Raw genomic sequence first — 72089 nt, 5'->3', positions numbered from 1 at the left:
ATACCGGGGTAATTGGATCGAGTATTCAAGATCCGAAGAGGAGATCCAGATTGGGCCGAAGAATCGAGCCCAATCGAAATCCAAGCCTCGAAGAAGAAGCTGGGCCCGATCGGGAAAGTTTGCGCCCGATCGGGCGGGCGCGCACAAAGAAGCAGCACCAAGAAGGCGCGCCCGATCGGGTGAGCGTAAGCTCGATCGGGCGAGGCGCATCAGCAAGGGCGAAGGAAAAAAGGCGGGCCCGATCGGGCGACCTTTCGTCAGATCGGGCGCGTGTTTTTGGAAGACCTGATTGTCGAGATTGTTATTTTTCAATTAGGATTTGTTTTAGGGATGTTTAAGTATGATTTTTGTACGTAATTTTTATTACCTTCTCTTTTAGATTTTCTCTCTCTACTTAGAACATTTTCTCTCTAAAATTCTCTCAACTTTGTTCTTAACTCCATTCCTTAATCCAGATTTCTTTTGGTAACAATTTCTTCTCTTTTAATTCTAGTTATTTTCTTTAATCCTTTCATCATGTCTTGCTTTATTGTTTTGATTAGTTTAGATTTAATTATGCTTGAGTAGTTTTATTTCTAGGGTTTATGGGGGATCTAATAAATAATATGAAGGAGTAATTTGTGATTGTTGATTATCAATGCTTGATTAATTTCCTTTTGATTGATTTAATGCTATGCAATTAGGTTTGGCCAGATTTAATTGTATGAGTTTAGCAATATTAATTCGAGATTCGACATATGAGAATTGATGTTTAGGCTTAGTTTCAATAGGCGGATTAATTTATAAATGGTTAAGTCGAGATTCGAGAGATGAGATTTAATATCGGTAAATTAACTCTGTGATTATAATACGTAGCGAAAGCCCTTTATAATCTGGTTAATTGATGTTTGATAATTGCTTATTATGATTTGCCCTGGAATATTGTTTATTAGTGAACCTATGCCCTAGGTTTTCTCTTCATTGATTTATTCCCTTCATTGATTTATACCCTTCCTACTCTTACCTTTTAGTATTTAATTACCTTTTTATAACAAGTTGTTACTTGATAATTTAGATTGCATTTAATTAATTAGGAGTAAATTGACTTGTTTTCCTGTGGTTCAACCCTTCTTCCCTATCTACATAGTTAGTGGATTTAGGTTTTAGTTTTGATTAGGTGATTACGACTTGAGCCTGTCAAATTTTGGCGCCGTTGCCGAGGAAACGGTTTTATTTTTATTTTTAGATTATTTTTTGTAGTCTAGATTATCCCTTCTTTCCTCAGAGAACGTTAGTTCTTTGAGGCAATTCTCATATTTGTCTTTTTGTTCCTTGTTTATGCCCAGGTGTTCCAGATCAGGTTACATTCCATTCAATCCTATGATCGAGCGCTCGTTCCGTAGGCAAAGGAATCTTTATAGACAAATTCTGGCGGGTTCTGAGGAAGATAACAGTTGAAGAGACCCTCCCTTTGATTCTAGCGACACAGAAATTCCTTCAGATTCATAATCAGAGATGACGGCCCAAAAGAAGCTCAGTGACTACTCGCAGCCGAAGCTCACAGATTCCCGCACCTTACTCCCACTCCGGCTCTAGATGGAGTTCAATTTGAGATCAAGCCCCAATTTATCACTATGATAGAGAGGAAGCAATTTAGTGGAGCTAAGGGTGAAGATTCTAATCTTCACATTGTAGATTTCTGTTAGTATTGTAACACCATTAGACAAGTCGGGGTCACGCAGGACCAAATCAGGGAGATTCTTTTTCCCTTTTCATTATGTGGCAAAGCTAAATTATGGTTTAATGGTTGAATAGAACTGCACTTGGTATTACTGAGTGGGAAACTCTTGCTTTGAATTTCTATAATAAATATTACCCTGCAGAGAGAACAACTGTACTAAGGAGTTCTATTCAGAACTTCACTCAAGAGGCCGACGAAACTTTATACGAGGCTTGGGAGAGGTTCAAGGATCTATAGAGAGAATGCCCCCACCACAATCTAGCACAATGGCAATTGATCCAAGCTTTCTACAATGGACTTGGAAACTCATTTAGATCGTATCTAGATTCTGCAGCTAGTGGGAGATTCATGAATTTAAATGTGGACGATGCAGGACAGGTTATCAAAGATATGGCAATACACTATTCCTAATACGGGAATCCGAGAGGGTTTACAAATAAAGGAAAACATAATGTCCATTCCGTATACTTTTTGCAAGCTCAATTAACGTCTATTTGTCAAAATTTAGATAATCTTACTACTACTCCTAACTCTGTAGCTAATGTTTCTGTTGTTGCTAACAATGAAGCTTTTTGTGAAAATTGTGGAATTGTAGGGCATTGGGAGCAAGATTGTAGGAGTTATATGGAACAAGTTAATGCCTTCCAAACCTATAGGCAAAATAACCCATATTCAAATTCTTATAATCCTGGTTACCGGAACCATCCATATCTTTCGTACCGGAGTACCAATGTACAAAACCCTCCACCTCCGCAACAACCACAACAGCAACCCCCACCACAGCAGAAATATTAGCATCCAAATTCTGGCCAGAAAAGCCAAGCACAACCCTCATCATCTTCTGACCCTGCCATGATAGAAATTAGAGCAATGCTTACTAATATGCAAAAGCATATGGAGAGTAGGGATGTGCAAATTGATTCTATTTTAGTCCACAATAAAATCATGGATAATCAAATTGCACAACTTTCATCTACCCTACAATTCCATCAGCACGGAGCTCTACCATCACAACCTATCCATCCTACCGATCATGCCAATGCAATCACTCTAAGGAGTGGTTCACATTATGATGGACCTCCTATGTCAAAGGAAGATGGACCAGTTCCTGATCCAGATTCCTCTATACCAAACGCTAATCCTGCTAACCCTCCAGGGCTACAAACAGATACTAACCCTTCTAATTCTTCTTTGCAGGGTAAATCTCAGGATAAGGGAGGAGATGTGTAGAGCCCAGTTATCAAACTACCGTTCCCTAATAGACAATTGAAGAGTAAGTTTGATTAACAATTTGGTAAGTTCTTAGAGGTTGTGAAAAACCTGCAGGTAACAGTTCCTTTCACTGATTTAATCACTCAGGTTCCTGCATATGTGTAGGGAAGAAGATAGAGCAAAAGAGTCGCCAACAAGTTTTTAAGGAACTTGTAAACCGTTCACGAGGTGAAGGTTACACCCCTTAACGATCCAAGAGATCGTCAACTCCATAAGGTCATGAACCAAAATAGGGTTCGGGGATGAAGGTACAAATCCAACCTAAAAGAGATTGAACCTGCCCTAATAATAGGCCTCTACTTTATTCTGCTCGTATTCATGTGCGCTTTCTGATTAACATACAATCAATAGGTTAACCCTAAACCTGTTTAATCTATGTTGGTTGAATATAATGCACAAATAAACTATCATTGGCGATCACTTGAAATTATAATCACAATTAACCTAACAAGATTATTAATTATCTTATTAAGCGTGGTTGCAAGTACCAATTCCCTTTAAACATGCAATAAAAGGTGATCAAGCAATAACAATATAAAATAATATGTGTCAAGCAACATAATAAATAATCAACATCATTAATAATAATAATATCAATCATAATTATAATCATGTTAAAGCATAGCAAGATCCTAGGCATGATACTAACAAGATTAATAACAAACCCTAGCATGTCAGTAAGCAATAAAAATCAAATCTTTAACCCTAACATGATACTAACAATCATAAGTATTAGGAAGAATATAGGAAGCATCGTAGCAATCATACTTGATATTAAAATTACCCTAGACATGATACTAGGAATCATTATAACAATCTAAACATGACATCTACATCGTAATATCAATTAAAGCATTAAAGTACTTACTTGGATGCCTCGTACCTCTTTCTAATAACAAAATACACGCGTTAGTAACTTCAAGGAAAATAATAATCAAAACAATCAAATTAAATAATTGAAAGAGAGATTTGGGACCAAACCCTCAGAAATTAAAACCTTTCACGTCTAGGGCGAAGGCAACTTCGAATATGACTAGGTGTATCAAGATCTTGCGAATGCGGAATTTTGTATTCGAGAAAACAAAGTTTTAGAAAAGAAAGAATGATTTTTTAAGAAGAGAATTGAAGATTCTTGGTGAAAGAATATTGATAATCCCTCCATGAAAACGGAGTTTTTGATACGATATTTATAGAGAAAATCATCCAAAAAAGATAATTTATCAAAACAGAGTCTGAAGACCACAAAACCACTTTGGCGCCAGACCTGGCTCATTGGCGCCAGGACCAGTGGCTAGCGCCAGGCGCCAATGCTGGCGTCTGGCGCCAATCCTGTTCCAGCCGCCAAGGCCTGGGGTTGGACGCCAAATCGGCTTTCAACGCGTTTTCGAAAATCTGATAAACTTACCGTACTGGAAGATAAAATAATATAATTTCAGTCGAAAATGCTATTTGATCTAATTAAAACTCTGAAGAGTCCTAATTGAATTAAGAATGATAAGAACCTTCTAGAATGTTCTAGAAGAATAAAAACCATTCCTAATTGCATTAGGAATGATAAATCATATTAGGCCCTCCCCTAGATCATTAGGCCGTACTTAAAACTCAAACCGGGCCCAGTTTAGTAAATTGGCCATAAATTCCTCAATATTCATCGGAATTGGGCTTATAATATATCGTTGGAAAGGTCTTTGCAAGCCCCATCCAACTACACCACTATTGGACCCATATCATGGACCAACCAAACTGGATTGGCTGTTTTCTTAAAATAAAGTTTTCAAAAACAGGAAGAAGAGAAAAAGAAATAAAACTTTCCGCAACACTAGACCTTTCCACACTTTCGTTTCATTCGATTATGATTCGACGTGAAAGGCACTCATCACCGGGTTTGGTTTTGGGGAGACACAAATGGGTGTCTACAATATGCTAAATTCATGAAAGACATTCTAACTAGGAAAAGGGCCTTTAATGAGGTAGAAACTGTAGCTTTCACAGAGGAGTGTAGCGCCTTATTGCAAAATAAATCCCCTCCTAAATTAAAGGATCCCGGTAGTTTTTCTATCACTTATCATATAGGGAATGTTTTTATTGATAAACCTTTGTGTGATTTGGGTGCCAATGTCAGTGTTATGCCATCGTCTGTCTGTGCTAAACTTAATATGGGAGAATTAAAAGTTACTAATATAACTTTGCAAATGGCAGATCGTTCTGTAAAATACCCCTAGGTATTTTAGAGGATGTCCCTGTCAGAGTTGGTAAATTTTTTATTCCTGTTGATTTTGTTGTTTTAGACATGGCAGAGGATACACAAATATCCATTATATTAGGTAGGCCTTTCCTCCATACTGCAGGAGCCATTATTAATGTGAAAAATGGTAAACTAACCCTTTCTGTTGGTGATGATAATGTTACTTTTAATTTAGAGAAAGTTTTGAAAGGCTCTATGCTAGAGGAAAATTGTTGTTATATTGATGTAATTGATATAATGGACGATATTTTTGATGATAGCTTGCCACAGGTTCTTGCAAGGGATCCCCTGGAGGAAATTATTTGTGGGAATTTATCTGCAGATAATGCAAGCGTCTGGGGTAATGAAGTACAGGATATTGAAAGAGCTCTTTCCTTAAAAGATTTAGACCCCAAGGAGACAATGAAGGTAGTAAATTTAGTTCAGGAATCGAAACCTGCAGAGGCCAAGAAACCTGAACTAAAACCTCTCCCTTCTCATTTAAAATATATTTTTCTGGATGAACAGGAACTATACCCCGTGATCATCAGTACTACACTTAATGACCTACAAACTTCCCAACTTCTAGGGGTTCTTCAAACCCATAAGAAAGCAATTGGGTACAGTATTGATGATCTCAAGGGTATTAGCCCTGATTTTTGTATGCACAGGATACATTTAGAGGATAACTATAAGCCCTGCATTTAACCCCAAAGAAGATTGAATCCTAACATGCAAGAAGTAGTCAAGAAAGAGGTTATGAAGTTACTTGATGCAGGTATTATCTATCCTATTTCTTACTCCAAGTGGGTAAGTCATGTGCAGGTAGTGCCTAAAAAAGGTGGGATGACTGTGATCACTAATGAAATAAATGAATTAATTCCCACTAGAACTGTAACAGGGTGGCGTATGTGTATTGATTATCGTAGACTGAATATCGCCACTAAGAAGCACCACTTCCCCCTCCTCTTTATAGATCAAATGCTTGAGAAGTTAGCTAACCATAAGTTCTTTTGCTATTTGGATGGGTATTAAGGATTTTTCCAAATTCCAATTCACCCTGAAGATCAGGAAAAGACAACCTTTACATGCCCTTATGGCACTTTTTCATATCGAAGAATACCCTTTGGTTTATGTAATTCCCCCGCTACCTTTCAACGTTGTATGATGAGCATCTTTTCTGATTTCATAGATTCTATTATGTAAGTCTTTATGGATGATTTTAGCGTGTATGGTTCTTCATTTGATTCATGTCAAATAAATCTCGCTAAAATTTTAAAACGATGTGAAGAATGCAACTTAGTTCTAAACTGGGAGAAATGTCACTTTATGGTGACAGAGGGAGTAGTTCTGGGTCACATTGTATCTGACAAGGGCATACAGGTAGATAAAGCTAAGATTTCAGTGATTGAGCAATTACCTCCCCCAGTTAATGTTAAGGGATTTAGAAGTTTCTTGGGTCATGCGGGGTTTTATCGTCGCTTTATCAAAGATTTTTCTAAAATTGCTAAACTATTGACTCAGCTTTTGCTCAAGGATGCTCCTTTTATTTTTACTGACGAGTGTCTTGAGGCTTTTAACAGGATTAAGCAGGCTTTGATATCGGCACCCATCATATGTGCTCCCGATTGGAATCCCCCTTTCGAGATCATGTGCGATGCAAGTGACTTTGCACTAGGAGCCGTGCTCGGACAAAGAAAGGACAAAGTTTTGCATGCTATTTATTATGCAAGAAAAACTTTGGATGAAGCCCAAGTCAACTATGTCACTACGGAGAAGGAGTTTCTTGCTGTTATATATGCTTTAGAAAAATTTAGATCATATCTTGTTGGTTCTAAAGTCATTGTTTTTACTGACCATGCAGCGTTAAAGTACTTGATAGCTAAGGCGGGATCAAAGCCAAGGCTACTCCGTTGGGTTCATTTGCTCCAAGATTTCAATATCGAAATAAAGGATAAAAAGGCAGCAGAGAACGTAGTGGCGGACCACTTGTCACGTATCAGGTATGATGAGGGTAAGGATTCTCTTCCTGTAGATGATTTTTTCCCTGATGACAACCTATATGCAGTTGTAAAGCAACACCCATGGTATGATGACTTTGATAATTATTTAGTGGGTGGTACTCTACCTCCTGACTTGTCCTACCAACAAAAAAAGAAATTCCTTTATGATGTTAAGCATTATTTTTGGGATGATCCTTTTTTGTTTCGTGAGTGTGCAGATGGATTATTTTGCAGGTGTGTTCCCGAATGGGAAGTCCACGGTGTGCTTACTAGCTGCCACACCTCACCATATGGAGGACATCATGGCCCCACTAAAATGGTGGCCAAGATTAATGAATCAGGTTTCTATTGGCCTACAATGTTTAAGGATGCTAACACTTTTGTGCAGGCTTGTGACTCTTGCCAGAGGACTGGCAACATCTCGCGGCGGCATGAGATGCTTCAAACTGGAATTTTGGAAGTTGAAATTTTTTATGTTTGGGGTGTTGATTACATGGGACCGTTCCCTTCTTCAAAAGGGAACCGCTATATACTTGTCGCCGTCGACTATGTATCCAAGTGGGTTGAGGCCATTGCCATTCCTACTAATGATGCCAAGGTGGTCCATAGACTTTTTAAGAAGACTATCTTTCCAAGATTTGGCGTGCCTAGAGCGATACTCAGTGACGGAGGATCTCACTTTCATGAGCGGAAGTTAGACACCCTCCTCAAAAAGTATGGTGTATACCATAGGACAGGTTTAGCCTACCATCCCCAAACTAGTGGCCAAGTTGAAGTTTCTAACCGTGAGATCAAGGCCATTCTAGAGAAGGTGGTGGCAAAGGCAAGGAAATATTGGAGCGATAAGTTGGATGACACCCTTAGGGCGTACAGAACTGCGTTTAAGACCCCAATAGTAACTACTCCATATAGACTCGTGTACGGTAAAGCATGTCATCTCCCGACCGAATTAGAATACAAGGCATATTGGGCTATTAAGGAGCTCAATTTGGATGCCAAATTAGCGGGAGAAAAGAGGTTACTTCAACTTAACCAACTCGATGAGTTTAGGTTGACGGCCTATGATAGTGCTCGTGTCTACAAGGAGAAGACAAAGAGATGGCACGACAAGATGATCCTTCCGAAAGAATTCAAAGAGGGTGATAAAGTGTTGTTGTTCAACTCTAGACTTAAACTATTCCCAGGAAAGTTGAGGTCAAGGTGGTCGGGTCATTTTACTGTAAAAAGGGCTAATAAATTCATTTCTGTGGAGGTTTTCGATGAACATGGTAACGAGTTCAAGGTTAATGGCCAAAGACTCAAGCTATATCATGAGGGGGCTATGATTGGTGCAGTTGAATTACTTCACCTAAGCGGTTCCGATTCATTTTGAGCTTCAATGTGGTAAGAGAGTCGTGCGGGACCTAGATAAACCAGCGCTTTGCGGGAGGCAACCCGTATTTCTTGCTTTCTAGACTAGTTTTTCTTTTATTTTATAATTTATTTTATTTTTATTTTATTTAGAGAGGTGAGGAGAGTGAAATTTTACCTTTCTTAAGTGTTTTTGTACAGGTTTTAGATCATAAAGTAAGGAGTTTTCAAGAGAAAAAGGTGAAGAAAAGAGAAGCTTCAGATTGGGTACGGGCCCGATCGGGCGAAGCTCGCCCGATCGGGCTCGCACCTGGAGGTCAGAATCGAGTAAAATACGCCCGATAGGGCAAGGAGTCCCGATCGGGCGCGACATATGGATTTTATCGGAGCTTTAAATCGCCCGATCGGGCGAGGCACGCCCGATCGGGCGCGCAAAGAAGGAAGAAAATCAAGGGAAATTTCGCTCGATCGGGCGGAAATTTGGAGAAATCGAGTGACACAAAAAGAAATATCGGACGAAGCTCGCCCAATCGGGCGAGCAATTTGGTGATTCCAAAGTTCGAGTTCGCGCCCGATCGGGTGGAGGTTGCCCGATCGGGCGCGCATTTCACATTTCAGCCAAACTTATATTTGCCCGATCGGGCGAAGCTCACCCGATCGGGTGCGCCTATTTCCTGGCCGTCTTATATCTCTTTCTCCTCCTTTCTTTTCTTTTTCTTTCTTATTTCTTCTTCTTCATTCACACTTTCTCTTTCTAAAACCTCCATTTTTAAACCTCGAAACTCACTTTCTTTTCAAGATCTTCTCAAATTCATCCATCAAACCTCAAAATTTTTTTACATATTCTTAATCCTCACACCTTCCTCTACATTTTCCACCATCTTTCTACCACTTTCTCTCAAGATTTCTCAAAACCCTTAGAGAGAGAAAGCTTCAATACCCGTATTTTTCACTACAAATGGCTTCAAAGAGATCTAGACAACATAGGGGTGAAAGTTCTAGGCAACAACAACCGATGGTCGACCCGGAGCTTCAATTACCGGGATGGGAGGAGGTTGTTATCACCTCAACGAAACAACGAGCTAGGATGCTCAACCTCATCCAGAGGCAGGTAATCTCTACTCGATTCGTTCATCATCCTACATTGTCTAGGCTAGGTCTTGATAAACCCGTAGAGAAATTGTTTAAGGGTATAGGAATGAGTGGATTTTTCCAAATGCATCATGATACTTATGATTATTTGACATTAGAATTTATTTCTAGTTTCAATGTTATTAAAATGAATGCTTTAATCACTCATGTACAATTCTAATTGCTAAACAATGATGTGCGATTAACTTTAAAAGAATTTGGTAAATTGTTTGAGCTTAAATCGGACAAACCTATTGAACCCTCCCAATACCACATCGCCGTGGTCTACAAGAGACTACCCGGGGAGGGTTTGCTTAACCTCCAACACGCCAAAGCACTACTAGAAAACAAGCAAATTACGACGGACTTGTTCCGACGGACCCGAATTTCCGTCGCAAAAAGTGAAATTTCCGACGGATTTCAGACGAATATAAATTCCGTCGGAAATTTTAATTTCCGACAGAATTTTTCGTCGTAATTTACAATTTTCGACGGAATTATAGTCCGTCGGAAAGTTCCGACGGAATTTTCCGTCGGAATTAACAATTTCCGACGGAATTATAGTCCGTCGGAAAATTACGACGGAATTTTCCGTCGGAAAATAATTAAAAAAAATTATACTTAAATTCCCAACCCCTAAAGCAGCCCCTTCCCCCTTTGTTATTTCCGCCTCTCTTTCTCTCTCTAAGTTTTTGCTCTCTCCTTCTCTCTCTCCCCTCCTTCGTTCCCCCTTTCTCAGTCCTCTGTTCTCCTTCTTCTCCTTCGTTCTCCCCTCTTCTCTTCTCCTTCTCTTTCCTTTCTTCTTCTCTTCACCGCCCTTTCTCTCTCCTTCGTTTCTTTTCTCTTCACCTACATCAAACAACGACAACAACAACGAGATTCGCAACAACACACCACCACCAACCGACAACAACAACCGCAACAACACACCACCACCAACATCAATCGCGCGCAACAGATTCGCAACACCAACAACCGGGCTGCATCAATATCAAACCCAACAACCACCGTCTTTTTTGGTAGATCTTGTGTTAATTTAGGATAGATTCGTAGATCTAGTTAATTTTATATGTTATTGTAATGATAAATTGTAAATTTAAATAGATAATTGTATATTTATATAGTTGATTTATTTTTTGTTGATTAAACATCGTTTTATTTTATGAAATTTTGATTAAATATGTAGATCTACTGGTTTTGTGTGTTATTTCTTGCTTTAGTCGTGTAATTTTATTTTATTTTTGGGTTAATTTACGGTTTTTGGGGGTATTTTATGGTTTTTGGGGCTAATTTTTTGTTGTGGTGGTGTCGGTGGTGGTGTATGGTGGTGGGATAGGGTCGGTGGTGGTGTGGGTTTTGGTTGGGTCCGGATGGGGGGAAGACTGGTGGTGTTGGGTGGTGGTGTGTGGTTGTGGTTGGGTCCGGATGGGGGGAAGACTGTTGGTGTGGGGTGGTGGTGTGTGGTTGTGGTTGGGTCTGGATGGGGGGGACTGGTGGTTTGGGGTGGTGGGTGGCTTTTTTTTTTGTTTTTTTGAAACATTTTTACGACGGAATTTCCGTCGAAATATTCCGGCGGATTATATTCCGTCGGAATTTTCCGACGGATTTTCACTGGCCTGAAAATCCCTGCCGACAGATGAAATTCCGTCGGAATTTCCGTCGGAATAGTGTTTCCGACGGAAATTTCGTCGGAAAAGCTGGTTTTCCTACAATATGTATTCCGACGACCCGTTACGACGGAAATTCCGTCGGAAACCCCATTTCCGACGGAATTTAGGGTGTTTCCGACGGAAAAATTCCGTCGTAATTTGCATGTTTTCTAGTAGTGAAGGGATGTGGATTCAACATCCCGTCCCTAAGTTTTGGCAAAGGTTTACCGGCCTCACAATTTTTAGGAGGCATGAACTGGCAAACGTTAGGAGGGATGAACTTGAATTGTTGGCTTCATATATGATTCCTAACGCTGAGAAATTAAACATACCACATAAGATAGCCCAACACTTTCAAAGGGTGACCAATGCGGCCAAGGGGGGTAGGTCTAGGGCGCCTATCTACTTTGGGGGGTTGGTGACCCATATTGTTGTTAAACACCTAGGATGGAACCTAACCGGGCATAGGAAAGTGGAGGGTTCAACCCTCATGGACCTAGCTTACTTAGGGGGCCTAAACTGGGTGCAACCTATGGGCGGTGAGACTTGGTGGATAGTCCACCGAGAATCGGGTAGGAGAGACCAAGCATTTACACTGCCCAACCCCGCCTTGACCAAATTTGAGAAGGGGAAGCCTTCTTACACTTTCGAGATAAACGGTCAAGGCGAGGTTCAAGAACCTCACCTTTCACCACAACCCCACCATTCCCCCCAACACCATTCACCACACTACCAACCACCCCAACCCTACACCTATGGCATGCCCACCTCCTCCGTCGATTATAACATCGACCCCCATGCTCCTTATAACTTTTCGGCTTTTCGGAGCCAACTTGACCGCATAGAGAGGGGGCAAGGGAGAGTGGAGGGCATGGTGAAAACCTAGACTCTAGGTTAGGCACTTTGGATAGGCGGGTAGGTCATGTAGAGAGGAACCTCGGGTGGGGTTTATACCCTATGTACGATGACTATGCACGCCGAGGGGCTATTCCCCCCGAGGCATTAGTTCCCGATTGGTTCCAATACCCCCAAGGAGGGTATTCCACCCCCGGAGCTTTTAGTACTTATGTGGACTACTCTTCAATCCATGGATATGGAGGTGATGCTCCTTTTGGGGGTATGGGGGGGAATGTAGACCCTAACTACTTTGTAGGTGATTCGGGCTACGGTGGTGCTGGAACGAGCCAGGGTGGCGCCGGCTCGAGTTATGGAGGAGGCTATGAGAGGATGGATGATGACGAGGAGTAGCTCCTCCTAGCTACACTCCTAAGTCAATGAGTGCATTGCTTATTTTGGCTTGGGGGGAGATTTCTTGTACATATGGTAACTCTTTCTCTCTTTTCTCTATATATTACTTTCTAGTATAGATTTTATTGCTTTCTAGTGTAGTTTTTATTGCTTTCCTTAATGAAAAAAATACACTAAAAAATTGAAAAATAAAAAAAAAATCAAAAATACGTTCCAATGAATTGTAAATCATGTTTCCCTGTGTCCCATACTTGGAAAATATTGTTTTGATTCTTGGTATATGATAATAAGCTTTGTGAATTTGGTGATCATGATTTGAAGTTTAATTGTTTGGATTCCTAAACATGCGTCAATTTTGCCAACTATTTGTGCATATAGTGCTTGACTAGTTGATTTGGTTAGGAATGTGTGATAGTTCCTGGTATGTCAAGGAATTTGAGTATTGGTTTGCAACTATTAGTAATGTTTATATGGCTCAATATTATGCACATTGAAGAGGACGAAGGCATTTGTTCTCTTAGGTAGCCTTCAGACGATATTAGATACATTTGTTCCCTTCTTGTTACCCTTTTGTTGCTTGTGCCCTTTTTATTGTTTATTTAGCCACATTACAAACCTATATGAGCCCCATTGGTTACTAGTCCCAAGCTTGGCTTGGGGGAGCTATTAGTTGGTGAGGTGAGGGAGTTGTGGTGTGCATATCATTTGCACAATGTGGGAATAAAAGAAGAGTGATTGTTCTTTGATATTTTGATTGGAAAATATTGATGTTTTGTGTTTCAAAGTTGAAAATTTCCAATATGAGGTAAAAAGAAAAAAAAAGTTGTTTCAATTGTTCAAATGTTCTATTTGAAGGTTGCTCAAGAAAGAAAAAAAAGAAAAAAAATTTCAAAAGAAAAAAAAAAGTTCAAGTTTGAAGAAAAAGAAAGAAAAAAAAAAGAATAAGTAGTTCAAAGTTTGTTTTAATTCACTCTATTTCTTATTATCATACTTTGTGAGTGAATATGTAAGTGTTGGGATTGTGTTGTGTATACGATTGTTTGGTGAATTTTTATGGAAGTTAAGTTGTGATTGGAGATGTTTTGGTCATCACTTGTTTTTGACCTTGGGTTTTATTAGGATATGGCTCCCTTAAGCATGGCTTTATTCTCACATTTTCCTAAATTTATCCTACCCTTTACCCTAGCCTTACATTACAAGCTTTAAAGACCTTCCGACCTTTGTGCATAAGAGTTGTATGAATGTGAAAGTGTTGTTTATCAATGCAAGTTATGATTTTGACATATTTCGAGTCGACTAGTAGGTTGAGCGTACATTGTTTTAAACACACGAGAGTATAATTTGGGAGGGAATTGTTCACATAGAAAGGGGTTGGTTGGAGAGCGATCGAGTACATATTTTACTCACCACATAAATGAGAGTTGAGTGTGTGAGCACTATTCTTGAATTCTATATGCTCATGTGGTTTGCTATACTTGACAATTGTTGGGGAGGAAGGATGATTACATGAATGAGATTGATTGACATTGAAGCATGTTCATTAGATTTTCCTTGAATCGTTTGTTCTTGATTTTGTTTACTTGGGATGAAGCATGTTTTATATGTTCATTGATGAGCTCTTTGCTTAGGGACAAGCAAAGGTTTGGCTTGGGGGAGTTTGATATGTCCAATTTATATAGTGTTTTACCCTCCGTCCCATGGTCATAATTAGTGGTGTTTTTGGATCTTTAGAGCCACTTTTATTATTACTTTGTGTTTTCTAGTTTTTTTGTAGCTTTGCTTGAGTTTTGTAGGAAATTGCACATTTGGAGCGTTTTCCGGGTTTTTCACGAAGCAACTACGAGCATTAGGAGGATACGACCGTCTTTGAAGCCCATGACCAGTTAGAGCCAGTGATTAAGGGCTCGGTAGATGATACCGGGGCAATTGGATCGAGTATTCAAGACCCGAAGAGGAAATCCGGATTGGGCCGAAGAATCGAGCCCAATCGAAGTCCAAGCCTCGAAGAAGAAGTCGGGCCCGATCGGGCAAGCTTGCGCCCGATCGGACGGGCGCGCACAAAGAAGCAGTACCAAGCCGCGCCCAATCGAGCTTACGCTCACCCGATCGGGCGCGTGTTTTTGGAAGACCTAATTGTCGAGATTGTTATTTTTCAATTAGGATTTGTTTTAGGGATGTTTAAGTACGATTTTTGTACGTAATTTTTATTACCTTCTCTTTTAGATTTTCTCTCTCTACTTAGAATATTTTCTCTCTCTAAAATTCTCTCAACTTTGTTCTTAACTAGTTAACTTCATTCCTTAATCCAGATTTCTTTTGGTAATAATTTCTTCTCTTTTAATTTTAGTTATTTTTTTTAATCCTTTCATCATGTCTTGCTTTATTGTTTTGATTAATTTAGATTTAATTATGCTTGAGTAGTTTTATTTCTAGGGTTTATGGGGATCTAATAAATAATATGAAGGAGTAATTTGTGATTGTTGATTATCAATGCTTGATTAATTTCCTTTTGATTGATTTAATGCTATGCAATTAGGTTTGGCCAGATTTAATTGTATGAGTTTAGCAATATTAATTTGAGATTCGACAGATGAGAATTTATGTTTAGGCTTATTAGTTTCAATAGGCGGATTAATTTATAAATGGTTAAGTCGAGATTCGAGATATGAGATTTAATACCGGTAAATTAACTCTGTGATTATAATACGTAGCGAAAGCCCTTTATAATCTGGTTAATTGATGCTTGATGATTGCTTATTATGATTTTCCCTGGAATATTGTTTATTAGTGAACCTATGCCCTAGGTTTTCCCTTTATTGATTTATACCCTTCCTACTCTTACCTTTTAGTATTTAATTACCTTTTTACAACAATTTGTTACTTGATAATTTAGATTGCATTTAATTAATTAGGAGTAAATTGATTTGTTTTCCTGTGGTTCGACCCTTCTTCTCTATCTACATAGTTAGTGGGTTTAGGTTTTATTTTTTATTAGGTGATTACGACTTGAGCCTGTCAAGAATATAGCGGGAAATCAAATAGAATTGGGGAAGATGAACAACGGAATATACATAATGAAACAGGTAGATAATTCTCTTATAGTTGTATAGATATACATATGAACAGTGTCAATACAACCACAATACTTTCATTTAACGTGAAAATGACCGCCTTACCCCTGTGTTGGTCCAGCACCTTGCTGGGTTGAGCCAGCCTCAAAATTACAACAAATTACTCCATATTTCATTTAGTAAACAACTTATGGAATTGAAATTATACCCAAGAAATTAGATTTATATTACTAATAACTACAACAATAATAATAGGCACATAGGTCTCCAAAGCTTTTTCCTAATTGACATACACTATCAAGTGGTGATATGAATCAACATTCAATCCCAGCTTATATATTCACAATATAACGAACAAGACTATGGATAAAAGCATCAATATAAGTAGAAAAAGGATCCTTGTAGACATTATAAGTATCAAACAACAACAACAGTAAAAATCATTTTAAAAAACGAATTTAAAAAAAGGGGGGGGGAACCGCCCAGATTTTACGAACCACCAAGGCTCAAACGCCTAGTTCGTTCGAACAACTGTGTGGTTGTTCGAAATTTCTAGGCATTTCATCTCAAACGCCCAGAAATTTCGAACAACCATATGGTCGTTCGAAAGATCTAGGCATTTGAGCCTAGATTGGTCGAAATATTTGGGCGTTTCAACTGATTGAAAATTAAAAAAAAAAAATAAACAAACTTTGTTCATCTTACACTGCCTTGTCATTTCCGCAGCTAATTGTGTAGATCGAGAAACTGGAGGTACAAGGAGGTAGTGGTGGGTGGTTAAAAGAAGAGGAGGTGGTGGTAGTGGTGGGTGGTAATTGGTAAAAGGACGTGGTGGTGGTGGTGGAGGCTTAGAGAGATAATTGATTTTAAGAGAGAGATGTGGGGATAAATTGTGTTAAATCCTTTTTTATGTAAGGGTAAATTTGTAAAATATATTTTACTTGTGGGCGTTAGTTGGAGATTTGAGGGCGATATTTAACAATTCTATTCTTCAAAAAAACCAAAAAAAAAAAAGGATGAAATTACATTTGTTAATAATTTTTAACCTAGCATTATTCTTCAGATATTCATGAACCTAAGGGGTTGTTCACATTTCACTACTACAAAAAACCCCTATCGAGTCGCCTCTAAACCATCTAACACATCGCTTTAAGGGCGACACTACAGGCACCGACACAATAGGTACCCCTTTACGCATCACCTATAACGTGACGCGTTAGGTCGATTTATGAGTCGCCTTTTTCTTTACAGGTGACACGTTAGGTTGGTTTATAAGTCGCCTTTTTCATTATAGGTGACGCGTTAGGTTGGTTTATGAGTCGCTTTTTTCATTACAGGTGAAGTGTTAGGTTGATTTATGAGTCACCTTTTTCATTATAGGCGACGCATTAGGTGTATTTTATGAGTCGTCTGCTTTTTATGAGGCGACGCGTAAAGTAATTTCATGAAAAGTATAATTCTTCAATAGCGATGCCCAAAATACAATTTTTTTTCTTTTTCCTTATTAAATTTACACTTGCTACTATAATTACAACCTATGTAGGACTTGAACCTACATCTATGTGCAATAGCACATTGCTCTACCATTTGAGCTAATAGGATTTTGCAAATTTCTATGACAAAACTTCTATAAAACTAACATTAGAAATATCAACATAAAAATAGATACCATTTGACCCTCAAACTTTGTCTGAACGATATGGTCAAAATCCGAGAATGAAATAAGTTAGAAGTTGTTGCCCTTGATGTTTTGATGATAACACAAGTCAAACAAGTGGACTAATGTATTTTGTGAGTCTTGTAGTCTGTTTATAAGTTATAGGAATCACTCAAGGCAAAGGAACACAAGGAGCTAAAAGTCAAAGAGATCAGCTAAAGAGTTCTTGTGAAGGAACTAGAGCTTCGGAGCATAAGCTAAGGAAAGAAGACTCGAAGCAGATACTTCTTAAAGAAGCATAAAGTCTGAAGTATTTTTCTATTTTAGATTTTATGTAAGTGAAAAATAATTAGGATTAATGCTAAGTGGAATGCATTTGAAAAGAGGATAAGTATTAACTTGCTAAAAATTAGGATAGTTTGTTTAAGAAAATCTTTTGTGATTTTATCTTTTAAGCTGATAATTTATTTTCGGAAAAAATATATTTTTGCAAAACTAACTTCCTAAGCTTGTGCAACTGACTGTTGATTTAGTCTTCTCCACTCACGAACATGCTGCTTCCTTAAGGCTCAACGTGCCCTGGTTTTTAGGACATGATTGAAAGTTTTGGAAGTGGTGTAGAGTAGTGACGTTGATATGCAGCAGTGGTGGTATGAGTGGTGGAAAGTGTGGCGTTTTATCCAAGCAGTATTTTCCTATAAATATCGAAGTTATTTTCTGGATAACTTCACCTTGCTCAAATACTTTTATCTTTCTTTCCTGTTCATAAACGAGTCAAGAGTCGCATTCAACTTAAGTGTTTTTCTTAATTACTTTCACTAGAGTTTATCATTGAGTTGTAATTTGGGAATTGGGAGTTTGAGTGAACTCTAAGAGAAGTTAAAGAGAAAGAGAGAGAAGAGAATAGAGAAGAGAAGAGTAGCAAGTAGTGGGACTTGGTGCTGGGAACTTCAAGTTCATAGAGGAACTTGAAGATTGATTCTTTAGCTTGTAATAGGTTGTTTGCCCTGTTATAGTGGAGAATCTTTCCTAAAATCCCAAGTGGTCGTGGTTTTTCCTCTTGTTAGGGCCAAGAGGTTTTCCACGTAAAATCTCTCTGTGTTCACTTTGAATTCCTGTAGCTTAGTATTTTTCAATTCCGCAAAAAGTTAGCTCAATTCTCTTAAACTACAATTCACCCCCCCCCTCTTGTAGTATTCCTCTTAAGTAACAGAAGTCATAGTATATGATACACAATTTAACAAAAATAGGTTCAAGGATCGACATCAAACCATTCCCTTCAAGGATACCATCTTCACAATATTATATCCATCAAAGATCAAAAGCAAACACACCCATTTCACAATTATTCTTTAATAAACAATGGCTAGCACCAAAAACACATAATTAAGGCTAATTTTAGAGAAAACAAAAGTCTACCGGAAGAACTCAAATTCCTCATACAACAAGAAACTTTGAGATTAACGATCCTAACTTGAACAGGCATAAATACAAACTACTAAACTCCTCCTTACTGTCACTTCGCCATTCAATATTGCAATTATATAAAAATCAATTTTAATCACATAAAACAATATATAGTGACAAGTACAAGAAGACGGCGAAAAATATATGCCTTATCTCTAGCCACCAAATCCATTACTCAGCTGCAAGAGCCACCACGGTGTATATACCTAAATTGGTATACAGAAAGCCATTAAGCACACTAACAACCACAGCTCATACTCAAGTAATCTAAATTTTCACCAAAATCACAACAAAAAAAAACAAAAAAAAAAATCATATATTTTTGTTCATCATAAACACCATTAACAAAACCAAAATTCAAAAATCAAACAAACCAATTAAAAATTAACCTCATCAAAAAAAGAAATCACAATGTAATCTGCAAATTCAACCAAAAAATCGGAAAAAATCACAAAAAAAAAATCTTTAAAAAAAACCAAGAAATTGACAAATTAATACCATAAAAAGGGAAAATCACCAGAAAATTGAAGAAAGTTGTCATTGTCGTCGTCGTCGGAGAGGAGAGAGAAAGTGAAAATGAATTATAGAGAGAAAATGCAAAATTTGTAAAGGATTTTCTCTATCCTCTTTTGTTGATCTTTTAAGGTGAGAAAGAGGAATGAAAGATCTGAGAAATTGATCGGCATAGTCGTAGTTGTTTAGAGGTGTCGAGAGGAAGGAACAAAGAGGTGATGGGAAATTGATCGGCATAGTCGTAGACTCGTAGTCATTGTCGGTGAGAGGTGATGAGAGGAAGGAAGAAAGAGAGCAAGGGAATGAATGAGGGAGGCGAGGAATTGGGGAATGAACAAAAAATGACCAAGGGATTGAATGAATGATTGAGGATTATAGGGTTTTGTTTGATTTGTTCATTAACTTGGCGAAGGTGTCGCATGTAGTAGTGCAGGACTAGAGGCGACTCGTAAAGTAATACCTTATAAGTCACACATAATGAAAGATGGGACGTGTATAGTTTACGTGTCGCCTATTATACCATAGGTGACACCTATGCCTTTCAATTTATTTTTAGATGTCTTTTATCAAGCTTTATATGTCACATGATTTGTAAGAGGCAACTCTTAAACCTTACGGGTCACCTATTAATTTGAGGCAACTCCGTAGGGTGTTTTTGTAGTAGTGTTTATTAAATTGAGCTGAACTGAACGTAGTGAACTGAACTGAACTGATTGGAGCTGAACTGAATATTTTATGAGAGAAGGAAATTAGGAGCTAACTGAATGGAGCTAATTAAAGTGAACTGAACTAAAATTAAGTTGAAATGGATAGGCCCTAACCATGAAAAAAACATCTATAGTGATGTAGTCTACTTTGATATTGTAAATCAAGATCTACCAATAATACTTTATACAAACTAATTCCTAATTTTTTTTAAAAAAAAACAGAATGATTTGTAAATAAAAAGTTATACAACATCTACAAAGAGATTTTAAATCTAATAAATACATGACAATTGAATAAAAAAAACATCTTATCAGCAGAGCTACGATCGTTGTTGCAAATCGAACATTATTCATACCTTCTTTCATATCGCTATGATTTACAGTCTTCTTCGACGAGAGATATATCGATTTATTGTAGTCGTGAAGAAAATTTTCGTCTAATTTATCTTATTGTAATCGAAAGATTAACCTCTTTCTCACTCCCGCACAAATCCTTACCCATGAAACAACTTATATACCATACTAAACTAAAAAAAACTAGAACAAAGCCCACCCAGAGTGTAGATTTAATGGATTTAATAACAAAAACATAAAGAAACTAAAGAAAAGAGTCGGAAATAGCCAAATTTTCGGAAAATTTTGACTATTTTCGACCTTTGAAACACTTTATTTAAAGAACCATACAAAGAAAAATAGATATAAGACGCTTAAGTTTTTTTTTTAATTTTTTTTATATAGTAATTAATACCTAATTCCTAATTACAAGATGAGCAATAATATATCAAAAACAGACCTAAATGCAAGCCATAAACTAAGTTTTTTCCAATAACAATTAAACATACTATTTCAATGTTTTTCCAACCTACTTAGTATTGAGTAATCATGCAATATTGATTGGTACAACCGTACAAACAGGTGTAGCTTGCAAGTGTACCACCTTTTATTTATAGTTAATGTTTTTTAAAGTGTACCATATGCTTAGTACACCCGCTTGTACCATACAAATCTCAATTTTGGTTAGTTATGAGGTTCTCTCCTCCGATGAGAACCTTACCGGTGCAATACTCTCTGCTTCTCAACCTCCATTTTGTGATGAATGAACTTGGTTTCGACCAAATTTCCATTTCAACTACCTTTTCATTCATCCCTCTCATTACCCCGTCATTCCAGCTACTTTCGCTAATTTTAGCAAATCACTAAACAACATTATCAATTGTCCTTACTCGATTTTATGGAAGTGACAAATTTGTCATTCATAGTGAACATTTACCTATACAAATTGTTTTATGATATATCATAGTGAAAATTTACCTATACAAATTGTTTTATGATATATGCTTATAGATTGCTTGTGACAGTTTAGTCACAATTTAACAATAAGTACAAGATTTTAAAAATAAAATTACATAATACTCGTTGAATTTAGTGACAATTATACAATAGGTACAAAATTTTAACAACATGAAATAAAATTTACAATTATTAATAAAGTATTTACAAATTTACAAATAACATAGAATAAAGTACAAGTTACAAATTTTTTCAAAAAGTACATAATACTCTATGATACAAATTTAGTGATAGTTTTACAATAGGCATAAAATTTATATAGCCATTGTAAAAATTGAAAATTAAAATTTACTTCACAATTTAAATTACCAATTTTGAACTTCCTATCTATGATACACACGTTTAGTATATTTACGGTGCAAATGAAACACAAATAAAAAAGCAATTAATAAATTGAATAAGTAATGCATTATTTCTCTAAATCGACCGTTTTCCCTCAATTTTAATAATAAAGTATATACTTTATATTTTTATACAAAGTAAAATATTTTAATACAATATTTTAAGACAATATGCCTTTAATTTATACTTCATATTATATTTATTTATATAAAAAGTTATGCACACATTGCGTGTAAATTTTTCATTATAATATTACTCATAGTACTCCGTAAAAGATTTTAAGATTATGGTCTATTCTGTTCACCTTATTTTCACATATTTCAGGGGTAATAAGTTTAGATAAATTTAGTTTGACTTCTAACCCTAGCCTTTTCAAAACATCATACGTCCATCACAAGATACTAACACACCTAGCCAAGCTTGAAGTTACCTTCGCCTTAAACGTGAAAGGTTAATAATTTTTGAGGGTTTGGTAACAAATCCATATTTCAATTATTTAAATTAATTGTTTGATTTAATATTTTATTGAAGTTTACTAACGTGTGTATTCTTTTAATAGAAAAAGATACGAGACAACAAAGTGAGTAATTCTATTGCTCTATTTCTTAGAAAGCATGCTTAGATTATATTAATTCCTAGTATCATGTTAGGATGCTTTTAATGGTTTCTAGTATAATGTTTAGGTTGCTTCCTATTTCTTCTATCATGTTAGTATCATGTTAGGGCCAAAGCTTTAATCTTTATGTTTAGTAACATGCTAGGATTTGTTATTAATCATGTTAATATCATGCCTAGGATCTTGCTAATATTATTATGCTTTATTGAGATTATTGTGATGATGATTGTTGTGTCATGATTATTATGTTGCTTGATAATGATTGTTATTGCCTGATCACGTTTTTTCTACATGTTTAAAGGGAATTTGTACTTGAAATCACGCCTAATAAGATAATTATAATTTGATTTAGGTTAATATGATTTTAATTCAAGTGATCGCCAATAATAGATTTATTTGTGCATTAATATCAAACAACATAGATTAAACATGTTTAGGGTAATTAACCTAATGATTGTATGTTAGTCAGAAAGCGCACATGAATATGAAAAGAATAAAGTAGAGGCTTATTTTTAGGGCGGGTTCAGTCTCTTTTAGGTTGGATTCGTACCTACATCCACGAATATACAGTCATGATTCCAGATCACTAGGAGTTATCGATCTCTAGAATCGTGAAGGGGTGTAACCTTCACCCTGTGAACGGTTTACAAGTTCCTAAAACTTGTTGGCGACTCTTTTGTTCTAGCTTCCTTCATTTTGCACGCCACCATGCTTAAGTGGGTCAAGTTTAGGATGCTTGAAATATTCCCTACACACTCAAACAGGTTTTGTTCCGGGAAGACAAATCACTGACAGTATTCTCATTGTCCAAGAAGTTCTTCATACAATGAGAAACAAGCAAGGTTCAAGCGGATTTATGGCAATCAAAATGGACTTTGAAAAAGCCTATGATAGGTTAAGATGGGAATTTATACAAGATTCCCTCCTTGAAATTCGATTTCCTCCTGTTATAATTGAGGTCATATGGAATGCCTTACTACTTCCTCTATGCAAGTGCTTTGGAATGGAGATCCTACTTAAGTTTTAAAACCGGGAAGGGGAATTTGCCAAGGAGATCCTCTCTCACCTTATTTGTTTATCTTATGTATGGAGAGATTAAATCAAGTTATTGAGGATGCCATTATTAAAAACTATTGGAAGCCTATTAGAGCTAGTCGGAATGGTCCTAAGTTGCCAAACCTTTGTTTTACGGACGATATAATTTTAGTTGGTGAGGAAACCATTGAACAATCGAATGTCATACAAGAATGTCTTGGAAAATTTTGTGCAGCCTTGGGGTCTAAAGTCAGCAATGCCAAATCCCGTGTGTGCTTTTCTCCGAATATGGATGACAGTGCCAAAGCAGTTATTTGTGAAGCCTTGAACATGGCTATGACTGATGATTTGGGGAGTTATTTGGGTATGCCCACTTTATCGAGCTGAGTGACTAAAGATACCTTTGCTTATCTTGTGAGAAAGTGGATTTAAGACTGTGGGGTGGAAGACAAAGTACCTCCCGATGGCAGGAAAAATCACTCTTGCAAAATCCTCGATATCAACCATAAGTTCCTATGCTACGCGATCGGCAAAACTCCCTAGGACCATTTGTGATGACCTTGACAGGAAAATGAGAAGGTTTATGCGGGGTGGGAATGAAGATAAAAGGAAAGTTCACCTCTTATATATCATGGGAAACTTTGCAATTATCGAAAGAGCAAGGAGGGTTGGGAATGAGGTCTTCAAGAGATCTTACCGCAACCTTTCTCACCAAACTGGGATGGAGGGTTCTAACGGAACCACATTCTTTATGGTCGAATGTTTTGAGAGCCAAATATTGCAAGGGTAGATATGATATTGATATGTTTGAAGCCAAGGCCAAGAATGTGTGGCGAGGTATAATTGAGAACGCAAAATTTCTATGTCAAGGTGCTCTAGTTGTTGTGGAAGATAGAACCCGCACTCTATTCTGGGACCATAGGTAGGTTTCTGATTCCCCCCTTCGTGAAAAAGCCATAGCCCCAGTTCCAAATGACTTAGATGAGGCTACGGTGGAGGATCTTTGGAATATCATGACTGGTTGGAAATGGGAACTCTTTGCAAATTTGCTTCCTGATGATATGCTGCAATGAATAACATCTCATAGCTTGCGCACTAATGATGAGTGACATTTATGTCACTCTTAGGGAGTAGTTTTAGAGTCATTTTCGTGTTTATTTTATCTTATTTTCCTTTCTTTCTCTTTAATAAAGTTTCTAGTTTATTTTGGTAATTTTGTCGTGTTTTAATTCTTTTCGTAGTTTTTAGTTTATTTTCGTATTTTATTTGCTTTTGATTTGTTATATTTCGTTCTTTATTTTGATGAGTGGCATTTATGCCACTCTTTTATCCTTTTTCTCTAAGGATTCTCCCCTCGTTTGCACTTGTTTGGCCCTCTTTCTAAGCATTTTTACTTAGCTTTGCTTTCTCTTTTCTTTCTCCTTTATCCTCCCTTTTCTTAGTCTTCCCGCTTTGTTCTTATTGTGCTTTTCATGCTTATGCTTTGTAGGAACCATCGAGATTTTCAAGAGGAGGAAGCTAAGCTCAAAGGAAGCTCAAAGGAAGCTAGAGGAAGCATGATTCAGAAGAGGTTTGGCCGAACCTCCTGATGGTGTGGCCGAACCAAGGTGTGGCCGAACCTGCTCAGTGGTTCGGCCGAACTTCGAGGCAGGGGCAAGATGAAAATTGGCAGTTTTGCAGGAGTGGCCGAACCACAGAAGTTCGACCAGACTAGGATCAGGGAGGTTCGACCGAACCTACCCATGGTTCGGCCGAACCTACCCTGTAGTCCGGCCGAACCTACCCTGTAGTCCGGCCGAACCTTCCCATTTGTTCGGTCGGACCTCTCCTTTTCTCAGCTGACTCTATACGGACTATATAAGTCCCTTTTTTTAGAACGTTTTGGGGGGGGGGGGGGGGAATAACTATCTATTCTTCTCTCTAATTAGTTTTAGGTTAGGTTAGGATTAGTCTTCTTTGGTAGAGAGAGAAAGTGAGGTTTTCTTCATTAATGAACTTGGATTTTGAAGAAGGAGCTTGTTCAATCCTTTGTAGACCTTCATCTTCAATTAATGAGCAATTTCTTACTCTCTCTCCTCTATTTTTATTTGTTTATTTTGATTATTATTTTAGTTGTTGGTATTGCTTGTTGATCATGTTGATTCTTGATTATTTGTTGATTAATCTTGTTATTATCATGATTAGTGAGTAATTTCCCCATTAAGGGGATGGTTGTGGTGTAGTTGGACCTTGAGCATGTTCTAGGGTTTAGAATTGATTTATTTGTGATTAAAGTCTTTATATGCTTGATATTCTTTAATCTTCTTGCAAGTGCACATTGTTGGTTGATTAAAGGTGAATCTTTGCTAACAAGAAACGGAAGTTGACTTAGTTAAGGTTCATTACTATCGATTGTTATTTAATAGTACCTCCTAGTATATGGTTCTAATGTGGAAACATAGAGGCTATGTTAGGAGAAGCCAATTGACCCCGGAAGGCGGCTAGATTGGATTCTTAATTTCGATATTCGAGCATGTTTAGTTCATAATTAATTCAATTTCTATGCCTTTGTTTATGTTCAAGTGAATGCTATACCTAAACCATTTCCCTTAATGTTTTATTTCTTGTTTTAGCATTTTTAGACTTTAGTTTATTTATCCCCTATTCCGGACTAGCTTAATTGTTGATAACATCTGGTGGTGTTTACCGTTCTCTGTGGTTCGACCCCTATGCTTGCCTTATACTCGTATTAGGTTTGTTTAGGTTGTATAAATTGTATTTGATCTAGGGATAGACAATTGACGACGCGTTTATTCCCTTGTCAACTAACCCTGCAGTAGGTGATCTACTTTATTGGGGGGGAGGTGCTAGGGGGAAGTTTACCATTAAATCTGCTCTAAGCATTATTAGAGGAGAGTTACAGGGTCAGGATGATGGAAGTTGGGATTTAGTGTGGCGATTACGAGTACAGCAAAAAATCAGAGTTCTTCTTTGGTTAGATCTTCATGATCGCCTAATGACAAATGCAAACCGCTTTAAACGAAATTTGACAGATGATTCTAAATGTAAAGCTTGCCCCAATTATGATGAGACTTGCTTGCACATGCTAAGGGACTGCAAAATGGCGAGAGAAAGTTGGAGACAGGTAGGAGGCCTTGCTAACTCCATATATTTCTACTCGGGAACTCTTCAACAATGGCTGGTGAAGAACATTAAGGTGGTGCAGGATCGAAATGATATGTCTCCGGAGGTATGGCTTACCTACTTTGTCATTGTGATTTGGTGGATGTGGAGATGGCGAAACAATGCTGCTTATGAAATGACAATCCTATGGATATCAGGTCTTTTTTATTGCCTCGTTTTGAAGAGACTTGGAGAATTCTGGGTGATTTCGAAGAGCAAACTCAGCGAGAACAACGTATTGAAGCTAATATCAAGTGGATTGCTCCAACTTTTGGCTGGATAGTTCTTAACACAGATGGCGCGACTAAGGGGTCTCCTGGACCAGCTGGTGGTGGAGGAGTGGTGAGGGACTACACATGTAAGCTCATCTGTGCATTTTCTTTGAAATTGGGTATCTGTAATCGTTTATGGCTGAAGCAAGAGCATTAGAAGTCCACCACATTTACGCAGAAGCGAACAAAGTTGCGGATTGGCTAGCCAATCAAGGAGTTAATCAGAACAACCTGATCGAGTTGTAATGTGGAGACTTCTAATATTTAACTTTCAAAAAAATTACATAGTAAATAGGATAGCTCAATTTATTAAAAAAAAAAAAAGAAAAAAAAAAACATTATCTTTGCATTTAGGCCAGAAAAAAATCATTAAGAGAGTAACATGTGGATAGTGATGATGTTTGCATACTCTATTTTAATAATAGTTTTTTATTTTTATTTTTTTATATATTATCATAGTCTCCTAGACAATTTTTTAAGACGAGAGAGATAGAAAGAAAAGTCAAAAATAGAAAGTGTTGCAACTAATTAACAATTTCCAAAATAAGAAAGTGTAACAACTATAAAGAAACGAAAAAGTATTTTTATATTATAGCTTAATTTTGTTAGTAATTTACAAATTACAAAAATAGGGTTTACATAAATCGTGCATTGCATGGGTTCTAATCTACCTAGTCCTTCCTATTCTCAAATTAAAAAATCATTAAGCTTATTAGAGTTTCAAAGATCTCGTAACTTTACTAATAATGTGGCATGTCAAAAGACACTAATTGTTCTATTTAAACAAAGTCACTAGGAATAAGGGAGTGTTTCAAAATGCTGACAAACACTTTTTTGGAATTTATAACCTCTTATTTCAAAGAAATGGTGGCAAAAAAAAAAAAAAAAAATAAATAAATACAAGGAATTTGTTCTTCTATTCCATGTTTCAAATTCTATGCAACCCAAAGAGTACATACATCAACAATTTATAAAAGTACATGTTTTCTAATTTACACCCCCCCTCCCCAACATTAATATATCAGTATTATTTATGAAGAAAACATTACATTATTAGACATAATAATAGTAATTGTCACCAAACTATATGGTACATAGTCCCATCATAATAAGGAAATAAAAAAAAACACAACTATATATGGTACATAGATTCATAAGACAAAATCAAGCGCCAACTCCTTTACATCTACATTACTCAGAAACTCAGATATTATATAGAGAAAGCTTTCCAGAAACTCAAATATCATATAGAGGAAGCTTTCCAGAAATTAATAGGCTTCCGTTGCTGAAACAAGATTGTAAAAAGTAAGTTTGCATTAGTAACTACATGATATGTTGATACTCTTATACTAATATTGAAACGCTACATGTATTTCTTGCTATAAAACCATGAACATTCAAACAATACATCCATTAAACATAGATTCATCATCTCTTTCAGAGTGTCAGTCATACGTACCTTATCAATTGGCATCTTCATTCTGACAGATTCAATATACGAAAAGTCGATATCTGCTACAACTATTCCAGTTGACAACTTATCTGTAACAACAGAGATAGTAGGGGCAATGAGACATAAAAAGCATCCAACACTTGAGTAAATTAAAAAGTCTAGTATTTCAATACATCCAAACTATGTTCACCGGACTCGGCTGAAATGCCGAAGTGTCCGTGTCGACACGACGCGGATTCGGACACGAAATTCGTGTCAGATTCGGTAGTGTGCACTCGGACACTTCAGAGAGAGAGAGGAAGGGGAGAAATAGAGCTGAATTTTAAAAAAAAAAAATGCCTAATTTTTCAAGTAAAGGAGAAATATAGCTATGGATAAGTAAGAAATTTGAGGGAGCGGGAGGTTGAAGAAGAAAGACGGTAAAAACAAAAAATCAGAAAGTCAAAGAGTCAGTGCTTTATAGCTGTATTCCTCCCTTTATTGGTTTTTTATTTATTTTTAAAATCCCTTTTTACTGTTGTGGCAGTTGTGTCCATCACATTTTTACCCCTTTATTTATTTCTCTTGCGGTGAGTTACAGAGTTACTTAAGTACTTCATATTTATCTTTTTTTTTTATAAAAAAAAAAAAAAAAAACCCAAATACGTAATTAGTGTTATTGTCATAGTTTTAGCATTATATGGTATAAATTTTTTGAATATTAATGAAATATTTAAATATTTTGATATGTATAATTTTTTGCAAAAAATGAAAATTTCGTGTCCCCGCACACGTGTCAAAATATAGGAAAGAGTCCCCGTGTCCTAAATTTTTGGAGATTGGCGAATCGGACACTCGGACACGGACACGTGTCTGACACACGTACCCAAGTCCATGTAACATAGCATCCAAAAGTCCCAAACTACGCTATAGTTTCTTTTACTTCTTTAGAACTATACCAATATTTCTTTTTTGGGGTCTTATCTTAACATTGGTAAATAGTTTGTATTAACATAGGAAGTTATAGATTTTTGTTGCTTAAAATTTATTTTTATGACCCAAGTAGCATGGGATACATACAAATGGCCATGATCGTACCTTTGACTAAAGAAAGGGTCTGTTCTCTTCAGCTTATTTTCAGTTCACTTCAGTTCAATTTAGTTCAATTCCTAATTTCCTTCTCTCATAAAATATTCAGTTCAGCTCAGCTCCAATCAGTTCAGTTCAGCTCAGTAAATCAGAACAGGCCCTAATTAATAATAAACCAGGGTGAGGAGTATAGATTGGATACTCGAAAAATGACAGCCTCGGACTTAGGATGCAATCTCTAGAATGGTGAAACCTTAAAACCTGAAATGACCTCTACATGAGCTAGCTGGCCTTGAAAAGCTGAAATCAGCAAACAATGCGAAAGAGAAGGAAACATATTGCATTGTGAGTAAACGAGACTGAGGTGTATTAGAAAAGATTGTTTACTTTGTCCTTTGAAGATGATTGTCCAAGACTCCCAGAGTGAAACTATTTTTCGCCTTCAGAGTGATCCTGAGATATTAATTTCTTTCACCTCAAAAGGATTGGTTCCAAACTAAGGGTAAGGTCCATATCAAGGCTCCAAATTCTTTCACTTTCATCTCTAATAACTAACTTAGTAGTGTGGTCCCTAATTAAGCTAAATTAATTTAGTATAAAGTAATAAAGTATTTTAACACATCTCCAAAACACACGGGTTGTGGATTACATCCCAGTGGCCTTAGTCAGTTAGTCTACAATTTTGGGATATCCCACATTCATATCAACACGAATTTTGATAAGCTTTTATTTATACTACTTTACATCAGGGACACACACCAACCAACTGATTGTGGGACGGAGGGAGTATTTGGCATATTGATGACTTTGGCAATGGGAAATGCATCTGTTTTGAGGTAATAATATCATGTAACAGCTCAGAAGTTTGTCTTTAAGCCTTTGAAAAGTTGCTAGCCAATGCTTGGCTTTACTAATATGCAAGAAGGAACCTTACCAGAAACAAAGAGAAAGGTGTACACGTCAACTTTTATATTTTATTTTTTTATATCAAGCATTTTATGTACATCTCACAATATTTTTTTTTTAAAAAAAAAAAAACAAGAAAAAATACTCATAAAATCTTGATGGACACAATCAGAAGCTAAATTGAGGGAGAGACTCATGAAATAGTTTTCTCCTGTGAAATTTGAATAAGGTAATTAGCTTACCAGGAAGCCGCCCAACTATTGTTCCCCAAGGATCAATAATCAAAGAGTCTCCATAGCTTTCCCTTTTATCATTATGCCTTCCAGCTTGTGCTGCAGCAATCACCTGCAAAAGAAAGGGTCATTAAAAATGTTTTCTACGAAACACATTCAATGTCAATGTAACTTGATGACCTGAAGGAATTCCCATTTGATAATTCTAGTTATAGATTCTCATAGAAGTAAAGATCCATGGAACAACCATTATCCTGAAGGTTTGCAATACCTAACAAAAGCGCACAGTATTTTTCTCCCACAAAAAGAAGACTAATAAATTCTATGATTAACCAACAGGTGCTTTGCATTATCACATCATAGCATACCCCATTGCCTCTCACAACCTAAGAAAGTTTACTACCAAACATGCCATATTCAAGAGATTTAGATATATATTATAAACCATCACAACCTATCAACAATAGAAATGTCACCAAACCAACCCAACAGTCCATCATGCCGAATGCATTTCCTAAGAAATACCACCCAAAACCATCCCAACATTTACAAAGGCAGCCAGCATGCTCCTGATTTCTTTGGTTAGGATGGCGATATGGAGCTTTTTGATTTTGAAGAGGGGGTTGTTGCACCTGGGTGCAGCATGCATGGTGCACCCGCTTAAACAAGAAAAAGGCGGAAAGAACATTAGGTGTTTGAAAAAGAACATTTAGTTGTTTGAAAAAGAACATGTTTGTTTTTAACAAAGAACATGTATTACTAAAGAACATAAAGACATTACAAAAAGAACATGATAAAAACTTTATTAAAATTTCATGAAAAATTACACATTAATGAAAAACGCTTTACCAAAAATTTCATTTCCCCAAAAATAGTTTTCTCTCTCTCCAAAAATTCAACTTTCCATAATAATTTTGTTTTTCTCTCTCTAAAATTATCTTCAACTAAAAATAATACAAGGTTTCATTTTCAAAATTCAAAATAACATATGTTAAAAGAACATAAATTAAAGAACTCGTTACCTTAAGCCATCTTTATAAAAAAAAAAACCAAAAAAAAAAGAGCCAAATTCAAAGAACATACGAGCCAAAATTAAAAGAACATATTTTGCATTATTGAAACCCAAAAAACATGTTTAATCAACATATGTTAAAGAACATAAGTATATACGAACATATTATCAAACAAATATAGGTATGTTCTTTGTAAAACACAAACATGTTTTTCAAACACTAGTATGCATGTTCTTTAAACACTAGCATGTTCTTTTTCAAACACTAGTATGTTCTTTTTTTTACCCATGTTCTTTAAAATATGTCTAATGTTCTTTTCAGGTTGATTGTAGTGATGTTGAGGTTGGTTTTGGTTTCTATTGTAGTTGTTTTGTGGAGGGCCTTGGTTGCGTAGTTTCCATCCCGTATTTTGTTGTTTCCAACCTTGGTCATAGGGTTGAGAGTATTAATCATTTCTTTGCCTAACCGTTGCCGCTCAAGAGTTGAATTACAATAGAATGGCATGTAATTCAACTCTTGAACTTAATTAAACTCCAATAAAAGTTTTGCCTAGGAGTCCGCAAAAACCGCCTTTGTTGCAGATAATAGTGGGCAGAGGGAGTACAAAAAAAAACCAAAACCAACCCCAACATCAATACAATCAACCCCGTCCTCAAAATCAACAAGCTCCATATCGTCATCCTTACAAAAGAGACCAAAACCAACAAAGACCACAATATAACCAAACCCCTCCCCTCCTCAAAAATCTAGCCTCGAGTTCGTTCTTGAAACTTTCATGACCCACACAATCAAAGAAGCAATGTTAAACATAGTCAGAAGTCAAAGAAGCACAAGCTTGAGTTTGATACAAGGTTGATATAACAGGAATTAGGTAGATTAAACATAAGAATGGTTATATCTTCAAGATGGAGGGTGTTAAACTGCTAGAAGTGTACATGGACTTATAGTGTAAGTAACTTCATTCATATGTTGTGTTGTGGTCCACCTATTCTTAGCTTCATGCCAGCTAGTAATTGCAAAAACAGACTCAAAAATTATGTTTCAAGTATGAAACAGTAATTAGACACTTTTAGTAAATTGGGTTTTTCTAGGTATTAACTTTTCCAACCAGTGCCCACCCATTTTCAAAATTCTACGTTGTACCCCTAAGGTACCTTTAGTGTTTGCGTTGTAACTCTACCCTAATCCCTCCGTTAACTTAAGTTAACTTTTCGTTAACTTAAGTTAACTTTTCGTTAACTTCAAAATAAATAAATTTTAAAAAAAAAAAACAAAAATATCCAAAAACACCCAAACACCTCTCTCTCCTCCATCACAAGTACCCACCACCGCACCTCCCGCCGCACCTCCAGTTGCACCGCCGCACCATAGTGGCTCGCCCCTCTCTCCTCGACCCACCACCGCATCATCCTCCTCCCTTCTTCCTTCTCTTTCCAGATTTTCGACCATTTTTCCAAAATTTTTGGGCGTAATCCGAACAATCTCGACCAATTAAACTATATTCGTGCAGATTTTCATTGGAAAAATCAATTAAAACAAGTTTTGTGTATTTAATCTCGATCTAATTGAACCAGAATTGATGATTTAACAAATAAAATCAAATTGGGGGAAAAAATTAGGGTCTAGTGTCGTTTGATTGCGGTGGTGCGATTGTGGTTGCGCTAATGTAGGGGCTGCTGGTGTTTTGTGATTTTAGGGGCCGAGGTGAGAGGAGAAGCTGGTCGGTGGCGTTTGCTGGTTCATGCGGCTGGTCTGTTTTGGTGCGGTGGAGTGCGGGGAGCAGTCGGGAGTAGGGTTGTGGGTTTTCCGGTGCAGGAGGGGATTGGGGTGGCTGGTATTCCAGCGGGCAGTGGGCGGTCGAGGAGAGAGGGGCGAGCCACTGTCGTGCGGCGGTGCGGCTGGATTATCGAAAGTGCGGCGGCGCGGCTGGAGGTGTAGTGGTGGCTGGTGGGTAGTTGTGACTTGTGAGGGAGGAGAGAGAGGTGGTTGTTTTTTTTTAATTATTTATTTTGAAGTTAACGAAAAGTTAACTTAAGATAACGGAGGGATTAGGGTAGGGTTACATCTTAGACACTAAAAGTACCTTAGGGTGCAGCGTAGAATTTTGAAAATTGATGGGTGGGTACAGCTTGGAAAAGTCAATACCTCAGGGCACTATATAGAAAAACCCATAGTAAATTTCATTCACATGTCATGTACTCATATTCATGATAATAGGTCCCTTTCACTCCTTGATGCTCTCTAGTTGAGATTCACTTAGTTTTACACTTCATATCAACTAGTATTTGCTAAACCAGGAGTCCAGGACCAAAATATATTGATTGAAATGAGACAGGACAATGGTCATTGCATGAGATTTGAGAATAGAGCTTAAAACATGGTTTACACAGTCCTATAATATTGCACAGCATCAAACTATTAGTGCTGTCCCAAAGAGAGGAATCAGCCAGAAAGAGTGGGTGATGTACTGTTGTGTGTCTTGGTGAAGAGAGGGGGTGAGAGAGAGAGGGGGGGGGGGGGGGGGGGGAGGGGGAATTCAAGCCCTTACATAGCATTGACTTTCAATGGCACGAGCACGCAGAAGTATCTCCCAGTGGGCTTGACCAGTTATCTTTGTGAACGCTGAAGGTACCAATAGAACCTGAATATTAAACAAGAAGTAAGTAGGTAGCATAGTAGTTGTACCAACTTGAAACTCACAGCAACAGAGGTGCAATATTGCTCCTACTTGAGCTTGATGCTGAAACCGTAAGCACTCGTATATTTCTGGAAATCGTAAATCATAGCAAACAGTGAGGCCCAAGCGTCCACAGGGACTATCCACTGCCACAACATCCTTGCCTGAAAATTGAGTACATCACCAAAAGAGCATAATCTGTATTCTGTAGATATCCTAGGAGACGAAGAAAGGAAACTGCCAATTCAATTTACACAAAATAAAAGAAAAGGGCAACGTTATAAGACCAAAGAAGAGCAAAATCTATTTGTACAAGTGGTGTGTAGTCACTAATCCTAAAAAATCCACTAGACTAATGTCAAGTGTTTTTCTTATTAAACCATTGCTGATAAAACAGCCAAATAACACTATTATTTACAAAATAGCACAAGAATAGCAACAGGTATTACCTGTAACTGCAAATTTTATATGATTTAGAGTGGCAATTTTACATCATTTTGGTAAACAAAATTGGGATTAATGAAAACATTAATAAGTTAAATGGCATTTCCAGGAAAAATGACAAAACTTGATGGCACAGATGGCATTTGCCTCAATCCGACTGCCTAGAATACAAGTTGCTAACCTGCTTCAGTAAAGCTGCTTTCCTTATAAGCCATTCCGCCAGGGACATCCACATCAAACCTTCAAAACAGTAAATAAGACAAGGATCTCAATTAGTTACCTTTTAACTTCTCAACCTCCTCCCCAAACTTCATTGGCTATTTTGACCTTTTGAGGGCATGCAATCACATTAATCAGGATTCAGGATCCTAATTAGAGAAATAATAAGCTAAAGGGAGACAAAAAAAGGTATAAAAAGCCAGCTTTTGAATGTCTGACAATTTTGTAAGCTCATCTAGTATAAAAGTAAGTTATGCACAGTTTTTTTGGGTCCCTGGCACGTACATTCACCTCAAAAAGTCCTTTTTACAGAAGTAACCACTCATGAGTGAAATTTGCAAGTTAAGAACTTAAACACTGCAGGATGACACTCCCTCACTCTCAGAATGTTCTTACTAGTCCAAAATGTTACAGTAGTGCTTGATAAAAAAGAAAAAAATTAACCAGTTGAAAGGAAGCAGTAAAACATACAAGTGTATTTTGGAATATTTGCTTCTGATTTTTCCAGTATCATCAACTATCACATGTGTATTACGCAAATGAGAATCGTCAGATGCCTTTTCCTGAAAACCTCCGAGAGACAACCATATCTGAGACTCTCTGCAACCCATGCCAATGAAAACAGTCAAAGGAAGCAAGAAGCCGGAAACGTCATCACCTTGAGAAAATGACTTGACTCAAAAAATATCCATAGATGCACATGACTTGAACTGTAACACTTTCCAAGAACCCACAAATTGATTTGAAAATAAAGCATAGGGAAAAAATTATTTGGTGAAAGTATCACAAGGCTAAAGTTATAGACCAAAGGGAAGGAAGATATGTTAATACAAGCTAAATTGCTAAAAGCATTATTCATCTAATCAATGATAGATAGGCCTAACACTAAAAAAATTCGAAATACCGTGCAAGATAGTACCTCACCTGGCAAGACTGCAGTATCCTTGCATTATTGGTCCATCCAATGGTTCTGCAATCTTCACGCTGTCCCCAAGATTAGCACCTACATATGAGAAACTCTCTGGAAAGCAAAGCAATTTGGCCCCAGCAGCTGCTGCTTCCTGTGATAGTAAATTTGAGCTCCATTTAGCATTACTAAAATTATAAACTCAAGCGTATAACAGAAGATGCGAGAAAATAGAAACATACCCAAAAGGTTTAATTTAACTAGAAAAACAAAAATACAAGGCCTAAATTCAATACAAGTATATAACAAAGTAGTAATTATCATAAGGTTCTAAATTCATACTTTGTAATAGACAATAGCATAACCATGCATTAACCTACACCAACTTTAAATATCATGAAGAAGTGAGGTGACTAAAAGCCCTATATAGTGCTAAAACAGAATTGACAGACTTTTGATTAGTAAGCTCCTAACATTTACACCACAGTCCACAGGTAATTTTCTGCCGGCAGCTGATTGCTACTACAACTCCGCCGGTGGGTTTCCCAAAGGAGGAAGGTTAAGGTAAGCCAGCGACAGCTATCGTAAAACTTTATCACATCACATGACACGAGCCACGATGATTGAGAGTAGTACTAGGATGAGAGACCTCTTGGAAGTCCTCGTGTTGGTTCATGTGGTTGAGCCCACTTATGGGATTAAGGCGCCCAAGCAAGCTGATTGCTATTTTACATTTTTACATAATTCTTTAAATTACTTTTTTTAAGCTTAAACAATAATTTATCATCATAAAATAATTTAAGTTATGTTTTAAAAGAAACGGAGGGTTCAGAAGAATTTCGTTCAAATTAATTTTTTAAGAACCGAAGGTTCAAATTACAGCAGAATGGTGCCTATTTCTTAAACAGCAGAATACAATCAAATTAAATTGACTTAAAGAAAATATAAAAAGTATATTATATAAATTCATCAACTCAAACTCGATTTGCCTAAATTTATCACATATTTGATTAAATTAATGTAATTTTTCCAATGATTATTGAAATTAACCAATTAAAGGATTAAGCCAATTTTTAAGAAAATCAGGAATTAAAAAAAAAAAAAAATTGTACCTTAACAAGACGAGAACAGGTGGCAAAATTGGCGGAGAGATCGTTGACAGAAGTGATCTGGGCGACGGCAACTCGGGCTGAGTTAGCGGCCATGGTTGACTCGTCGGAGAATGAGGCACGTGACCTCACGTGATATCTGGGTTGACTGGTGGTGAAATTGGATTTGCTAAACAAGGAAAATGCTGTTATTGATGCTGAGGACAAGCTGGTAATAACCGTCAACATTTCAACATCTATAATCTATCTTTAACCTCTCACTACTCCCTTCGAGTTGTTAAATACCGCCCTCGAATCTTCGGATAACGCCCCCAAAATAAAATATGCTCTCTTCGTCCCATAATATAATGATAATTAAGAAACGGAAGGAGAAACTGATTGCAGTACATTAATAAAAGTGAAAAATGACAAAGTGAAAAATAATACTCCATACAAAGCATGTGCAAAATTCAAGGATAAATTAGGAAATACAATGAATAAAGTTAAAAAATAAAAAATAAAAAAAAAATAAAAAGCGAGGGTATAATAGAGTTTACAAACTATCCAAAAATAAAAACAGGAACAATATTTTGGATCTCTAAAATAGGAAAACAAGAATTATATTATGAGATGGAGCGAGTATTTACAAATTATAGCAAAAGTACACCTGTCGCGCTTACAATGAATATTTTTCTGCCAAAAACTTTATTTTTTCCTTTAGTTTTTTTCCTTAAGTTGGAAAAAAAAATAATTTTTACAGCCTAAACAACCCCAAAATATCGAACAATAACAACTTTAAATAAATAAAACATTTTTTCTTTGCTTTATAAATAAATAAAAAGTTAGATGACTGATTAAAAATAATGAACAACGTAGACTCATAATAAATTAGTGATTTTTTACCCTTCAAATTTCTATATCAATTCAACTGAAATTTTTTATTGCAAATAGAAAATCGCCAAAATAAAAAAGTTTTAATTATATCAAGATTAGAAAATCTTCTATAATCCCTTGAATCTTCGTTTGTTAATCTATAAAATGAGTTGTTTATCTATTTTTTATTACTAAAATAGAAAATTGTTGACATCATCCTCTTCTCAAACTATATACGTGTCGCTCTTTCATAAATAAAATTCCCGCCTAATGCACTTATGATGTCAAATTTATTTTTGGTTTTTTTTTTAGGAATTGGTTATTTTAATCATTTTTATTTCAATCTTTTTACTGTGTCATTAATGAATAAATAGTTTTTTGTGGTTGGAATAAATAAATTGATATTGAGCTAAAATATTTTAAGTAACTAAGGGCTTGTCTGACATCATTTTTTGTTTTTAGTTTCCTGTTTTTTTGAAAACCAAAAACCAAAAACAGGAAACAAGAAAAATGTGTTTCCACTTTTCTGTTGTCAGTTTTCAAAATTATTACAGTATAATTTTAATATGTTTAAATAATTTTTGATTCATTATGGGACATTTATCCTATACTTTTAAAAAACAAAAAACCAAAAAACAGTTATACAAAAATGAACTAATTTTAATATGCACTTATGGGACATTTGTTTTAAATTTTTTTTTTAAGGTTTTACTATTACAGTTATACAAAAATGAACTAATTTATAAGTATGCATATAGTTTTATTAGATCAGATTGGCTTTCATTTTTATATTTTGTTCCTTAGTAATTTATGATGAAGATATGTTTTTATGATCGCACGGGTCTAATCCAGTTTCCTACTAAAAAAGGAATTCTAAATTTTAATTTATAATTTGATAGCAATCAACAAAAATAGAGATAATCTATATTAAGGGCTTGTTTACATTTACTTAATTTCAGTTCTGTTCAATTCAGTTCAGCTATAATCAGTTCAGTTCAGCTCCAATCAATTCAGTTCAGCTCCTAATAATTTCCCTCTCTCATAAATTGTTCAGTTCAGTTCAGCTCCAATCAGTTCAGTAAATATAAACAAGCCCTAACATGTCTCGTCAATAATAATCTGATAAAATAAATAGATATTTGAATAATTGAATGTATACAAAACATATAAACAAATACAAACTTATAGTAATTTGACACAATCGGGGTTGTCTGACTACGTTTCAGGTCGTGTTGTGTCGACGGCGGCTCAACGGAAGCAGGACAAGTATGGGGCACGTTGCAGGGCTATTGGCTATGGTTTTCTTCCTTTCTTCTTTTCTTCGTTAGGGGAATTAGAGAAGGATGCTATTACGTTGCTGAAACGGCTTCATGCGTTCGGTAAGACTCAGGATATTGGTGTTCGTGCAACTGCTCACATCTTCAACAGGATCGGGTTCGCTATAGCTAGTGGGGTAAGGGCCTAGATTGTATCTTGACTTCCCACCAATTTCTTGTAAATTGATTAACTTAGTAGGTTTATTTGTTAATTTTATAATAATAATAATAATAATAATAATAATAATAATAATATTTTTGACATAATAATAATAATAATAATAATAATAATAATAATAATAATTTTGACATAATTCTTTTGTGTATCAAAGAGGCTTTGAATGCTCCGAAGAAAAAAAAGAAATAAAAACGGTATCGTTTTGAAGAAATGTGACTCCATGATGAGAATTGTGCTGAGATCGTGTCAGATGCTTGGGATAGAGGTGGTGACCTATGTTCAAAAATCGCCTTTACCTCTACTAGACTGAGTGCATGGAGCAGAGAGAAATTTGGGGATTTTGTGAGAGAATTACAAACTTGTAAAGCACATATGGAGAAACTCATGGGGGAGGAGCAAACGAAGGAGGTAATAGCCCAGACGAGAGCAATTGATGACATAATGGATGAGCTTGAGCGAAGGGAAGAGATGTATTGGAAGCAACGGAGTAGGCAAGATTGGCTAAAACATGGTGACAAAAATACTTCGTTCTTTCATACGAAGGCAAAGCAAAGAGTCGAGCGTAACAACATAAAAAAAATCAGAGATGAAGCTGGTAATGTTTTTGACGAAGAAGAGCAGATATCGGAAGTCTTTGTGAATTATTTTAAAGATCTCTTTGATGGAAACAGCCAAATTGAGCCGGAACCTGTGATTGAAAAAGTGGTACCTATTGTTAGTGACTGCCAACGACGTAATCTGACCACTCCTTTCACTGCCGAGGAGGTGCGCATAGCATTATTCCAGATGCATCCGACGAAGGCCCCCAGGCCCGATGGTATGTCTGCCATTTTTTTCCAAAATTTTTGGATATTTTAGGGGTGGATTTTGTTGATAAAGTCCTTGATATCTTGAATAATAATGGTGACGTAGGTTCCATTAATCAGACTCATATTGTTTTAATTCCGAAAAAAAAAAGAATGTGAGTCTCCTGTTGATTTTAGACCTATCAGTTTGTGTAATGTGATGTATAAAATTGTCACCAAAGTACTAGCCAACAGATTAAAACTAGTACTTCCTTTTATTATTCATGAGTCGCAGAGTGGGTTTGTTCCGGGGAGATTAATCACTGATAATGTGCTGGTTGCTTATGAATGTTTTCACTACCTGCGGAAGAAGAAAAAAGGGAAGAAGGGCTTTTTGGGGCTTAAGCTGGATAAGAGCAAAGCTTATGACAGAGTAGAATGGGCGTTCTTGGAGAAAATTATGATCAAGTTAGGTTTGCCAGAAGCTTTTGTGAGATTGATTATGAATTGTGTTAGCTCTGCAGAGTTTAATGTTCTTGTGAATGGCCAACCGTCGAGACATTTCAAGCCAAGTAGGGGTCTTAGGCAAGGGGACCCTCTTTCACCCTTCTTGTTTATTATGTGTGCAGAAGGTTTGTCGACCCTGATCCGAGATGCTGAGAATCGAAAGCTCATCCATGGTGTTAAAATTGGGAGACATGTTAGTCCTATTTCCCATTTATTTTTTGCGGATGATAGCCTTCTTTTTATAAGGGCGACGGGGGAGGAGGTGGATAATGTGCTTAATATTCTCTCTACCTATGAGATTGCATCGGGACAGAAACTGAATATGGATAAATCGGAAGTGTCATTTACCCGAAACATTGAGCAAGAACGGAAAAATTTGCTTCAGATGAAGTTATCTTTTAAGGCTGTCGAAGGACATGACAAGTATCTTGGGTTGCCAACTTACATTGGTGGTTCAAAGAAACAGGTTTTTCAAAATATTCAGAATCGTGTCTGGAAAAAACTCAAAGGGTGGAAAGAGCACTTTTTGTCACAAGCGGGTAGAGAAGTTTTGATTAAATCAATTGCTCAAGCGATCCCAACTTATGCAATGCAATGTTTTTTTATTCCGGCTAGTATCATCAATGTCATTGAGAAGTTGTATCGGCAATTTTTTTGGGGGAAAAAGGGAGAGGAGAGAAGAATGTGTTGGATAGCATGGGAGAAGATGTACACCTCCAAGAAGGAAGGAGGGCTCGGTTTTAGAAATATGAAGAATTTTAACAAGGCTCTTCTCGCTAAACAAGCATAGCGGATCCTAAAGAATGAAAACTCTTTAGTGGCAAGGGTTCTTAAGGGGAAATATTTCCCCCATTTGAACTTTTTTTAAGCTAAAGTGAGGCCAAATTCGAGTTATACTTGGCGATCAATATTGGGGGCTCGTGACTTACTGGAGAAGGGTGTTAGAAAATCTGTGGGAAACGGGTCAACCATACACATTTGGAATGATCCTTGGGTTCCCAACCTCCCTGCCTTCAAAGTGTCTTCGAGGCAGCACATGGTGGATGAGCCTTTAACTTTTGTTCGTGATCTTTGGGTGGATAAATCGTGGGATTACCAGGCCCTTGCTGCAAATTTCTCTACTGTTGAGATCAATGAAATTTGTAAAATTCCTATCCATATTTTTAATAGAAGGGATGCTTGGGTGTGGAACTTCACTAAGGATGGCAAATACTCGGTGAGAAGCACCTACAATTTGATCACTGTTGAACAGAAGAATAATAAGCCTACTTCCTCGACATCGAATTGCAATATTGACTGGAAGGTAGTATGGGATGCGGAGGTGCCTCCGAAGATCAAATTTTTCGCTTGGCGTGCTGTGAAAGGTGTTATTGCTGCTCGTGAATCTCTTGTAAACAGAGGTATGGATACTGACCCTATTTGTCCTATGTGTGGTGAGGATATTGAAAGTGTGTTGCATATGTTGGTGAAATGTAAAGATGCAAAACATTTGTGGTATCTCTCGCCTCTCAGATTGGAAGTGGAAAGGTTTGAAGGTGAGTCTTTTGGAGAATGGTGTGTCGAATTTCGGAAGCTTTACAGAGACCAGTCCTGGTGGAGTATTCTTTGGAGCTTACTATGGGGTCTCTGGCTCCGTAGAAATGCTTGGATTTTTAAGGGTAGGAAGAATGATTTGCTGGAGGTAATACATAAGGTTGTGGTACTTGTTGGGGACTATGCTCAGGCTCAAGAAAATACCAACTCGCTTACTGCCCAACCTCAATTGCAGAGTAGTTGGAGTTTACCTTTGCAAGGTGTGATAAAAATTAATTCTGATGCAGCCATTTTTAGTTCTGATGGTGTGGGATTTGGAGGGGTAATGAGGGACGATGTAGGTGATGTTGTTGCCTCAACCTGCTTTCGGATTAGGGGGAAGTTCGATGTTGATATTGCAGAAGCTCTTGCCATGAGACATGCTCTTATGATTGCGATGGAGTCGGGTTTTAGAAGAGTTATTGTTGAAACGGACTCCCTCAAATTGCACAACCATGCTTCAAAAGGGAATGCGCCAGCCACCGAGTTTGGGTCGATTGTCTATGACATTCTTCAGCTCGCTAAAGACTGTCAGAGTTGCTCCTTCTCCTTTGTTAAAAGGAGTGGCAACCAAGTAGCACATGAATTAGCTAAGCTTAGTTCCTCTTTTGATAGCCTTCGTGTCTGGATGGAAGAAGTACCTGAGTGTATTTCGATCTTTGTACTGGATGATTTGAGGCCTTTGGCTAATTAATAAATTGTTGTGCGTTTTGGCTTGTCAAAAAAAAAATAATGATGATGATGCACGTTAATTTTTTTTTTTTTTTGAAGAAAAGCGGTTAGTGCATTAATTAATAGAAATAGAGTCCAACAATACATACGGAGCAATCTCATCAGGCACGAGAAACTCCCACAATTGTTCACAACCAAAAGGCACTAACCTAGCTAAGTGATGAGCTACGAAATTCCCATCACGCTTAACATGTGACCAAAAAATGGAAGAAAAGCACACACTCACAGACACAATATCTTCTAAAATACCATCAGCAGCCGCTAAGGAGAAGGAATTTTTCTTCATCTTTGATACCATTTGCAAAGAGTCAGACTCCATAATGACATCACTATACCCTTGCTCTGTCGCCTTTTTGATCCCAAAAAGAGCAGCCTTGCACTCAGCTACTAATGGCTCCCAGTAAGCTTTTATCCTTCGAACTGCAGAGAAGAGAACACGACCCCTGCTGTCTCGAGCAATAGCCCCTAAGCCCACCCATCCATCATCAGAAACAGCAGCATCAACATTGAGTTTGACAACTCCAGCTGGGGGGGCATCCACACCGTTCTTCCAGATGGCTCGGGACTGGGCAGAGTACCACCATAAACTTTTTCAGTATAATTACCAAAATCAGCTATCAATTTTCTATGTCTGATAAGAGTAACATCAACCATATCCCATTGTTCTTCAAAAACCCACTTGTTTCTTCGGAACCAAATGAACCATGTTAGGAAAATTGCTCTCTGATAAATTTATTTCGAGAGATGTTTTGCCTAGCAGAGTAATACTTCCCCAAACGATTCAGACACAGCAAGATTGAGAGCCTCCTCACAGCCAATTCTTACCCAAAGCTGATATGCACATGGACACTTAATAACAACATGTGTGGCTGTTTCAATCTCGGATCTGCAGCAAGGGCAACTAGGATCTTCAATTAGGTGTCTGTGATGCAAAACACTCCTAGTTGGCAGAGATTTCGAGCAGCATCTCCACAAGAAATGGAGAATTTTCGGGGTAGCCTCCACCTTCCATACTTCAACCCAAAATTGCTCAAAGTTGTCCAGAGGTAGGGATTTGCCTAGAAGATAGGCATATTTGACTTCATAGTGATCATTCCTCAACAAAGCCCAAGTAAGGGAGTCATCGGGCCTTCGTTCACTGATTGGTATGGCCAAAATCGCCTGCTTGTCACTGTCATTAAATGTTCTCTCGACCTTGTCAATATCCCAGCAGCATCCCACTTCATCAATCAGATCAGCCACAGTACACAAATCATCTCTTCTGTCAGTGGTAACAAAACGACTCCCATCTGATACGAGCCAAGGGTCATCCCATATTTTGATGTTGCGACCATTCCCAACTCTCCAAAGCATACCTTCCTTAACGAGCGCTTTAGCACTCCATAAGCTCTTCCACGAGTAGCTAGAAACTGGCCCAAGTGCAGCCTCAAAAACAGAAGTTCGAGGGTAGTATTTGGCTTTTAGAACACGGCTAACAAGAGAAGCTTCATTAGTTGCAAGGCGCCAAATTTGCTTACCAAGAAGGGCGTCGTTAAAAACTCCCAAATCTTTAAAACCCAAACCCCCAAGGAACTTAGGTTGACATAGAGATTCCCAGCTTTTCCAGTGAATTTTCCTTCCCTTTTCATTCGAGCCCCACCAAAACCGAGCCATCATACTATGAATTTCTTGAATCAAGCCAACTGGGAATTTATAAACACCCATAAGATAGGTTGGGATCGCTTGAATAACTGACTTCAAAAGGACTTCCTTTCCGGCTCTCGATAGAAGTTTTTCCTTCCAACCTTGCACTTTCTTCCAAATTCAATCCTTCACAGAAGCAAAAACCGCTTTCTTCGACCTCCCCACTACAGTTGGAAAACCAAGGTATTTAATATGGTTATCAACCATTTCCATACCAAGAATAGAGCTAAAAGTGATCCTTGACGGTAATGGAACCCCTTTACTAAAAGATACTTCCGACTTCTCCAAATTAATTTTTTGCCCGGAAGTTGCTTCATATTTGTTGAGAATATCAACAATGATTGAACATTCCTGTCGAGTAGCTCTAGTAAATAAAAGACTGTCATCTGCGAAAAACAAATGAGTAATCTCCGGACCACTCCTACTAGCCCGAGCTCCATGGATCAATTTCTTCTCCGATGCCTTCTGTAACATTCTAGAAAGCACGTCAGCAACTAGAATAAAAAGGTAAGGTGAGATGGGGTCACCTTGTCGAAGCCCTCTAGATGGGGTTAAGGAATCAAAGGGGGCCCCATTGATGATAAAAGAGTAATGGATTGTAGAGACAAATGTCATGATAGTATCAACCCAAGCTCCTGCAAATCCCAACTTAGTCAACAATCTTCTCAGAAACTCCCATTCCACCCTATCATATGCTTTGCTCATATCCAATTTCATGGCAATCGTCCCACGACGGCCTTTCGATCTCTTTTTCATAGTATGGAAAAGTTCAAGGGCAATCAAAGCATTATCAGTAATGAGACGTTTAGGAACAAAAGCACTCTGATTTTCCGTAACAATGCCATGGAGAAGAGGCTTTAATCTATTAGCCACAGATTTTGAAGCTAATTTATAAAGCACATTACACAAAGAAATCGGCCGAAATTGGGAGATACAAGTAGGGCCCTTAATTTTCGGGATTAGAGCAACATTGGTACGATTAATTTCACAAAGGGAAGTTCTACCAGAAATAATATTGTTGACAAAAACAGTCACATCATCACCAACTATATGCCAATATTTCTGATAAAAAATAGCATGAAGGCCATCGGGCCCCGGAGCCTTACACGACCCCATTTGGGAGAGAGCAAAAAATATTTCATCCTTGGTGTAAGCACGCAAAGAGACAGATTCATACCTTCATTGACCATGGTCGGGACACTATCAAGGACCTCATCCATCAACAGCTCATCAATCTCCCCTCTAGCAAATAAAGACCCGTAGTAATCGAGAATTAAATTCTCAATTTCCTTCTCTCCAGAACACTACTCCCCTTGCGCATTGTTGAGACCCTTTATGTAATTTTTGCACTTCCTTTGACCCGCCTTATGATGAAAGTACTTAGTGTTGCGGTCACCGTCTTTGATTTCGGAAACTCTAGACCGAAGAAACCAATACGCTTCATTCTTCTCATGTAGATCATCGAGAATTGCTTCAAGGCGACCACATTCGGCAAAATTAGGCTGAGTACCTGCCTTACATTGAGCCTCCTTTAGCGATGATGCACGTTAATTAAAAAAAAATACTAGCCGCTTATAAATTTCAACCACCCTAGGGTGAACCGCCTAGAATTTTCAAAACAACCTAGGTTGTTTGAAAAAACTAATCGGTCTAGGGTTACTAAAAAAAATATTGTTTCTCTCCAATAGTTCCATACATCTTAATAGTATGCAATAAATTTTAAATTAATCTTGTATAAGTTTTAAGTAATACAATTGTATAAATATCAAGAAAATGGGAGAAAAATCAATACAATTAAGTTATTCCCTTCGTTTTTTTTAAGTGTTACAGTTTGACCGACACATAGTTTTAAGCAATTTAATTGACTTAAATAAAATGAGAAGTGAGTGGGGCAGTTGGAGTATTAAAAAATTGTAAAAGAAAGATAGTGAGGTTAATAGTTTATTAAAAAGTAATGAATGTGAGAGGAAAGATATAATAAAAAAAATAGTTGTGGGTTTGGGTGGGGACCATGAGAGGAGAGTGATATAATATTTTAATGTAGATTTTTACCAAAAAAGAAAGTGTAACACTTAATAAAAAAAAAAAAACACGGCCGGATATGAAAAGTGTAACACTTAAAAAAGTACGGAGGGAGTACATAAATTTTAAACTAATCTGTTATTTAATTAATTTTGACATTATATTTCATGTTGACACTATTATATTTACACTTGGCTTGAATAATAGAGTTATGTTTTTAAGAACAAAAAAAAAATAAAGAGAAAAATGAAGAACAAAAAAAAAAAAAGTAATCTCGTACTGTGAGTAAAGAGTCTAAAGAGACTATATTTGGTATTTACTAAAATTTTCCAAATTAATTGATAAATCTTCGTAGCTATCATTTTGTTGAATAAATCTTCCTATCACATCTAATTTTGATTTACTTAATATATTATAAACTAGTTCTTTGTCGGAGCAATGCTCAGATATTCACAGGAAAAAAAATTATATTTATATATTATTATAAGTTTGTATTTGTTTATAGATTGATATATTTTTAATATTTTATTTATTTAAATTTGTTGTTGTTGTTCTATTATTTAGGCTATATATTTTTTTTTTAAAAGTTTTTTTTTTCATCAATTATCTTTTTATTTTCTAAGGAAAATAATAATAAAAAAAAGTTTTTGGCGGGAAATTTTTTTAATGTAAACATGACACGTGTAATTCTAGAATATTCCTAGTGATTACTTTAATATATACTCTCTCCGTTTCATAATGTTAGTCCCATATGGAATCAATCACATAAAATAAGAAAAGAAATATATTTGGAATCTAACATTAAACTACAACATACTTTCCTAAAAAAAAAAAAAAAAAAAAAAAAAAAACTACAACATAATTCATAATTAATATACCATATTTAACTTTTTTGATTTTTTATTAGGAAAGCACAAGTCATAATTGCAAAATTTAAGGTAAAATTTCCTTACTTGGAGTCATGTCATCAATCCACAACCAATTAATTCCAAAAAAATAAGTTATAAATGAAATACTACCTCCGGTCCAAATTAGTTGCAACTTTGGGGGTGATTGCGGAGGTCGAGGCAAAATTTCCTAATCATGTTTATTGAAAGACAAGGGTATACACTTAAGTATTAATCCAAGTAATAATAAAAAAAAAAAAAACAAATTCAACCCAATTTTAAAAAAGAAACCCACCACCACCGACACCACCTAACTGTACAAAAACCACCCACCAGGCCACCACCGAACCCAGCCACTCAAGCACCGACAAACCTAGCAACCACCAAACCACCACAGCCGAACCCAACACCGCCGAAACAACCAACACCGAAACCACCAACCCTGAAACCACCAACACCAAAACCACCAACCCCGAAACCACCAACACCGAAACAACCAACACGAAACCACCAACATTGAAACCACCAACCCCGAAACCACCAACATCGAAACCACCACAACCGAACCCACCAACCGCCGAAACAACCAACACCGAAACTCACCAACACGTCACAGTAACCTCCCACCTTCCACCAAACCCACGAACCCACACACCCAAAGATCCACGAACCCACAAACCCACAGATCTGGAAAAATAATAGGAATGGTTGAAGGAGGAGAGAGAAAAAAATGGGGATGAGGAAGATGTAGAAATTTGATGAATTATGGTGATGAGGATTGAAAAGGAATGAAGATGAAGGTGGCTGGAATTGGTTTCGGTGGCTAAGGGGTTTATTTTGGTGAAAATAGGTTACTTAATTAATGATATGGTTAAAGCTAATTAGATAAAATCAGTTTTGCAATTAGGGTGTTTTAAAAAAAAGTAAGGGTAAAATGGTAATTTTATCACTAAGAAGTTACTAAAAAGGGAAAGAAATGAGAAAGTTGCAAGTAATGTGGACTGGCCCAAAAAGGAAATAGTTGCAACTAAATTGGACCGGAGGTAGTATATTCAATATAGGTAGATTTTTTTGAAACGCCCAAAATAATATATGTGACTAACATTATGAAACGGATGGAGTAGTTAGTATTGATGATTTTGTTAATTTCCTAAAAAGATAATATTGTATAAATATATATTCCAAGTATTCAAATACACATATATCAAAACCTCCCAAAAATCTCATACAAAATCTTCAATTTACGGAGTATAAAAAAAAAGGTAAAAATATCTAAATTTTCAAAATTTGGACATTTTACAAAGCTTGTGAAAGCTTAAAAACAGTGAGCACATGTTCAGTTGGTTTTGCTATAAAAGGAGAAAATTAGACCGAGCAAAAGTTGCCTATCTTATTGTTCTTTAATTGGTCAAAGTCAAATTTATACCCCCCTTATATATCCCAATTATTTATTGACTTCCAAATATTTTTCTATTCTTTCAAAAAAAAAAAAAAAAAAATTTCTATAAAATAAAATATTTCTACTAAATTAAAACTTTCCAAAATTCAAAAATACTCTAATTAAATCATTTTACTTTTAAACCCCAAAAATCAAGACCTTTCTCTATCCTCACGTCTACCCTCTTTCTTTCTTTTCCTCCTTTCTTTCTCTCTCTAATTACCTGTTTTTATAACAAATTTTTACTTATTTTAACAATCAACTTATATAATTAGAGCGGAATTTCATTGTTTTGGGTGATAATCAAGTTGGCAGATCAAACAAAAAAGGGTTTTGGTTTATATCAATTCAATCTTTTTTGTATAATTTTTAAGGTATGTTTCAAATAATCTTTCAATCCTTGGTCATTTTTCTTTTATGTATTTTGATTATCCTTTTTTATTTCTTTGTTGATTGATTGTTGTATTATTCTCTTGGATTTCTCGAATTTGATTTTGATTGAATTATAATAACATGTGAGACTGCATCACTTTAGTCATGGTTATTATTTTTATTTATTTTGGTTACTATTTGATGTGAATTTTTAAATTACAAATACATCGAGATAATTGACAATTACAAATGACATTGATGTTTTTTTATTTTTATTCATTTTGTTTTATAACCATATTTATAATTTGCAGATTTTCTTTGAAGAATCTTAAGTGCAGGTTCATTAAAAAATTAATACAATTCAAATTTCAATATTTCAATATTATTTATCCTTTTATTATTTATAAATCCCATGATCTTATAGTACGATATTTCTTAGATTGATCTTCTAGCTATTATAAAAACGTAGTTATGGCAAGATTATCTGTTCATGTATTTTTTTTTTTTTTTTTTTTTTTTTTTTTTTTTTGTAGTGTTACAAATTATTGAAATGTTGTTCTATTAAAGGTTGTTGCATCGCAAAAGTATTGGAAACACTGCCTAAATATATTTCGATAGTTTTGTAATTGTCAATTATCTCGATGTATTTACGAGAATGCCATGCTGACTGGGATTTATTTACGAAAATGTCATTAGATAAACAAATTTATCATCAAGATGAACTTGTATTTTCTTATGTAGTAATTGTTCTGAAATATTGTAAATTATGGAAGTCTATATTATTATGCAACAACCTTGAACATAAGAAAGAATACATTAATTGAGTGTAATATGTACTCATCATTATTCATTATGCTAAGATATGAATGACATTTTTAGTAATAGCATATTGTTTTCTTGGTTAAGATCTAGCTAAATGTGATGCCTAACTAAGACTTTAAATTTATAATTGAGTTGATCAATTGGGATATATGCTCTTCAACTGTATGGCATACTATGGAACATAAGGAGTTTCGCTTGTGGTAACATTCCTTCATTTAGTAGCTTATACATAATGCACATTGCATCCTCTTTCAATAGCTTATTCAAAATTTATATTCTATTTTGAAGACCTGTCTACTAGATAAAAATAAGTGGGATTAGGTTTTAATTAACAAAACGTCTTTTTCATATGAATCCTAGTAGTTTATGGCTCTTATTGAGGATTATAGCAGCATGTTTTATTATCAAGAACATGCCATGATGAGTAATGATAATCTTGAATGAAGAGGATGGTTATATGTTTGAAAAGTTCTAATCTTGTCTTTGTGCATCTATTAATTTATTTAATGTATTAATTTATATACAGATATATGGTGTTTGAAGATCTCAATTTGCTTTTAAGTTCTCGACATTATGTTCGAGGTCTAAATATTGGAGAAACACAATTACTGAGTCTAGGGTTTTATATTATCACTGGTTTTGGTTCTATGTATAGATCAATAGCAGGATCATTTGGTTGAGATATGTAAGACATGGTCACCGCAGGACTTATGAGGATTGTTTACCCTTGTTGGAAGCCTTCTGGTGAAGGAGAGAGTTCTAGTAAAGACTCTAATGGTCGGTTCGACGGACTTTTATGGCATAAAGATTTTGGAAGCCATGCAAATGGTGAATTTTCTATGGCCGTTGTTCAAGCAAATAGTTTATTAGAGGATCATAGTCAAATTGAGTCGGGTCCCATGGGATCACTTGATAATGGCCCTCATGGGACATTTGTCGGTGTCTATGATGGTCATGGAGGTCCAGAAACAGCTAGATTTGTCTGCAATAATCTCTTCAAGAACATTAAGAGTATGGCTTTCACAAACCTTACCTCATTATGCTTTCCAATTTGTTGTATGACCATAAAACATTATTTTAGCTTAGCTTGATTTAGTGCTTCCTTAATGTTTTGTCTTTTGGTTTGCTAATGCCTTGATTTACTGACTTTTTCCAGCTATTCTTGGTGCAGAGTTCACTTCCCATAGTCAAGGTATGTCTGCTGATGTTATCGTGAAAGCATTTATGGCCACAGAAGAGGAGTTTCTTTCTTTAGTGAAGAAACTATGGCTTGAAAAGCCACAGATTGCTTCTGTAGGTGCTTGTTGTTTAGTTGGTGTAATATGTAATGGATATCTTTACACTGCAAATGCTGGTGATTCACGTGTTGTCCTAGGAAAGCTAGATAACTTGGATAAAACTGTGAAAGCTATCCAGTTATCTTCTGAGCATAATGCAAGTTATGAATCTGTGAGAGAAGAGTTGCGATTGAAGCATCCCGACGATCCACATATTGTTGTTTTAAAGCACAAAGTTTGGCGTGTAAAGGGTCTTATACAGGTAATTTCCTTTTTCTTTTATTCCTAAATCATCTTCTTTTTTTGGGTCCTTGTAGAAGATGTAAGCTGTATATTAACCTCCATGTGTCAAGAGAATGTGCCTAAACAAGGAAGGAAATTGAATTTGAATATGAATAGAGTAGAACAGTAGACATTAAAACCTAAATAACTAGCTAAATTTGAATTTCATATTTTGTATACATGTAGTTCTTCTATATTGATTTATATTCACAGTTTTTATTTGGGGAATCCAACAATCCTTTTCATTCTATCTATTTAAGGAAATCCATCCCATCTATCTTTTCCTCTTTCTTTCCTAGAGCTTTATGTTACTTCTTTTCTTTCTTATTCCAATTCAATTGTAATATTCCCTCTTTATATATTACCTCCGTTACACATTATTTGCAACGATTTGACATAAAGTAGAGAGGAAAAATGTCTAATCGTTGCACATAATATATAACGGAGGTAGTAATTCTTAAACTCCATGCCAATTTCAAGTGTGAAGATGAATTTGGGATGTTAGGAATATGAGGCATGGTCATATGCGAATTTTGTTTGCTCTATAAAGAATACATTGACTCTTCATATCTAGGTAGTAGCAATTTGAAAGTTTCTTTGTGACCATGGCTCGCTTTATTTCGAATTTTGAAGTTGGAATTGATGTTTTAGGGAAGCTAAGCAAGGCTAGTAATGAGACCATTTCCCCTGATATTGATCATACATACATTACCTAAATATCTTGTTAATGGCATGACATGACATAAATTTCTAAAAGTTCCCAAAAACATAGTTATATAATCAATGTGATTGATTGAGGGGGGAAGTGTTTTCTAAAATGACAACCCAATTGGAAGAGTTGGATAAGCTTGTGTATTTAGATTCGATCTATTAAATAATTGTTTATTATTATACAGGTTTCAAGATCTATTGGTGATGCCTATCTAAAGAAGACTGAGTTTAATACATCACCTCTGTTAGCTAAGTTTAGATTGCGTGAGCCTTTTGATAGGCCAATCATGACAGCTGAACCATCAATATCAGTACAAAAGATTATTCCGGAAGATCAATTTCTAATCTTTGCTTCAGATGGCTTATGGGAGCACCTTAGCAACCAAGAAGCTGTTGACATTGTGAACACAAGTTCCCGACATGTACGTCATTTTTATTTTTCTAGCATGATTATTTTTCACGATAATATTGTAACCAAAATTTAAAATGTTTATAGGAAGAACTCTATCTCAATTTCATGATTATAATCATGAAGTAGGAAATTTTTTCATTTTTCCCTATCTGTCCTATTACCCCAATAGGGGCTTAAAGTTAGAGGTGATCATTAGGCGGTTGGGTCGGGCTGAAGCTGAAAAATTAAGCCCACTTCTCATGCCGGGCTGGGCCAAGCTCCGGGCTGGAATTTTTGAGCCCAAACCACCCTAAATGGTCAGGCCGTGTATGCTTTTCGGACCGGGTCTAAAAAAATCAACTAAATATGCATAAAAGCGCATTCTCAAACCTGCCCAAAAAAATTAAATTTTCAGGCTTGACCCGAGTATTCTGCCTAACAGGCCGAGCTAACCTTGATCACCTCTACTAAAAGTATGTACTGTATAAAAAATTCTTAGTTTTTAAGTTTGTCTTTTAATTTACTCTTTTTGTTGAATTGTTAATACTTTATTTATTTGTCTTATATTCCCCTAACAAAGAATGTACTAACAGATTTTTTTATTCTATGCTAGGGAATTGCAAAGAAGCTTGTGAAAGCTGCACTTTGTGAGGCTGCAAAAAAAAGAGAAATGAGATATTCAGATCTTAAGAAGATTGATCGAGGAGTTCGAAGACATTTCCATGATGACATTACAGTAGTAGTTTTGTTCCTCGACTCTCATTTGGCTAATCGAAATATCTTTAAAGGACCTTACCTTTCAATTAAAGGTGCTGGATATTCTTCTTCAGGCATTGATTCTTGACAAATCTGAAAAGAAGACTCTTTTCTTACAACCGGTACTCGGTCAATTTTGTTTAATTGCCACTTAGGTGGTTTTAGCAGAGGAGTAAATAGCGGATTTTTTAAAAAATTTATTATATATTTTCGAATCATGCATAGTGGATATGGTGCAATAATTCCCTTTCAAAGACCCTTGGAACAATTTCCTCAAAGATACTCGATGAAAAATACTACAAAATTCATTTGATAACATTATTGTATAATTCTAATTATTGGAACATGATGTTATTAAAAGCCGTTAGTAGAAAGAATTATGCTCTTCAATTATTTTTTGTTATCTTTAACTCAAGAATCTCACTATCTTAGAAGAAATAATAATCTTATTTTGGGTAATGCTTCCATACCTTTGACGAGTTGTATATTTTAAGGCTTCATCTTATTGGTTCTTTATTCTTGGTTAGGAGTTAATTTAACATTCTATACAGTAATTTAAATACACTTTACTATTTTATTTTTAAATTTTTTTTTTTATAACAAAATCAATTCATTAATAAAAGTCATCCTAAATTTACAAATAAAATTTAAATTAACAAATACATAAAATAGCATCAAATAAAGGTTTCTTAAATCAAAGTTACGATTGTTCGTGTGATTAAAAAGCTTCCAGGTGGGCCGGCAGGATAAATTAGATCCCAAAGCCATCAATAACTGCCCTCTCTCTCTCTCTCCCAAAACCCTATCGTCTTTCTCAAAATTGCTCCGGCCATGAGGCTCGCCGGCGGGAGTGCGGCTCACCGCCCACGCCACAACGTCGACGAGCCTCCGATCTACTTTTTTAGGTTGTTTTTTTTCTTTCTCGTTTTGGTTTTTTGTAGGTTTGGCCTTGCAACTTGCGCCGCTCCTCTGTTTCGGCCGCTTCTGTTCCTCACCGGCCTTGCTGCCAGCTTGCCGCCGTCATTCTTTTCCGCCTCCCCGCCGTCATTCTTTTCCGCCTCCCCGCCGTGTCTCTACTCCACCGTTTTGTCCGTCGTTGCGACGTTTTGTAGGAGAATGGGGAGGGAGAGTCATCTCCCTCTGATTCCCTCGCGTAGGGCCGTTCTCAGTCTGGTGTTTCCAGTCGTCGTTGCCGCGGTTCAGGGGTGTGTGGGGTTTGGGCTTCTCGGGCGGGTCTCGGCGGTTCGGGCTTTACTGTCCGACGGTATGTGGCCTGGGTTGGGTTGGTGAACCTCGGAGCGTTGGTGGTGGTGCTCGGATTGGCGGCGGGGTGGGTTCGTAGTCCTTTTTTTAAGTTTCTTCCTGATTTTTCTTTTAGTGGTGTGTGTGGTGTTTGGGTTTCCTTTTTCCGTCTTTGTGTGTTATTTAGGTTTGTTATTTTTCCTTTTTGTGAGGTGTGTTGGTGTGCTATGGGGTGTGCAGTACCGATCTTCTGGTGCAGGATTTGAGCCGGGTTTTTTGGCTATGGGGCTTTGGTTTGATCTTCTATTGGTTTGGACTAAAGGGTTATGCTTCCATACCGATATCCGTGTTTGAATTAGAGATTGTCTTGTCAATGGTGAAGTGTACGACACCAATTTTGATTTCAGGTCGAGGAGTACAGGATTCTGAGCCAATGAAGGTTCACGTCAGAAACTACAACATATTGCCAGACCCCCTTGCAAGAGGCTGCATAGGACAGCGTTATATGAGCCAAGGGTATTTTAGAAAGTCATTTTGCGCGTGCAATTGTAGTTTACTTTATTTCGAACTTGTAATTGGTTCTTTTGTCCTTGTATTGTTCTATTACGATTTCTTATGTAAGTGCCGTATGACTTATTATTAATGAATTTTAATCTCCCCCCTTCAAAAAAAAAAAAAAAAAAAAAAATCAAAGTTACGATTTGTTGAAAAGATCTTACACTGTGGTACTCCTTCGCACACATTGCTGAAAAATATACTCCGTAGTTTTTTTGGAGAGACAGTCTAATGATTTTTTGTAGTCGTAAGGATTATTATTATTATATGATTCACATGAATGCATTTGAGAATTCGACAATTGTGATCCCGAAAAAATGTTTATCGATGAACTGATAATCGGGAAAAAATGATTACTTATTTGATAAGCCCCACATAACTTTACTATTTTATCTTTGTTTATTTATTTTAAGGCTTCATCTTATTATTAGTTCTTGATCTTATGATTTAACAAAGTTATTATTATTATTATTAGGATTTCATTATTAACTCAAAAGATTTACATAAAATTAGTGGATAGCTTAGAAACAATTTGAGCAATTGAGCATTCACTTCTTTGGCTAGCTATAACAAAATTAATCCTAACAAAGATGTGGGCTTCTGCTTGAGACCCAAGCCCAATATATTGGGTCTTGAAGAACCTCTATACCCGTTTAAGTAATAAGCAACGACATCTATCTCCTATTCTCTGAAGATTATTTTTTTTTCTTTTTTTTTTCAGTGCTAGTTTGAAAGGGTTTTGACAAGTAAAATATTGTTTTTTAATTGTAAGTACATATAAATAAAAAAAAATAGAGTTAGTGCCAACCAAATTAAAAATGAAAAGTTAACATATATTATCATCATCTAAAATCACAATTAAACACAATAAGTTCAAACGCAAACTAACGTTTACAAAAACACACTTCCCATGATTAGTTAAACTCTCACATGTTCGAGCACAAAGGTAATCAAGAGATAAATGTTGTAATTTTCCTCTTACACATTTAAGAGAGGATAGTCATCTTTTTCAATATTGTCTGTCTCAGCCGAAACATCTGTTGTTCCCTGAAAGCAAAAATATATTTTTAATTACAATCATTCTGCTGGTCTAGCTAATTTTAATTAAATATTCTTTCTCATGCGAAATTCCACAATTCTTAATTTATCTAGAATATATCATGGATCAGGTAAAAATCGAATTTCTACCTTGCGAAAATAAATAATAATAATAATAAAACAGCAAGAGAGAGAAATCGAGACAAATATTTAAAGAAAGCTAATTGTTTTAATTATTAGAAAAAAACTTTTAAAGCAACTAACTACTTTGTCCAGAATAATTTTTTAAAAATTTCTTGGCAATTTAAAACCAATTTATAAATTTATTTTGTTGAAAACAACCAGGGGGGCTAATTTCCAACGTTAACTATACTATTTCTCCCATGTGCCTTGCACATGTTATTTTTTTCTTTTCCCACCCCATTTCTTCTAACTGCTGTCCAATTTTCTGCTAGTGTTTAACAATTAATTACCACAACCACCTCCACCCACCACCAACTAGCCACCCCTCCCCCATCCCAACCGCAGCACATATCCCCACCCCCGGTGAGCCGTGTCTACCGCCGTCAACCCCCTTCCTTTCCCCTTTACCACGGCCACCCTCCGCAAGACTTGTGGTATTTTTTTATCTTCTTCACTTTAAATTTTTTTTTATTTTTATTTTTTTTCTTGTTCTTCGTTTTGATTTTTTCACTCCACTTGCATTTCTTTTGTCATGGAATTTTTTTTTGATCAATTTTGTTTGATTGATTTATAATTAATTAAATTTTCTCCCAAATTTTTTGGTGTTGATTGAAACCAGCAATCGAGCGTTTTGTTACAATCAATTGGAGCTTTGCGATTGTGCACTTGAGCTTGATCTTAGTCTTCTATAGACTGAGGAGAAAGGGAGGGGGTTGTTTCGTGGTGAGGAGGGGGGGGGGGGGGGAGAGGAGGGTTGTCGTGTGTTAGGGTTTGGCTGGGTTTGCTGTAGGGGGTCGGGGTAAGGGAAGGGGGATGGCCGGCGATGGAGGCTGGGTCGCCGGCTTTGAGGAGTTTTGGGCAGTTGGAAGGGAAAGGGGTGGCTGGCTGCCTGGCTGGTTATAGAGGGGGTGGTTTTGATATTTTAATATTTATTAATTTATTTAATAGTTAAATAATTACTCAAACAAATTTAGTGAGTTAGAGGAAATTTAGAGGGAAATATGAAGAAAATGGGGTGTGATTAGTTCAAAAATGACCATGTGCATGTCACATAGGGTCAATGCCGAAAAGAGTGAAGTCAATGCCGAAAAGTGACTATTGGGACTTGTTTGGGGGAAATTATTTCCTTCCTCAATTTTTGCTTAATTTGTTTGGTTGGCATTAGGGAAATTGCAATTCCTAAGAAATTTGAATGACCTAGGGGGAGGTGGGTAAGTGAATTTTCACATTACGTGGGAAATTGAAATTCCTAAGAATTTCTATTTCCTCCATTTTGCACTTTTTTTGATTAACCTAACAACTCACCAATAATGTATTTCCTAGGAATTTTGAGTGCCCACATAAAATTGGTGGAAATAAACAAGGTCTTGGTTGTCTTCAACAAAAAAACTTATTACAATATGGTTTTTAATTGCCAAACAATTTTTATAAGGCTTTTTTTTGAAAAAAAAGTAACTTTAAAAAGTTTTTTCTAACAAATTTTCCAACATAATAATATGAGCATTTTGGATTTAGATTATTGACATGAAAAAAAAATTCTTGCCTATAATTTACTGTCTCCAAACACATCTAATATTAAACATCCATCATTAAAACCCTGATGACTCCAACCCTGGCATATGGTCCCACCTAATGTACTAATACTATTACTATATACTAAGATAATTCCTTTATTCTGTATTAATTATTTGACTTTTGTATTATTCACACATATTATCTTGACTTTTTTTTTTTTAATAATTATATTCAAGTAATTTAAAATCTTATTAAATTCATCTCAATTCATACTTTTATAAATAAAATAAAGCTTACCTCTTCCAATGACCGGGTTTGGGTTTTCGTCGTCTCTTGATTAGCTGCAGGGACAAGGTTATCAAGAATTTTGTACAAAACAGTCCTGTTAGCTGAAATTGCAACGAGAGAACACATGACAAACACAAGGATGGATGCCCACAATGACTTGCGTGAGATAACAGTGAAGACCCCTGTCATAAAAGCCAACAACGTTCCATACAAAGATTGCACAAGTATCACCACACTTCGATCGATCAGTAGGACTGATTTATCCTTATCGGAGACCATAGACCATATAAGGCAGAACAACACCACCATGGAACAACACATAGCATAAGTATCTGCTAGTATGAATACTAGAAATGATGCTTTCTTTGCTAGTAGGGCTTCTCCTGTTTCTTGGTTAACGCCTCCCGGAAGTGTGAATCCAGCAGCAAATGTAAGAGTTGCGAGAAGGGCTGCAACAACTGATAGTGTGCCTCGTATTTCTCCTGCTGACAATCCATTGCCTGATGCTGTATTTCCTCCGCCCGTATTCATTATGTGTTTCACGTAGTGAGTGTTTATTTCTGTGTTTATCCCATTACGTTTGCACATCCCCTTCTGTTTTTTACAAGGACAAGTATAAAAAAAATCAGCTAGCATGATTGTTAAAAATCATTGTAGGTACCAGGATTAATTAGTAATCGTTTTGAAAGCATTTATCTTATTTTTGTTCATTGAGAAGTGATTGTATGAGTATAATGTAGTTTACTACTCCAATAGAGTTGCCATTTTATTTGCACAACATTAAAATGCACTTTTGACCTTCAATATATTTAACTTCTGTACTAACAAAGATTATAAAAAGAGTTAAAATTATATATTACACATTGAGATCAATTTAACAATATCTTAAATGATACTATATAATTTTTTAAAAATATATCTATCACTGAGAATTATCTGTCAAAGTTTTCAAAATTTGACCCTATGGGGCGAGGGAGAATTATCTTCTCTCTCCTCTAAATCACAACCCCTCCCGTAAACCTAGGTGCTCGCCAGAGATCTGGCACCACAGCCGTTTCTCCTGTGAGTTTTGTGAAAGTCGTTGTTTGATCCTCCACTTGAAGAAAAAGCAAATCTGACCTTGGAAGGGCTTCAATTCAGATAAATTCGCGTGGACAACGAGAAGTACGATTATGTTAGTGTTATTGACGAAACAAGAAGTCAAGGCTAGTCTTAACGCTGGCGTTCAAAGGGTATCGATAAATATTTCCCCGTCGCACGTTAGTTAAAGGTGAAGTTAAGGTTACGATTTCGAAAATTCTACTATGGTCCACTTAATTTGGACCATCACTATACTAAATTATCATTGGCCGATTTATTTATTTATTTTTTTTACCTTGGTCAAACCTTATTTTTAGTTATTTCCTTTTTTAATTCTTTTTTTATTTTCCAAAATTTAATTACTGAATTTACGAAAATTATTTTAATTACATTTTTGAAATTTAATTATTAAAATCAGATTTTAATAAAATAAAAAACGATTAAATTAAAAAAATCAAATAAAAAATTGTTCATCAATGTTCTTCATAGTTCATCAATGTTCTTCAAGTTTTTTCATTCACGGATGAGATTAAACACAAACACATTATCTATGTCCATTAAATTCACTCGCGCATCGAAAGTGAATAACAATATGGACCGATTTAAAAAGCAAATGCGAAATTTTAAGATATCAAAAAGTTGTAGTCGTTGCAAATTTGGGCAGCGATTTAAATCCCTAAATAATAGGTTTGGTACTAAATCAGTCAACGTTTGCAAAAACGGTGATTTTATGTAATCAAAATAACAATTTTTAAGTTTTACGATAATCGGGGTTTGTCATGAACATCTGAAAAAGAAATCGCATCATTATTTTTTCGAAACCTTGTTTGATCCAAAAAAAGGGAAATCGAAATTGAAATCTTGTTTGTGTAAAATGTTTTACCCAAATAAAGGATAGGACATTACCTGTTATGAAAATTGTAATTATTAAAAATATATGACATCAAGTTCTTTTGGACATTACCATTACTGATTTATAATTCATTAATATCTTGTTATTTTCTTGATTCGGTAATCTACATTCTTCAAGATAATCTAATAAGAAAACGTATGATTTTTCTTCGAAACGCTGTTTGATCCAAAAAAAAAAAGGACACCGAATTACAAATCGTATTTGTGTTTAAGGAATTTACCCATATATGGATTGAACATTACCTATTATATACATTTTAAATATTAAACGACTATGATCATACGTTATGTTAGAAATAACCAATTATTTTAAAGTACTTTACGACCTTTGCAAAATATTTGTAGCTAAACATGTACAAAAATTAAAATGAATCTATTTTAATGATTATATATATAAAAAAATATAATGGAATCAATATCTTTTAGGATATCTTTTAACATTAGAAATATTATTTTAAAAAAATTTCAATCACCAAGTATAATAAGGATATCCTAATTTCTTATCTTATTATTATTGTATAGAAGATTTTAAAATCAGTATAATTTTCAAATTTCAAAAGATTATATTCTAATATAATCTAAATATTAAAATATATATCTTACTGATTTTGTCGACATATCTTATGATTTTGTAAAATTATTGATTTTTATCACGCATAGAATTATGGTAATATATATTTTTAATAATGCAATAAATATGGAATGTTTGATAAACAATTGTGTAAAATGAATTTAAAAAGAGGATAAAATTTATTAAATGGAATATTAATAAATCTTAGGATAATAGATGATTTACTTTCCCTTAAATTTTAGATTTTCCTAAGATTTTGTTATTTCTTCATGCAATGTGGTTAATAGAATATTAACAAAATCTTAAGATAAAAACTTACATACCAAAATGTTGGTTTCCCTCAGCTCCACGTCAAAAAAATCATAAAGTTGGAATTTTCACAATATCCAAAATACATATGGTCATTCATCAAACTCAATAAACATTATTTTTTAGGTAATAACCAAATTACACATAAGTTAAAACCTGAACTATAAACAGATCACAAAACTCACACTTTTGTTCTACGTATCAAACAAGGTTTATGAGAAGAATATTAAAAAAAAATTGCGTCTTCTTCCTCTAATCGATTTGCTCATTATTTATCTTTGTATCCTAAAATTGCGTCTTCTTCCTTTGATCAATTTGCTCATTATATAGGTTTGGACATCAATTTTTGTTTTTTGGTTTTTGTAATAATTTGAAATTTAAACCATCTTTTAATTTCTATAAGGTAAAAAAAATCATATATTTAAAGCAACCAGTCAAAATTGAAATTTAGATTAACAATGTAATGTGTTAGATTTAAGATCTATTTGAAGAATATTGCCTATATGATGGCTGTTGATTGCTTATTTTTAGGAAATATTGTTACTAAATGAAACATAACTACATAAGTTATCCCATATAAATTGTCGTCCAAATCTTTTTCAAATATTCTATTATAATATCTAACGTACTATTTAGGAAATAAATCAATGATATACAATAGTGTTGTTATCAATTAATTTTTATGACACATAAAATATAGACTATAAATTAAAAATGAAACTAAACTAATAAAAAAAAATACTCGAAGAGTCGTAGTACTAAACATTGGGTAAAAAACAAAATACAAAAAAAATCACATTTAACATGTAACGCTATTTTGACAAATAGGAAAAAGAATATTTTCGATTATCATTAATAAAACTAGAATACGTGTATATACAAACCAGAAGCATGATATGTCCTAATTATAAGGAATACAACTAGCAATATTAGTATGTATTTAGCCTAAATATAAGGGGTTGAATATTGGCTTTCCTAATTTATAAATATAAAAATATATTTACTATATTTAACAATTTGTCATTTTATTCTTTCCACACAAAAAAAAAAAAAAAAAAAAAAATTAATTTGCCATGTAATTGCTCACCTCCACGTTTTTTTTTCATTTGGTTATTATATGAGATTCGTCCAATATTAGGATATGACATTACTTATGTATTTAGAATTGGTCTCATTCTCCTTAATTATTGTAAAATTATAATAATAACCGAAGACGGTTCATTATTTAAATTTATAACAAACTAGTATTCAAGTAATCCAATCATTGGGTCACACGATAGATAAGAAGATAATCATCTAATTTGACAATTAGGTTGTCATTAGAATAGCTCTAAAGGTGGTTTGATTGAGAGTTAAAATTTTGAGGAATATGCATACAGAAATCAAACCACAATAGCTTATATATAAGTGATCATTGATATCAAACTTGGTATATGTAAATTGTGACTTGGCTAGTGAATGAGGATTGAGGACCACGATCCTATTTGCTATCAATTAAGAAAAATATTAGGATATTAATGCATGCACAGTATGAACTAATTATTAGCAATGTCCAAAATAACTTATGGTCATAGGCCAAATAAACAATAATATTACGTTTTATAGGTAATGTCCTATTAGCATTTGGGTTAATACCTTATATGCAAACAGAATTGAAAACTATATGTTTTCTTTTTTCGGATCAAACAAGTATTCCAAAACAAAAATCGTTGTCTTCTCCAATTTGTTGCTCATAAAACCAGATTTCGAAAATTTGTTAATTTTTTTTTAAATTTTCGCATACATATAATGACCGATTTTTCATCCCTTGTTTGCGATTATCCAATTAACATTTATTGTTTTAGGATTATAAACAATCCCAGACTCATACATGAATCCAAATTTCGAATGAACTCTTCACATATAATATGTAAATCGATGCATATTTTCAATTTTCATTGATGTGCGAGTGTATTTAGGGGACAAAGATTACCATAATGGTGGTTAATCTCATCCATGGATAAACAAGCTTGAAGAACAATGATGAATAATGAAGAACATTGATGAACAATTTTTTTTTTTTTTTATTTTGATTATTTTAATTTAATGTTGTTTTTTTATTTAACTAAAAACTGATTTTAATAAATAAATTTCGAAAATCATATAATAATTTTCAGAAATTCAATAATTATATTTTGGAAAATAAAAATTGAATTAAAAAAGGAAAATACTAAAAATAGTGTTTGACCAAGGTTAAAAAAAAATTAAAAATTCAACCAATGATAATTAAAAATAGTGATGGTCCAAATAAAGTGGACCATAGTAGAAACATCCTTAGGACTTTCTCTATCATGTACCGAAGTTTGGTCGAGATAGGGCGAGTTCTTCCATTGGGCCACAAGATCGGTTCGTTTATCAGGGCGAGGTACTTTTGTTTCGGTTTTCTTAGTTTCTTTAAGGTAGGTGTTTCACAGGTTGATCTGTGTTGGTTTTTTGTGGCATTTGTAAGTGATGGCCTTTTTCTTAGTTGATTTTCTTTTTTTGGCTCTTTGGTTTGGTGGATCTCCATTAGGTTGTTGTTAGGTGTTGTTAAGACTCTAACCATGGTGTTGTTAAGACTCTAACCATGTGTACGTGGAGCTTAATTATTTTGGTAGTTGAGGTTATAAAGTAAAGGATAAAAGAGTGTTATTGTAGGATTATTGTTTTGTGTTAGTTCTGTCATAAGGGTTACAAGGTACTATAATATCTTGTTTGGTCTAGGTTAACGGTGGTGAAAGATTGTTTTTGTTTAGAAATAACGGTGTTTGGTAAGGAGTTGGTCTTTGTTTGTGTTCTCTTTTGATTTCAAATGTCGGAATATCTTTGAAGAATTGACTATGGTTAATTCTCATTTAAACTTAGCAATGGTTTCTCAAATTGTTGCCCCGAAGGCGACTCTTGAGATGCTAGCATGTCATCAAAAGTCTCTCTTTTCGAGGAGAGACAAAGTATACTTGTTTACGGTATCGAGTCACAAGTTGCAACTCTTTTCACTTGGTGTGGCCTTGACACTTTTTTTAACGACCCTTTTGCCATTAATCCTACTCCTATGTGTTGCTCTTCAACAACAACAATTACTTCATCCTCGCTCTCAATTGCTCTACTAGTTCTTGCTATGACATTTTAGAAGTATGATCCAAGACAAGTTAATTTGGCTTCAAGCAACCGAGATCCTTCAAACATGAAGTTTTTAAGTTTTTGTATTTGTTTATGTTGGTTTGTAAGTTTTTAAGTTTAGCTCGTCTAAGTGTCATGGTGAACTATTCGTAGTTTGTAATAATTTGAGTTTGCTGTTGTCAAAAAAATAAATACTACCTCCGTCACATATTATTTGCAACGATTAGACATTTTTTCTCTTTATTTTATGTCAAATCGTTGCAAATAATATGTAACGGAGGTAGTAAAATAAAATAAAATAAAATAAAAATCGTTAAACAAGGTGACATACCCATTCTTCGCTTTTAAGAGATTGTAGTAAATCCATGGCAGATTTTCCGTTCTTATCCTTGATGCTTGTATCTATCTCATTAGTGGCGAGTAGCGCTTCGGCAAAGAAGATATCATTACGGGCTATTGCTCGATGCAAAGGTGTTGCACCATAAGAATCAGCAATATTCTTCATCCTACCGACCAACGGGATTGCTAAAAATTCCTGATACTCTCTAAAAGTCTTTAGCTGGATGTGGTGGAGAGGAGTGTCACATTGTTCAAGACAAAGGGTTCTAAAATCAGGGCAATGATCTATGAACGCGTGAATGGCAGATAAGTGACCTCGTTTGCATGCTTCAATCCAAGCAGAAGGGGAATGTTGTATTGACAAGGGATCCTTCCTTAGCAACGATTCTATAAGCCATGCAGTGTTGTTTTCTGATGCAATATCAAGGGGTTTCTTTCCATTTTCATCCGCCTCGTTGATCTGCCATGGCAATTTTTCAACCAACAGGTTGCCAATTCTCTCTGTAAACATGATTATAGTTATCACTTTTAAGACAATAATGGACTATTGCATGGTTAAATATATACAAAAATGGTATCAAGTTGGTGTAATTAATGTTACGCGTTCAAATCTAATATTACTTATTTCTATGTGAAATATTGGCAGAAGACATGCTACATCCATACTTCAACCCTAAAGAGCTCAGTAGCACATGTGTTGGGGTAGGGGGTAGCCAGGATACCCAGGTCAACCGGCTAGTCCCATATATATAGGTCCATGTGTAATAGACCCGGCCCACTAAATTAATTATAGTTTAGACACATTCACATACAAGATCATTGCCAAATTATCGTCAATTATCATGGTTAAACTTTACTACTGTCCAACTATATATTATGTCTATTACTCATTAATTCATTATTTTATTCGAACCCAATACCCCTTGTGTAAAAGTTACACTCACTTGCCACAATAGTTATGCTACACAAGGAAGTTCAATAGTATATATTGCTAAATTTTACAGCGGCCTTATTATAAAAAAGAAAATTTACGAGGAAGGTCCTTTTAAATGGTCGATCTTGTGAAAAAGGATCTTTTATAAAAAAAAGTGACACAAAAGGTCCTTTTATCAAGATTAGGTTGTGAGGAGGTATCTTTGACCAAACTCCGGCATTGACCAAATTTTTCAGGCCAACAAAAGTAAAATGACCTTTTTTTTTTCCTTCTTCTTTTCCTCTTTTTCCCTCGATTTTCATTATTATCCTTATTTTACTTTTCCTTCCCTTTAGGGTTGTGCACGGTGCAGTTTGGTGTGGTTTGGATCTCAACCGCACCAAACCGCAAAATTGCGGTTTGTGATTTTTTCAAACCGCACCAAACCGCAATTCTATACAAACCGCACCGCAAAATACGGTTTGGTGCAGTGCGGTTTGCGATTTTTCCATAATTTTTTTACCTCACAAATAATGATTATTTGTTAATCTTTTGTTATGAAATTTTTACTTGGAAACTGTACAACTATGCAAATAATTCAATAAAGAAGTAGTGCTTTACTTCAATGTTAATAGTGACCCAGTAACATGCCAAGACAAACATGGAGCAAAATCATTAAGTAAACCACAACTACTCCATTACAACTCCAAAGCACAAGAAACGGAGAGTAATAAGAAAGGAAAACTTTGGTTTTCTTAATAATGACCCACACAATTCAGTACATATAAATACAATATAAGAGTCTTCTTTCCATATAAGAGTCTTTGCATTAAATTGCGGTTTGCGGTGCGGTTTGGTTTGAAATTTTTTGAAACCGCACCAAACCGCAAAACCGCGGTTTGGTCAAATTTGAAAACCGCACCGTAATTTCCAAACCGCAAACCGCACCAAATCGCAAAATTGCGGTTTGGTTTGCGGTTTGGTGCGGTCTAGACCGTACTCCCTACTTCCCTTATTTCCCTTAAACTCTTCTAACGTGACTAGTAGTAGCTACCCATTAATGGTAATTCACTGCGGACGGAATTAATGACAAAATGCAATCTAGCAGGAGATTAACCCCACAATTTCTTTATTAGGTAAGGCTCTAACTCTCTTTCTGCTATTTCTCTTTCAAAGCTAAGTAATTTGGTCTGTAAAAATGGTGAAGAGCAACAAACGACGGAAAAGCAAGTCGTCCCATATCTTTTCATTCACGCGCATAACCAGGCTCAAGTACAAACGTTCTTCAAAATTTTTAATTTTGTTTTTTGCAAATTGCGTATTAAATATACTCAATGTCTTTGATTGGCCTTCAATTGTAATTTCATGCATAAGAATTGAAGATTTAAGATTAGTTTTGTTCTAAAATTAGGGTTTAATAATTGGGGAAAAATGAAAATCAAGGGAAAAGAGAGGGGAAAAGAAGAAAAAAAAAAAGTCATTTACGTGATCACCTACTGTGCACGTGACTTTTTTTAGCCGGAAAAATTTGGTCAATGCAGGAGTATGGTCAAAGGACCATCCTCACAACCCAATCCTTATAAAAGAAACTTTTGTGCCTCATTTTTTCATAAAGGACCCCCCCTCACAAGGTCCTCACTTAAAAAGGACCTTTCTTACAAATTTTCTTTATAAAAAGTATGGGCCGCAAGATTGGGCCACAGTAGTCGCGCCTCTACCAGCAGGGGCGTAGCCAGTAGTTAACGCTGTTTAACCTATTCTCGTTAGTGAATAATCAGAAATGTTTTTCATACTAACCTGTACATTTATATGCAACATGCAAGATATTCTGCCCATTTTCGGATACATGGGGAACATAAGTGAGAGCCGATTCTGGAACCGAGGTTAAGATCTTCTCCACGACTAGATCACATCCATGATGTACAGCATGAAAGAGTGCACCCTTGGCTATAGAATTCTGAAGATCTACTGACAACAGATACAATGCGAGTCCTTCAAGTCGTCCAATTATGGCCATTATCAGAGGGGTTGGACCAGCATTGTTCTCGCGTTTCCATGGACTTGTTCGAATAATATTTCCTTTCTCTTTTTCATAAGCATCTTGATAAGCTTCTACAAGGAACTTAACTACTTGGACTATCTCATCGCCTTGGCTGTAAGCGGCTTGATGTAGAGGAGTATTACCCGTGTCCTTCACAGTGGCACACATTAGGTCAATGAAGTCTCTCCTCCAGGCAGATGTATCTTCTCTTTCAAAGAGCAACTCGAAAGGCCACAATTTACCCAGTATTATCCAATTATGCAAAAGTGTATATCCTCCTTCATCAATTTTTTTGATCATTTCTGGATGCTTTTGAAGTAGCAGTCTACAAACTTCCTCTGTGAAGATAAATCACTATTAGTACTCAGACCTGATATAGAATATTTTTACTACCTTCGTTTCAAAATACATGTAACAAGCAATATGATCTCCATTTGTGTTTAATATATTAAATACTCCGTATTAAACATAACTATGTGGGTATGTACATTAGTACGTACAATTGTACAAAGTATAATAATCTTAATGTGAGATGTCTAAATAATAACGAACCTTAGCTGGTAATTTATATTTATGGACGACTAATGATTTTATTGGTCAACGTAATATGTACTTGTTTGGTAAAAAGTTTTTTGGAAAGCTTTTAACTTATTGAGCACTATTAGAGGTTTGACCAATTTAAAAAGCTGATTTGGGTGTTTGGTAAATAACTTATTAAATTAAACGAGCTTTTTTGTTTCAAAAATCTCTTTTTAAAAAAGCTCATTTTAAGAGCTTTTTACAATTAGCTTATTGAAGAATTAGATTTTTGGATATTAATTACACTGAAACAGCTTATAGTAAATAGCTATTTACACAATTAACTATTTATAAATAGCTAGTCAATTAAACTAATATAACCAGCTAGTCAAACTAGTTAATGTAACCAGCTATACCAATCAGCTAAAAGCTAATTACCAAACAGAATAGTAAATCAACTATGCCGGTTAATTAACACATTATTTGTTTTGAAACCAAGAGAGAAATTTATAGTAAAATTTAGAGATCAAGCCTTGATGGCATGTAATAAGACATGAATGGACATCTTATACTCTCTCGTCTCATTTATAATGTCTCAATTCTTTTTTTGTTTTATTCATTTCCATAATAAAATGTTCGTTTATATTACACGGTTTTCAAACCGCATCTTTAATCATCAATATATATAATTACTCGCTACCAATAGTTGTAAAAATTTTATATAATAAACTGAACATTGAGAAATACCTAAAGATCGATATTTCACATGACTATGTTTCTTGTATATAATACTATGTAAAATTGTAAGACCGTGATAATAATTTATGTCAAAGTTTTTATAAATTTGAATATGAAAATAATTATATGCATTATAATATGGGACAGAGAAAATGAATAATATTAGCATGTATTCCTTATTTTATACCTTTTCCAAATTTAATCCCTACATTGGCTACATAATTCAATCTTTTTGTCAATATATATTACTTTTTCATTGTTCTTATATAAAATACCATACGTTGTATCAAAAAATTTACTCTATCATTCTTCTTTTTTTTTTTCTTAAAAAAAAAATAATTTTTCAATATAAGTATCCCTATTATTAATAATGTTACACATTTCCTCTATCATCCTCGATCAATTCCTATGACAAATTTGGAATTGCACCGTATTATATTATTCTCAATTATTACCGCTTGATGACGTACTTGTAGAATAAAGAAAAGAGTAATACTTTTATTAATTTTTTATTTTTTAATATGACAATAACGTGATTTGTCCATAAATTTTGAAATTAATACTAAAAATGAAAGTATAAAGGTTGGATATAGCATTACCTTTTTTATTTTTTTATTTATTAACATTTATCATTGACAAAGTAAAGAGATGTGATATTACCTGAGCAGTTAGGAGCAACATCAAGAGGGGTCAACTGAGAAGCGCCACTAGTGCTGTAGGAAAGGCCAGACTTCAAGATCTTTAAAGCCACCTCTGAACACCCAAGCCTAACGGCTTCTGTTAAAGGGCTAAAGCCTTGGTTATCAACCATATTGCTTAGTAAATCCAAGTCCATTTCCATCAACTCGAGTGCACATTCCTCCTTTCGTTCTTTGAGAGCCAATTGCAACGGCGTCATACCATTTGTACCTACCTCTAACCATGGTTTGGAATAGAAGAGATCAGATTCTCCGAGGAGCTGCTGCTATCAGTAGACGGAAAAGGTAGTGTTTTGTAATAATCTACGAGGAGCTTAGCTGCCTCCGGGTTGCCCCGCAAAGCAAGGCAGTGAAAAGAGTTGTAGTTTAAAAAATTTGAGTGTTTATGGCTTAGAAGTTGTAACAACACCAAAGGTGGTAATCTTTCTACTGCTTGTTTAAGGAATTCGAGTTGCTCCCACAATATGGCATTTTGGATGAAGTTAAATGTTTCTTCATTACTAATAGCTTTAATATGAGTGCTTAGAAAATACTCAATAGGTAGATTCTCCACAGCTTCTATAAGGTATTCAACGTCTCCGTTGCGTGCAGCTAATTGGAGCTGCACGCCCGCCAACATGGCTTCCATGGATTGGAGTTTTGCCTCACAACCTAGTCAGTTTTCTCTCTATCTATTGCTCTCTAAGCTAATTTTGTAGGTTACGTTAGTTCTTCTCTTATAGAAAAATTATTTTGAAACCTTTTACTTATACTTTTATAGATTTTTTTTTTTTTTTTTTTAATTTTTTTTGTTCAGTGTACCATTAGGTTGTGAATTTTCATGAATTTATGTATTCTATTTACGCCCATCTACATCAAAGACGAAGCATCCTATAACATTCCTTTTTCTTTTGTTTTGTGCTATGAATAGCAACTTGTAATAATTTTTCAAGAGGAATGTCAACTTATTATTGTAAGATTTGTAACATAAAACAAATTCAATTTGTTATTAAATTGTAAGTAAACAAATACACAAGGTGTCAATTATTTAGTACGTTTGATTTGGTAATTTGTTATTTTGTTAATTAGATTTTAACATACACACAAGGTGTGAATTAGATTTTAAGGGTCTAAAATATTTTTCATTATAGATTGTTAATTTGTTGGTTATTCTACCCATGTACCTTGTTAATCTTTAAAGTCAAATGGTTACACATTCTGTTACCTTCCTTAAACTTTCTATTCTCTATCTCAATCAATTTATACTTCATCTCATTCTACAGTGGAAAAATACAATCAATAGTCGTAATGATTGTTATTACGAAAAATATTGTGTAGAACGGACTCATGTGAGTCTGTTCTATTAATCTGCCCGCGCTCGGCCCGTTTACTAAACGTTCAGCCCGCGTGCGACCCAAACTTTAATGTCCATGTTAAAAAAAAAAAAAAAAAAAAAATCAAACCCAACGTTCCGCCTTTCTCCTTCTTCTTCTTCTTCTTCTTCTTACCCACGTTTTCTACATTTTCACTCCATTTTCACCAGTTACACTCCATTACTATCAACTTAACTTCACGTTCCCGAATAATTCGCATCACTACTTCATTTTCCAGCTTTAATTTTATTTGCATGTATTTAATTTTTAGTTCTTTTTTTTATAAATTTTAACTTTCGTCATTCTCGACTCCATTAATGGCTGACATTCCGTCGACTAAGGATTCTTCTCCCTTAAAAGTTTATCTTAAACGAAGTAAACAAGCACGAAAACAGGAGAAGACAATTGCAATGGCTGAAAGGTTTATTATATTTCAGTTATACTTTTTTTTAAAAAAAAATCCGTTTTTATAAGTTATTATTTCATTTTGTAGGGACGATTCAGAACCTCCATTGAAGAAGCGTGGTCATAAACCTGGTTCTAAACGAAGTCGACCTATTAGGTGAGAAATTCTATTCTATTTAATTTGCAAAAAGACATAGCATTCTGTACTTGTTCTTTTATATAGAATCTTTTTTCTTGGGAAACGTACCATTTCTGGTTTTAAGTAGAATATTTTTGTGTACAATTATCTTATTGTTGCTGTAATTATATTGTTATTTGATAATAGATTATTTTTGCTAGATTCACAATTACTTTGTCAGAAATTATATTTTTTCTATTAGAAATTAGCTTATTATTTTGTGATAAATCATATATATGCAAATTAGCTTGTCTTGAATTATATAGATGCAGAATTGCTTATGATTTGATGAATAGAGAAGAGAATTTTTTGCGCAAGAAACTGTGGAATGATTGCATTGCCTTGTCTATTAAGAAGGATAAAATTTTTAAAGCTCAGCCTGCTAGAAAGAAGCTTGAGGCTATATATCAGACGGAAAAGGTTGCTATAGAGAAAGAAAAAGAGAGGAGATTCAAGTTAGATAATTTTATTTTGTATATATATTTCCTTTTTGTAGTTAAATATTAGGTTTGTTTTGTTTGATAATATTTAAGTATATATATATATATATATATATATATATACATATATATATATATATACATATATATATATATATACATATATATATATATATACATATATATATATATACATATATATATATATATACATATATATATATATATACATAT

At 35.3% G+C, this 72089-nt stretch overlaps 3 protein-coding genes and 1 non-coding gene across 8 annotated transcripts; 2 read left to right on the top strand and 2 right to left on the bottom strand.

Moving 5' to 3' along the window:
- Positions 1 to 1873: 1873 nt before the first annotated feature.
- On the bottom strand, positions 1874 to 1980 carry LOC145557143 (small nucleolar RNA R71). Its single transcript, XR_014092199.1, has one exon. It is a non-coding gene; the product is annotated as a small nucleolar RNA R71 (small nucleolar RNA).
- A 21426-nt stretch (positions 1981 to 23406) lies between these two features.
- LOC145643097 (uncharacterized) lies at positions 23407 to 24428 on the top strand. The gene is made up of 2 exons (XM_081694259.1): positions 23407 to 23719; positions 24310 to 24428. Exons 1-2 carry the CDS (start codon positions 23407 to 23409, stop codon positions 24426 to 24428), a joined length of 432 nt encoding a protein of 143 aa, XP_081550385.1.
- A 3343-nt stretch (positions 24429 to 27771) lies between these two features.
- LOC145556180 (deaminated glutathione amidase, chloroplastic/cytosolic-like) lies at positions 27772 to 37050 on the bottom strand. Its single transcript, XM_081617822.1, has 9 exons — positions 36822 to 37050; positions 35727 to 35863; positions 35274 to 35402; positions 34765 to 34823; positions 34191 to 34303; positions 34011 to 34103; positions 30459 to 30561; positions 28249 to 28331; positions 27772 to 28074 (listed from the first exon to the last, which is right to left on the bottom strand). Exons 1-9 carry the CDS (start codon positions 37044 to 37046, stop codon positions 28033 to 28035), a joined length of 984 nt encoding a protein of 327 aa, XP_081473948.1. The 5' UTR covers positions 37047 to 37050; the 3' UTR covers positions 27772 to 28032.
- Positions 37051 to 48926: 11876 nt separating this feature from the next.
- Positions 48927 to 53575, top strand: LOC145556178 (putative protein phosphatase 2C 38). Of its 5 annotated transcripts, XM_081617821.1 has the most exons (6): positions 48927 to 49164; positions 50511 to 50995; positions 51141 to 51176; positions 51360 to 51523; positions 52440 to 52676; positions 53259 to 53575. In XM_081617821.1, the coding sequence occupies exons 2-6, from the start codon at positions 50677 to 50679 to the stop codon at positions 53487 to 53489; spliced, it is 987 nt and encodes a 328-aa protein (XP_081473947.1). In that variant the 5' UTR covers positions 48927 to 49164; positions 50511 to 50676; the 3' UTR covers positions 53490 to 53575. The 5 variants fall into 5 exon arrangements, with proteins under 5 accessions (XP_081473947.1, XP_081473946.1, XP_081473944.1 ...); XM_081617820.1 differs by having other exon boundaries at positions 50690 to 50995; positions 51141 to 51523; XM_081617818.1 differs by having other exon boundaries at positions 50640 to 50995; positions 51141 to 51523.
- Positions 53576 to 72089: the final 18514 nt, after the last annotated feature.

Source organism: Chenopodium album, chromosome 8 (assembly GCF_948465745.1).
Source record: "Chenopodium album chromosome 8, dcCheAlbu1.1, whole genome shotgun sequence".
NCBI lineage: Eukaryota > Viridiplantae > Streptophyta > Magnoliopsida > Caryophyllales > Amaranthaceae > Chenopodium > Chenopodium album.
This window is presented reverse-complemented; position numbering and strand designations above follow the sequence as displayed.

Excerpts from the sequence above, each read along its gene's own strand:
- LOC145643097 (XM_081694259.1), top strand. The coding sequence starts at position 23,407 with ATGGAGAGATTAAATCAAGTTATTGAGGATGCCATTATTAAAAACTAT. Across the intron at positions 23,720-24,309 it reads TGATTTGGGGAGTTATTTGG|CCATAGCCCCAGTTCCAAAT; the intron begins GTATGCCCACTT and ends TTCGTGAAAAAG.
- LOC145556180 (XM_081617822.1), bottom strand. The coding sequence starts at position 37,046 with ATGTTGACGGTTATTACCAGCTTGTCCTCAGCATCAATAACAGCATTT. Across the intron at positions 34,824-35,273 it reads AAATATTCCAAAATACACTT|GTTTGATGTGGATGTCCCTG; the intron begins GTATGTTTTACT and ends ACTGTTTTGAAG. Across the intron at positions 34,104-34,190 it reads GGTTTCAGCATCAAGCTCAA|GTTCTATTGGTACCTTCAGC; the intron begins GTAGGAGCAATA and ends TTTAATATTCAG.
- LOC145556178 (XM_081617818.1), top strand. The coding sequence starts at position 50,677 with ATGGTCACCGCAGGACTTATGAGGATTGTTTACCCTTGTTGGAAGCCT. Across the intron at positions 51,524-52,439 it reads GTGTAAAGGGTCTTATACAG|GTTTCAAGATCTATTGGTGA; the intron begins GTAATTTCCTTT and ends ATTATTATACAG. Across the intron at positions 52,677-53,258 it reads TGAACACAAGTTCCCGACAT|GGAATTGCAAAGAAGCTTGT; the intron begins GTACGTCATTTT and ends ATTCTATGCTAG.